This window comes from Triticum aestivum, chromosome 6A, assembly GCF_018294505.1.
Source record: "Triticum aestivum cultivar Chinese Spring chromosome 6A, IWGSC CS RefSeq v2.1, whole genome shotgun sequence".
NCBI lineage: Eukaryota > Viridiplantae > Streptophyta > Magnoliopsida > Poales > Poaceae > Triticum > Triticum aestivum.
Window position 1 is genome coordinate 551,923,988 of NC_057809.1, and position 72,089 is coordinate 551,996,076.

Here is a 72,089-nt window from a genome sequence, read left to right on the forward strand (position 1 = left end):
ACATCAAACAAATGACAGCTCACAAACGTCGCATCTAGCGTAGGCATATAACAGGGGTTTGGTCTTCTAAAGGTCAATAAATCTTCAACGTCGCCACACTCTTCAAGTCTTGTTCATGCCTCCAATGGCTTGTTTCGATCATGCTTGTCTTTCTCAAGTTCTTTTGCCAGATCATCTCTGTTGACGCGAAGTCTCTCGTGACGTCCTTTAATATTCTAGAGTTGCGTTCCAAACTTCTGGTTTCAACATCCTTCGCATGAACCATGGTCCTATTGTCCTTCAGTTCCTGACGAATCTCCGGTTTCTCGAGGTTTTGCTCCTCCAGCTTGGCTACTCTCATCTTCAGGGTCCTGAGTTCCTCATGAAATACTTCCTTGTTAAAATACTACTTCTTGTAGGTCCATCTTAACTTCTTGATGTACTACTCCAGATCCTGGTGATACGGCTAAGGTTAAAACTTCATCTTACTAATAGGTGCTCCATCAGCCTTCTTCCATCAAATCCATTCTGAAGAAATGCATCCTTAACTCAGCACGGTGACAATAGCATCAGCGGGCGATGACACCACGGATAACCGTGTTTCTGCTCTTGTCATTCCCATGAGCTATCATTCCATAGTTGATATCTCCTGCCTTAGGGTTTTCTTTGACAAAACTTCAATTTCTCATGCTCCTTGTTTCAGTCTTTCTCTGATACACCTTAATCTCGGGTATTGACAACTTCCATAGTCTGCCAAGTTCCATAAGGGTAGCCTTCCTAGGTCATACAAATCTGGGAATTCTTCAGAACCCTCAAATTCTACTTGTCTTCGGTCTTCAACCTTTGTAGTTTCCATTATTCAGATGCACAGAAAATACTCTTCATTTCGAAGTGGTCTAGTTGTCCGATCTCTTGTACTTCTTGGAGTGGTCTCATCAGTCGAATCTTTGTGTGGTCAAAAGGGGAAAGGGGTATGGTCTCACTAAAGGGAATTTTTGAATAAGCTCAGAAGAGAAGAGAGGTAAAAGGTCTTTTTGAAAAGGAAAGTTGTAGAGAAAAATCCTTGCTATGGGCTTGCCAGTTTTTAGGGTCACGTCCTACAGTCAACATGTGCTCTGATACCATCTTGTAGCGACCCAGCCCGAATGGATCAAGTCTCTGTGCTTAAGTGTCATCCCTGGATCGGTATGCTGACACACACAGTACTCGAGGATTTATAACAGAGGTAAATCACATGTATAAGTAACGTAAGATACTATTACCTCAATCCAAAATAGCGGAAGTAACAAGGTTGTGGATTCCCATCAACACCAATGGCAAAGCTGAGTGTAGAAATCGTAACCCTAACGTACCACTTACTCGTCGTAAGATACTCCTGCAACATAAGACGTTGCAGCCACAAAGGGTCAGTACATTGAATGTACTGGCAAATTCACACCATAGAGAATGATGAACAATGGCTATCACTACATGCATATATGGCTGGTGGAAAAGCTCTATGGTTATAAGGTTTTTGCAAAAAGCCAATTTTTCCCTACTGCAAAGGAATAAATTTTATTTAACTATCAAGGTGGTTGTTAAACATTGAGAATGGTTGACAGCATTCTCAATCCCAATTAAATATCATCATTAAAACCCAACAATATTCATTTAAAGTAACGTGATGAGATTCACATGATAATCCACGTACTAGATACTCAAGCTGTCCATAACCGGGGACACGGCTAATCATGATTAGTTTATACACTCTGCAGAGGTTTGCACACTTTTCCCCACAAGACTCGATCGCCTCCATTTGGTTTCTCGCACTACATGGTGTTTGAGAAGACAGATGACCGAGACATAGTCTTTCAGAAGCATTTGCACCTTACGATGGGTAGACCGTACCACCTACAACCCCTACATCTGCTAGTCTACCACTGTAAGAGTTCACACGACTTAATCAACTATGCTAGAGCCCATAATAGCTTGTGGCTGCACACGGAAGTTTCTAGTATGAATAATCTCATGATCCCTTTGAGCCTGGGTGGCGGTCCAAAAAAACAGGCAATCCTGGTCTACCCAGGTGCCTAGACAGGCAATCCTAGAATAACCAGGTGCCTCAATCCACCCAGATGTGTGTTTAAGTTGCCACCTTAGATAAACCATTAATTTAACAATCTCACATCTATCATGAATACTCTCAAAACCCAATCCACGTCTACGAGCATAACATGGCATTGTAAGCATAATGTAATAGTAACTCCCAAGGGTTTGATAATAAACAGGTAATAGATACTACCTCAACTACTTCCCATCCCACAATTTAATTAGGTCCTAATCATGCAATGTTTGAGGGTTGAAACTAATGCATAAAAACTGGGTATGGAAAGGGATACGATCAAAGTGTGAACTTGCCTGCAGTGTTGATGAAGATGATTCGCACTCAAAACTCTTGATAGTTCTACTCGTCACACTCCGGTCAATCTATCGTAAGCAAGCAATAGTAACCACACATAAGCAATCACTCAAAAGATCAGAAAAAAACAAGAAGATGATTCGGAAAACATCAAAACCAAGCAAATAGCTCTTGCAACATAAAACAATTTCTAACAGTACTAAAATTATGTGAATTTGGGCTTATTAGAATGTTTAGGTCAAGAGCTTCAATTTGCAAAAAGAATCAACTCAAACGGAGTTACGAAACTCAAGTTATGATCAAACGAAGTTTGAATTCAAATTTGATCTAATTAAAATTTTAAACTTTTCAAAAACATGTTTGAGTTGGATTACTGGATAGAGGGAAATCGAAACCAAGAAGTGGGCGTTGGTTTCGTTGCATTTGGACAAACGGGTGAAAAGTTATAGTCGTTTGAAGTATAGGGACTAATCTGTGAAGAAATTTATCACTTATAGGTCCCTGGCCGAAATTAACAGAAAAAGAAAACACTAAATAACGAACGTTCACTAACTAGTTCTAAATAAAGAACGTTCTCTAAATAGATCTAACTAAAAAAACCTGTTCAAGAATTCATCCGATTAACCAGTTAACTTGTCGATTAATCCCTACTCATAGGGTCCCCGAGTAGCCGATTACCCGATAAATCGTCCGATTAATTGATTAAATGGCCGATTAACTTGCCGATTAGCCTATTAATCCCCTACTCACCAGCCGGCCGAGCAGCTACCAGTTAACGATTTCCTCAATAATGAAAAAAACTAAACCGGTTTTTTTAAACGAAAACCGAAACCCTAAAATGAACCGGCGAACTGGGTGGACTTATTACCGGTTCACAGCGGGTTCAACGCCGGCGGCGGTTTTTTTTCCGCGGCGGTTGGAGTCCAGCGAGGGCGGCAGTTCGACGGCGAGCGGGGCGGCAGCGCGGGCGACGGCAAGGAGCGGCGCGGGGCGGAGCGGCAATGGACGAAGGTGCGGTGGCGGCACGAGGCGAGAGGCGGCGGGGCAGTGCAGCTCGTCGGCGGCAGCGGCAGGTGCGGCAAGATGCAGTGGGCTCCGGCGGCTCGCCGAGACGCGGGAGAGGCGGCGTGGCGTGGCAGAGAGAAGGCGGGCGGCGGTGCGGGCGCGTTGGGCCGCTGCTGGGCTGGGCCGGCTGGCCTGGCGCGGGGAGAGAGAGAGAGCAGTGCTGGGCTTCGGCCTGGCACTGTTCGAAGAGTTTTTTTAAAAAAAAATTCACAGACAACAAAAATAACAAAAACAAAAATAAACTAAAATATTATATAGGCATATAATATATCAAAAATTTTAGAAAAAGATTTTCTACGACATGAACATTTTCAATATGCCAAATAAAATCCACACAAAATCAGATAAAACAAAGAGTGCTACTGGTCTAATAAAATCCAATAAAAATCATTTTAAAAATACCAAAATGATTTCAAATTAATTTTTCTCCAGTTTTCTATTGTAGGGAATCATGTTACCCTATTTTCCTTGTATTTTGTTTTTGGAGAAAAATAATTTGATTAAAACTCAAATATCTCCAAATTGAAAATAAATTCAAAAAGGACTTTGGATTAAATTCTTTGAAACTCCCAACTCATATTTCATAAGTTTGAAGAAGTCATTTTATCTTCGCTCGTGAAAATCATTGAGTTGCATAAAGTTTCAGAATTGGAAATATTTTCAAATGAAATTCAAATATTTTCAACACCCCTTGTCATTTAAATAAATGGAAGAAGTCATGTCATCTTCTCTCCAGGGTTTTGTGGTGAAAAGAATTTGAATTCCTGGAGATCATAAATGCAAAAATGAAAATTTGGGAAAGTCCTTTTATTCCCTCTCATTTAACTTTCAAAAGTTTCGAATTTCACTCAATTACACTCAATCAATCAAACAATCAATCAAACCTATATATTTATTATAACATTCCAGAATATAGAATTTTGGGATGTTACAGCTGGTAAGCAGTATGACTTGTATCACCCACAACTCACTTGTATTCTACTCGTGCATATAATATCTACACATAAAACCAGGCTCGGATGCCACTGTTGGGGAACGTAGTAATTTCAAAAATTTCGTACGCACACGCAAGATCATGGTGATGCACAGCAACGAGAGGGGAGAGTATTGTCTACGTACCCTCGTAGACCGAAAGCGGAAGCGTTAGCACAACGCGGTTGATGTAGTCGTACGTCTTCATGATCCGACCGATCAAGTACCGAACGCACGGCACCTCCGAGTTCTGCACACGTTCAACTCGATGACGTCCCTCGAACTCCGATCCAGCCGAGCTTTTGAGGGAGAGTTTCATCAGCACAACGGTGTGGTGACGATGATGATGTTCTACCGACGCAGGGCTTCGCCTAAGCACCGCTATGATATTATCAAGGTGGATTATGGTGGAGGGGGGCACCGCACACGGCTAAGAGATCCAAGAGATCAATTGTTGTGTCTATGGGGTGCCCCTCTCCTCCGTACATAAAGGAGGGGAGGAGAGGGCCGGCCAAGGGGAGGAGGCGCGCCCAAGGGGGGTCCTACTCCCACCGGGAATGGGACTCCTCCTTTTCCTATTTGGAGAGGGAGAGGGAAGGAAGAGGAAGGAGGGAGGAAGGAAAGGGGGGCGCCCCCCCTGCCAATTCGGATTGGGCTTGGGGGGCGCCCCCTCCCTTGCTCCTTTCCCCTCCTTTCCACTAAAGCCCATTAAGGCCCATATACCTCCCGGGGGGTTTCAATAGCCTCCCGGTGCTCCGGTATTATCCCGATCTCACCCGGAACCATTCCCGTATCCAAATATAGTCGTCCAATATATCGATCTTTATGTCTCGAACATTTCGAAACTCCTCATCATGTCCATGATCACATCCGGGACTCCTAACTACCTTCGGTACATCAAAAACCATAAACTCATAATATAACTGTCATCAAACTTTAAGCGTGCGAACCCTACGGGTTTGAGAACTACGTAGACATGACCGAGACACGTCTCCGGTCAATAACCAATAGCGGAACCTGGATGCTCATATTGGCTCCCACATATTCTACGAAGATCTTTATCGGTCAAACCGCATAACAACATACGTTGTTCCCTTTGTCGTCAGTATGTTACTTGCCCGAGATTCGATCGTCGGTGTCTCAATACATAGTTCAATCTCGTTACCGGCAAGTCTCTTTACTCGTTCCGTAATACATCATCCCGCAACTAACTCATTAGTTTCAATGCTTGCAAGGCTTATAGTGATGTGCATTACTGAGTGGGCCCAGAGATACCTCTTCGACAATCGGAGTGACAAATCCTAATCTCTAAATATGCCAACCCAACAAGTACCTTCAGAGACACCTGTAGAGCACCTTTATAATCACCCGGTTACGTTGTGACGTAGCACACAAAGTGTTCCTCCGGTAAATGGGAGTTGCATAATCTCATAGTCATAGGAACATGTATAAGTCATGAAGAAAGCAATAGCAACATACTAAACGATCAAGTGCTAAGCTAACGGAATGGGTCAAGTCAATCACATCATCTCCTAATGATGTGAACCCGTTAATCAAATGAAAACTCATGTCTATGGTTAGGAAACTTAACCATCTTTGATTAACGAGCTAGTCAAGTAGAGGCATACTAGTGACACTATGTTTGTCTATGTATTCACACATGTATTATTCCGGTTAATACAATTCTAGCATGAATAATAAACATTTATCATGAAATAAGGAAATAAATAATAACTTTATTATTGCCTCTAGGGCATATTTCCTTCATTAGTAACGCGGTTGATGTAGTTGAACGTCTTCATGATCCAACCGATCAAGTACCGAACGCATGGCCCCTCCTCGATCTGCACATGTTCATCTCGATGACGTCCCTCGTACTCTTGATCCAGTTGAGGTCGAGGGTGAGTTTCGTCAGCACGATGGCGTGTTGGCGGTGATGATGAAGTTACCGACGCACGGCTTCACCTAAGCACTACGACAATATGACCGAGGTGAAAAACTGTGGAGGGGGCATCGCACACGGCTAAAGATCAACTTGTGTGTCTATGGGGTGCCCCCCTCCCCCGTATATAAAGGAGGGGAGGAGAAGGCTGGCTGGCCACAAGGGGTGCGCCAAGGGGGGAGGGGAAAGGAGAAGAAGGGAAAGAGGAGAGAAGAAAAGAAAGGAGGGGCGCCCCTCTTCCCCTTGTCCAATTCGGACTGGGCAAGGGGGGGCACCTCTGGCCGGCCCTCTCTCTTCTCCACTAAGACCCATTGTGGCCCATTAATCCCCCGGGGGGTTCCGGTAAGCTCCCGGTACTGTGGAAAATACCTGATACATTTCGGAATCATTCTGGTGTCCGAATATAACCTTTCAATATATCAATCTTTATGTCTCAATCCTTTCGAGACTCCTCGTCATGTCCGTGATCTCATCCGGGACTCTGAACAACCTTCGGTATATCAAATCACATAACTTGTCATCGTACGTTAAACGTGCGGACCCTACGGGTTCGAGAACTATGTAGACATGACCGAGACATGTCTCCGGTCAATAACCAATAGCGGAACATGGATGCTCATATTGGCTCCTACATATTCTACAAAGATCTTTATCGGTCAAACCGCATAACGGTATACGTTGTTCCTTTTGTCATCGGTATGTTACTTGCCCGAGATTCGATCGTCGGTATCTCAATACCTAGTTCAATCTCGTTACCGGCAAGTCTCTTTACTTGTTCCGTAATGCTACATCCCGTAACTAACTCATTAACTATATTGCTTGCAAGGCTTATTGTGATGTGCATTACCGAGAGGGCCCAGAGATACCTCTCCGACGATCGGAGTGACAAATCCTAATCTCGATCTATGCCAACTCAACAAACACCATCGGAGACACCTGTAGAGCATCTTTATAGTCACTCAGTTACGTTGTGATGTTTGATAGCACACAAGGTGTTCCTCCGGTATTCGGGAGTTGCATAATCTCATAGTCATAGGAACATGTATAAGTCATGAAAAAAGCAATAGCAATAAACTAAACGATCATAGTGCTAAGCTAACGGATGGGTCTAGTCCATCACTTCATTCTCTAATGATGTGATCCCGTTCATCAAATGACAACACATGTCTATGGCTAGAAAACTTAACCATCTTTGATTAACGAGCTAGTCAAGTACAGACATACTAGGGACACTCTGTTTGTCTATGTATTCACACATGTACTAAGTTTTCGGTTAATACAATTCTAGCATGAATAATAAACATCTATCATGATATAAGGAAGTATAAATAACAACTTTATTATTGCCTCTAGGGCATATTTCCTTCAATCCAAAATTGTACACCTCAATTGAATGAGAGATATCTAAAATTACGGAGCATGGTGTATTTATTAGAAGGGCTGGACGCGCTTCGCTGCGCCATTTGTGTTGTTGTGATTTCATAACAATAAAAAATGGTTTAGCGCGTGAGGAAGATGGCGGAGTGTGTTTTTTTATAATGCGTTGTTTTGGTGGACTTTTTGATGGTGTGATTTTTTGTTATATGAGCAAATCAACCTATACTTATATGGAAAAGGTTCTTATATTGGTGACCGCATATAATATATTGGTGCTACAGTGCATGTGTTGCCGCTTCTTTTCTTTCGTGGTGAGAGGTGCAGGAGACTGATGTGCTTGATAAAGTCGCCACTGTAGCATTGAAGCAGGAGCCATTAATTTGGAAAGTCATTGATGTAGTTAAAAATTATGAATCAAATCCAAAGTTAAATGAACAAGAGAGCTAGTTGAGAAGCCGTTAACCCTGTTAAAATGATAAACAAATCTAAGTTGAACACGTTAACTGAATGAGCTCTAAAACTAAAAAGAACACTGAAGTGGATGATAGGTAGATGAGCTCGGCGAATCTGATATGGTAATTATGGAACGTGTTGTGTGTAGCAGTCCGTTCTAAGTCAAAGTGTATCATTCAGTCACACTACCGACCGCTTCACGGAGAGAAGACACGACTCCATTGGGGAGGAGACCCGTGATACTCATGCACCGGGTAAGAGGCACCCTTCGATCTTCGTGGCCTCTGTTCTGGTCGTCGATCACATTCAAGCACTAAAGTGCCCAAGTTACTTTCGTGTAATTGGCAAGCTATCTTTTTATTTTATTTTTTGTGAAAAAAGTGTCAAGCTTTTGACGTGGGTGAACATTGGACTTGCTTTTAATACAATACATATGCAGACAATACATATGCAAACGCTCATATATCCATCCTTATGAATACATGCACGCACAGCCTATCCTATGAACACATTCGAAAGACTGAGCTGGCACATCATATTAAGATTGATAAAGTCGTCACAGACGCCTTCATAGTCGACGGGAATGTCGCCTTGCACTGAACGCACATCGTTAGAAGGCCTGAAATAAATTCAGGAAAATGCGAGCACCATCGTCGGAGTATAGGAAATATTTGTACCATTCAAAAAAGTGACATTTCAAATATGTCCACACGGTTCAAAATATACGTGACATTTAATAAAATCTTATACACACTAAACAATGTTCATGTAATTCAAAATATAATGTTAAATACAGTTCAAAAATGTACATTATATTTTAAAAATGGTCAGGCATTTAAAAAATGTGTGTGTGGTATTTAAAAAAGATTATACAGTGTAAATATAATGTCCACATAATTTTAAGAAATGTGTTTCTTATCATTCGGAAAAATGTTTCAAAGTGTATTTGAAAGATATTGAACACGTATACCACAAAAATGTTCAAACACATAACTGAAAACATATTAATCATGGATTTGAAAAGTGTTAAACATACATAAAAATGCTTTAGATGTATACAAAAATATATGATGTGTATATAAGTAGAGAAATAGAAGTGTGCTATAGCATAAATTTGAAAGGGTACATAATTGCTCTTTCCTTGCCTGCAACTAAGATCGAGTCACTCCCTTTAACATCTGACTAACATACTTGTCGGTTTGGTCAGTACGAATAGAAGTGCTATAGCATAAATTTAGAAGGGTGCTACATAATTGATTTTTCCTTGCCTTGTAGTCTGAACACCGAATACACGAGACCACACAAGCGGATGGATCACTGCGATACTTTGATCACTGCGAATCGAACCAATAAACTTCAGGTTCGGCTCCCATGCAGGGCGTCCTTCGTGTCCGCTCGCCTCTACACGGGGGGACAAGTTGTGGTATGATTGTGAGTCTTCGGGCACCCGTTGGGGCCCTTCTCCTCCAACTGAGACAGCACGTGTCCACGCCAATGCGTCGGCGACGGCAGCGCAATGCCGCCGGAGGAGGGTTCCCCGTCTTGCACCTCATCACCTTGCAACGGCCTCGCCGCCGCCCGGTACCATGATGAGCCGGACGTGGCCACGAGAACCAAGAGCATGGCCGCCACAAGCTTCCTCATCATCGTGGCCATGGAGAGACCGATCGATGGTGTATACTGATTCAAACTTTGTGAGTGTTCAATCGAACTATGCTCTTCTGTGATGTGTGTGTGTGTGTGTGTGTGTGTGAGTTGTGGGTTCTTGTTCGAAGATTTGGCCGGTTATTTATGGAGAGCCACGCGTTGCAGGCAGGCCTAGGAAAGTACGGTGAAAGTTCCACGCATCGACGTACGCAGTTTTTACTACTGCCAACGTTGAAATTGGGCGACGCATAGATTCTCACGAACTTGAACAGCGAGTTCAGAGTGTACAAGCTTTCTATACAAAAGCTGTAGCTTTCGACCGCACCGTACGTCTTTGCCGTCAACATTGTGTGAACGCCAATGCTCACGAACGTCAGCGAAGTCAAAACGCGTACTGGCATGGCATGGCATGCATGGAAGACGAAGTTAAACTCCGCGCTGCTTCAAGCGTACGCAAAAGGAAAGGGGGGAAACCTCACCGGAGAAGCATACTGGCCGAATATGCTCAACGACTGGTTTTTTTTTTTATGTTAATATGTGTCTTATTTATATCATAAAGATCAAAGGATAAGTCACGTAACAACCGACATGACAAAACTGAAAAGATAGTGAATATCTCTAAGCTTGACACCAACGTCCATCACCTGCCGCTGGCATCACCACAGCAGGTCAGCAGCCACTGAAGAAAAAATATGAACCTGCCTTGCCCGCGATATGTTAGGGTTTGGCGACTCAGGGGCGACGCCCCCACCACCGCCGCCGCCGCCGCCTGGCCCTGGCCTCGCGGCCGCTGGCGCTGTTTCCATGTGCGCCGCAATGGCGTACTATGGACCTATTGCGGCCTCGTCCGCCCCCGCACTGCTGGATCCTCGTGTTCTTGGCAGCCATGTTGATGATCAGATCGCAAAGGAGTCTAAGGCAAATCCCGTTCTCACACAACCGCGGGAGTCCACATACACCACCAATCCTAGTCTACCCCCCAAGAATAATAACGGGACGGCTGGTGAATACTCATCGATCCATGGGGTGACCGCCCTAGCACACCTCAAGCCCTGTGATCCACCAGATCGAGTGTCCTTTCCGGCCCGGCGACCGTGGAAGACGACGAGTGCAGCGGCAATGGCAGTGCCACCTATGGTGATCACCCCGGAGATGTTTGCCGTAAACCTGGACGCTGGTGGGGGCGACAACGGGGCTCCCTTTGTGGACGCTACCCGCCCGAAGCCGGCTGATGGGGAGTCTGTGAACCCTGCGGCGGTGACCCCGAACACACTTGTTACCATTGTCGCTGAGCAGTGGACCGCTGACATGACAAGGATTTTACGACAACAAATTCAGCAAGAGGATGAAGCAAACAACCTGGCGTGTGAGGTGGATACGGTGGATATGATTCTGGCCATACGTGATCTGAGCAATCTGGAAACCTCCTCTGGTGACTATGATATGACGATGACAGTAGCTACCTCAGTACTAGGGAAAAGTACTGACTCCCTGGCCTCCGTTTCGTTTACTGACGAGCAGTCTGGTGACAACCAGAATCGGGGTAATATGAAGGTGAAAACCAACAAGGGTGGGCAACAAGTACAGGTGGAGGGAAAGTCTATGGAAGCAACCGGCCTAGGGGCTGCCGGTTAACTGACGGGGCCGAGTGTGGCGCCCCGTCAGGAGACATGAATGTCCTAAGCTGGAATTGTCGTGGTTCCGGGAACGCCACGACAATTCGTGAACTATGTGTCCTATCAAAGGCACATCTTCCCAAAGTTATCTTTCTTTGTGAAACTCGTCAAAAAAGTGTCCGTATGCGTCGTCTTAGAAGCCGCTTAGGGCTTAGTGGCTTTGCTGGGGTCGATTGTGTTGGCTTGAGTGGTGGGCTAGCACTGTTCTGGCATGAGAGTATGTACGTCGAAGTAAAAGATTCGAATGAAAGATTTATCGATGTTTACATGCGTGCGTCACCGTCTGATCCATTGTGGCATGCTACTTTCGTTTATGGTGAACCGAGGCAAGAAAACCGTCATCACATGTGGTCCACCTTGTGTTCACTTCGCGCTATGTCATCGCTGCCGTGGTTTGCAGTGGGGGATTTTAATGAGGCTCTCTGGCAGTATGAACACTTCTCAGCAACACTACGTGCAGAGTCCTTGATGGCTGCCTTCCGTGATGCCTTGCTTCTGTGTGGATTACATGATCTTGGTTTTAAAGGGCTGCCTTATACTTTTGATAATGGAAGAGCTAGGAATGGTAATGTTAAAGTACGGCTCGACCGTGCGCTAGCGGATGATAGCTGGAGAGATATTTTCTCTGAAACTTCAGTGGTGCATCTCGTGTCACCGGCGTCTGATCACTGCCCTGTTCTGGTGTCACTGAACAAGGAGAACCGGCCGACTCGTACCCAGCGCTGCAAGCAATATGAAATTTGTTGGGAAAGAGAAGAGGCGCTGCCTGCTGTGATTGCTGAGGCTTGGCAGTCTGTGGAGAATCGAGCTGACCTTGCGGCTGTACATGCAACCCTCAAGGAGGTGATGGATCGCATGCATGCATGGGGAAATCGCAAGTTCGGCAACGTGATGCGTGAGCTCAGCCAGTTACGCAGAACACTCTCTGAGCAAAGGAACACAAATGCGCCAGCCCAAGATATCCGCTGCACTACAGATCGTATGAATGAAATTCTTTACAGAGAGGAAATGCTCTGGCTCCAGCGTTCGCGTATCACATGGCTCAAAGGAGACCGCAACACCAAATTTTTCCATCAGCGAGCAGTGTGGCGCGCGCGCAGAAATAAAATAGTTCGGCTGAAGGACGAACATGGTGTAGTTCAGGACACACCGAGCGAGATGGAAAGAATGGCGGTCTCATATTTCAAATCAGTATACACACGGGACCCATCGCTAGTCCCTGATCCCATAATTAGCTTGTTTGAGAACCAGGTGACGGAGGAAATGAACACACAGCTCTGTCGGGACTTCTGTGAGGAAGAAATATCAGCAGCTTTGTTCCAGATAGGGCCACTCAAGGCGGCGGGGCCTGATGGTCTACCGGCTCGCTTCTATCAAAGGAACTGGGGCTTGATTAAAGCGGACATCGTTCATGCAGTGATAAAGTTTTTCCAAACAGGACACATGCTAGAGGGGATCAATGAAACATCTATCGTGCTTATCCCGAAGGTAGACAACCCGACTGAACTAAAGGACTTTCGGCCTATAAGTTTATGCAACGTTCTTTACAAGGTGGTGTCCAAGTGCTTGGTAAATAGACTACGTCCTCTTCTCAGTGAGATGATCTCAGAAAACCAGAGCGCCTTTATCCCAGGCAGGCTCATTACAGATAATGCCCTGCTCGCTTTTGAGTGTCTTCATTTCCTGGAGCATGGAGCAACACCACAAAATCAGTATTGCACATACAAGGTCGATTTGTCTAAAGCTTATGACCGTGTTGATTGGAGGTTTCTGGAGGAGGCAATGCAAAAGATGGGCTTTGCTCACCGGTGGGTACAATGGATTATGGTGTGCGTGACCACGGTGAGATACTCGGTAAAATTTAATGGAGCACCATTGAAAGCATTCTCCCCATCAAGAGGCCTTCGTCAAGGTGATCCGCTATCCCCGTTTTTATTCCTTTTTGTTGCTGATGCATTGTCTGCCTTGCTTCAGTCCGAGGTAATAGCAGGGGGTATAACACCGGTCAAAGTCTGCCGCCGTGCACCAGGAGTGTCCCACCTCCTATTCGCAGATGACACACTTTTATTCTTCAAGGCCACAGAGGAGCAAGCAGCCCGTGTTAAGCATGTCATTGACACTTATGCCACTTGCACAGGCCAGCTCATAAATCCTACCAAATGCTCAATTGAATTCAGTAAGCTTTGTTCACCAGCGGACCAACAAGCAGTACGCCAAACACTTCAGGTGGAAAAGCAGGTTTTTGAGTCCAAATATCTGGGGCTCCCAACTCCAGAAGGTCGCATGAACCGGGGCAAGTTCGAAAACCTTCAATCGAGTCTCACCAAGTGCATCATGTTGTGGGGAGATAATTATGTTGCTCAGAGTGGGAAGGAAGTTTTAATCAAAGCGGTGGCACAAGCACTACCCACATATCTTATGGGAGTGTTCAAACTACCCATGTCAGTCTGCGATGATCTAAGCAAGCTGATCCGGAACTTCTTTTGGGGTGAAGAGAACGGGAAGAGGAAGATGCATTGGTTGAGTTGGGATAAAATGACACGAACCAAGGCGCAGGGAGGCATGGGTTTCAGGGACATGCGGGTGTTCAATCAAGCTCTTCTGGCCCGCCAAGCGTGGCGACTAATCCAATCCCCGGATAGTTTGTGTGCCCGCGTGCTCAAGGCACGATACTACCCTCAAGGCAATATTCTGGACACAGTGTTCGCGGGCCAGCCATCGTCGACTTGGTCTGCCATTGCTTATGGCCTTGAGCTACTCAAGGAAGGGATGATATGGAGGATAGGAAACGGAGCTTCGGTTCGGATATGGCGGGACAACTGGATCCCTCGCTCATCAACGCTTAAGCCACTTAGCCCCCGAGGCCGCTCTCGCCTAAACCGAGTCTCTAGTCTGCTGGATCAACACGGAGTGTGGGATGAATCAAAAATTCGAGCGACTTTCGCCCCGATTGATGTGGAGGCCATCTTGCGGATTAGAACATCGCCACGGCAGGAATCAGATTTCTTGGCATGGAATCCTGAAAAAAACGGTATCTTCACCGTGAGAAGTGCTTACAAGCTGGGTATGCGTCTCAAGGATCAGGCGATGAGCTGGGCATCTTCTAGCGCACAGCCGGACGGTCAGCGGCAAGTATGGAAGCAACTATGGAATCTTCCTATACCACCCAAGGTCCGGACGTTTGGCTGGCGTGCTATGTCAAATGCTCTTGCAACTGAAGTGAACAAGAAGTACCGGGGCATCCGGGTGACTGGCTACTGTCAGATTTGCGGCCATGCAAAAGAGGATCTCCGGCATGCCCTGTACTTCTGCCCGCATGCGTATGCCCTTTGGAATGCCATGCAGGAGGTGTGGCGCTTACCTTCACATGCAACCATGCAGCAGCTGCCACCGGACTGGATCCCTGAACTCGTCACCTCGCTGCCTGCGGATGAATGTGCGCGTGTCCTAATGGTGCTATGGCGCGCATGGCATTCCTGGAATAAGGTTACTCATGATAAGCCGCTGCCAACTATTGAAGGATCCCGTCGCTACCTATGTTGTTACATGCGATCCCTGAAGCTGATCCAGACCGAGTCCGTTGAGAAAATTATTAAAGGAAAAGGGATTATGGATGGACCTCCTCTGCCGGTGCAGCCAATGGTACAGTCGGATGAGCCAATTCCTTGGGCAAAACCACCAGCTGGGGTGGTCAAATTAAATGTGGATGGCTCCTTCATCCCCGCGACAGGGGTGCCGGGCGCCGGAATGATACTGAGAGACTGGATGGGTCAGATAATTTTCTCGTCTTGCCGCGTCCTCCATCGCTGTAGTTCGGCCCTAGAAGCTGAGATGAGTGCATGCCTGGAAGGAATTAATCTGGCGATGCAGTGGAGTGCACATCAGTTTGTGGTGGAGTCTGATTCAGCGGAGCTCGTTGCTATGGTTAATAGTCCCAGCCGGGATGGCTCTGCTCTCTGCCAGCTTGTGGGTGAGATCAAGCATCATATGGCGTCAGACCGGTGTACAAGCCTGAAAAAGATACCCCGAGCCCAGAACCATGCGAGCCACCTGCTTGCAAAATTCGGCCGTGAAGAGAATCGTACTGTGGTATGGTTAGGAGCAGGTCCTGAATCTATTCAAGACCTCATCCTCAGGGATTGTAACATTTCTTATACTTAACTAATACAATCCCCTTTACCCCGCAAAAAAAAAGAAGAAAAAATATGACGGATCACCTCCTCACCCGAGCTCGACGCTACTTCATGCTGATATGCAGCTTTGCGGATCTTCACGATGGCTCACTAAAAGTGAAGCCATCAACCGACTTGTCCAATAATATTGTGTATTGTCTTTTTTCTAATAACTCCACTCCCCGGCATTTTATTCATATAGCGGATGCATGTCTGCGTGCAACACGCTGAACAGAAACCCAGGGGCTACATAGTCATATGTCTTTGTTGAAATACATGTTATACACATATTCTGTTGTAACATACACTCCTAGTCTATTGGCCCTCTCTTGGTCGTGGCCTTGCATGCACCTGCGAGTGCCTATGCACATCCTCCTTTTCTCTTCTCTAACCATGTATATCTATCAGCTGTTATGAAATGTAATCAATATGGACAATAAATATTTCAACTTGGTATCAGAGCCAACCATGGCCAGTACCACGACTAGCACCGCGTCGGCCACCGCAGCTTCCATTGCTTCAGCTACCTCTCCTTACCTCTCCTCCACCATTGCCGGATCTCTCTATACTTTTGCCCCAACCTTCATCTCCCTCCCTCCCGATGCAACATCACGAACGTTTATTCCTCGATCCATGTGTAATTTTTTCATGCACATTCTACATTTTTCGTATACACGAGGAACTTTTTTGTACACATTTAACATTTTTAAAATACATAATTAATATTTTAAATATGCTTGATGTTTACCTTTTTACATATCTTTTATACACGTTTAACACTTTTCAAATACATGATTAATATTTCTTTCAAACATATGCTTTGAATATTTGATAAACATTGTTTCAAACACACATTGTAACATCTTTAATGGTACGAAACATATTTTTTAACTACACAAACATTTTATTACATTTTATAAAAATATTAAAGAAATGGCCCGAACATATTTTTCGAAACACGTAAACATTTTTTAAAATGCAGCGTTCTTTTTTTAAGTGGTACAAAACATTTCTTTGAATTACAAGATCTTTTCACATTGTAGATTTTTTTATAAAAATTCCATTTACATTTCTTGAAACACGTTAACATTTTTTAATACAAACATTTTGTTAAAGCTATCAACATTTTTTAAAGTTACGCCACTACTTAACATTTTTCAAATTCGAAATTTTTAATTTTTTATGTAATTTTAGATTTGGAACATATGTATTTAGTTTTCTGAAAATATAAAAAAATTAAAAACATTGAAAATAATTAATTAATAAGAAACATATAAGAGAAAAAAGGAACCAACTAGGAAATTGGGCCGGCCAAATAATTTCCGTCCAGCGAACGGCTCAGGTCAAAAAACAGAGCCCACTAACCAAATACTTTAATATTGGAAGCGTGGAACGCTGCCTGATCGACGTACATCCGACGGTAATCGGTTCCCTCAAAACCTAACGAGATTGTCGGTTCGCCGGTAAACACAAACAGCGTCTTCCGGCGGCTGCACTGAATTGATCGATCGCCGTCGCCCGTCCGACGGCCGCCAACTGCTCGAAGCCTTGGACATGGTCAAATCCTTGCTCCGCCCCTCCATGGAGGAAGAGGAAGAAAAGGAGGAGAATGTGATGGAGGGGATGCGGAAGCGGAAGCGGGAGGAGAAGGGGATGGATGGGATGGAGGAGGGGGAAAAGAAAGAGCAGAAGGGCAAGGGAGGTGGGATTCTCACAAACGAGCTTTTCTCGGAGCTCTTCGTATCCGAGCTCACTGCCAAGGCCATCAGAGAGATGAACTACACCCACCTCACCCAGGTCAGTCATGCTCGCCTCCGTCAAAATTTTACCATCACACCATCTTTTTGGCAAGGTACATGCTTCTATTCTCAGTGCAAGTCCATGGTTGAATGTTTTTGTGAATGATCTCGTTATGTGGGTCGATCTGCCCTTTGCCGCGATGTTGGATTTTGGTATCTTATTAAAAGTAAGAGTAATAGCATGTATTCATGCCTGGTTGTTCTCGTGATTGCAGATTCAAGCTAGATCCATACCTCATTTGATGGTAGGAGATGATGTGCTGGGTTCAGCCAGGACTGGCTCAGGGAAGACACTCGCTTTCCTTATACCCGCGATCAAACTGCTACACAATGCGCGCTTCACGCCGAGGAACGGAACTGTAGTTATTGTGGTCTGCCCAACAAGGGAGCTTGCTATCCAGGTATATATATAATTATATATACATGGCGCAACCGTAGTCCTCTTTTAATTATTTTTCATGTTTTATTACTGTTCAACTTACTATGAATGAAACAATCAAAATCAGATGTCCCAACTGAGATAAGGTTATGCTTTGCTAAGATAATTCTGTGTAAATATAAGGCACAAGGTTATGCTTTGCTCATTTTAATAGTATTTTGGAGACAAGAAATTGAAGTGCCTTTCAATTTGCATTTGCCAAATGTTAGCAAGTTGTTTAGCTTCAAAAGGCAGTTTTCTATAGGGTATCTGAATACTGGATATGGTTGCTGAGACTATTCATTCATAGGGACTCACACAGTCACACTTCACTATCCTTAATAATGCTTTTCATTGATTCATTCATTTGTTCTAGACACACGATGTTGCCAAGAAATTAATGAAGTATCACTCTCAAACTCTTGGATATGTAATTGGTGGCACTAACATGAGAAGTGAGGCAAACCAGCTTGTGAAAGGGGTCAATCTATTAGTTGCAACGCCAGGCAGGCTTCTGGACCATCTGAAAAGTACCGGTGGTTTCAACTACAAAGGGCTAAAGGTAAAGACATTTTCTGGCCTCTATGATTTTTTTTTCAAACCTTCAAGGAAATTTTTCTGTCGAAGTAATGCGCATGTTTAAGTTACCACACTAAATAACAAATGCAACCAGCAATTTCATACTTCTCTACTCTATTTGCATAATCAGTGACCTGATTATTTTATAGCGAATTCTTTGTGTGTGTCTACAGTCTACCCTTTTCTTGTCCATGACTGAAAGTGTTCCTGTCAATACTGAATTAGAGTATGTTTGAAATCTCAGCCTACATTATTCCAAGTATATGCAAAATCGTAAAAGCTAATAGTTTCTATTTTTACAAAGTTATTGTTAGCTTGTTACATGTTTTCGTGTTCGTTAGTTATTATTAACTCTGTCCCAGATTAACCGCAGTTCTAACACTGTCCTAAGTCCACTATTTTAACTCTGACCAAGTGTACAGAAAAGAGTATCAACATCAAATAGGTAAAATATGAAAATATATTTCGTGATGATTCTAATGATACTTATTTAAAAAGAAGGGGGGCAGCCCGGTGCATGTAGCTTCCGCTTGCGCAGGGTCCGGCGACTTTGGGTCTGGCGAAGGGTCAATGATACTTATTTCATGAATATAAATTTGGCCAAACTTAATGGATGACTAAGGACAAACCTAGAAATGCACTGATTTTGGGACGGAGGGAGTAGTTGCATTGGCAAGTTCAGTGGATACAATGCTGTTTGTTATTCTGTAAACCGAATTAAGTGGGAACTAATTACAGTGGTAGAAGTGTTTGATCTATAGATAAAAGTTTTTTTTTTCATAGCCATCACCAATACTAAATTCTGTTTTCTAATGAAAGGAACATATAATTGCATTGTAAATATATTGTCGGGCAGGGATGGAATCGATCTTGTTGCCCACTCATACCTTGGCAGTTAGCAAATGGCATATTTTGCCTACTGTGCTGGTCTGCCCATTGGAACTCCAAAGCTTTGCTTGCATGCACATGTGCCATGGGTCACTATTTAGCAGGAAAATGACATTGAATTTCATGAAAATTGCTGTTGAAGGCAATGAATGTCACACCTGACCTCTCTACCTACCCTATTTTTTCTGACATAACTTACCCTGTGTTGCAGTGCCTTATAATTGATGAAGCTGATCGCATACTTGAGCAAAATTTTGAGGAGGACATGAAACAAATATTTAAGCGCCTCCCTCAGGTATGTCATCATCTGGCAGTTTCATTTCATATGCAAAGTGCAGCCTTTAACTTTCTGCTGAGATTATTGTGTCCTGGAATTGTTATGCAGAATAAGCAAACTGTTCTCTTTTCTGCCACACAGACTCAAAGGGTTAGTGGATCTGTTATTCAGTCTATTCAAACTTCCCAAATTTTCTCTATTGGCGGCAATGCTTATGTGCTTTCATCACACAGGTTGAAGATTTTGCAAATTTTACGTTTGGGAAAAAGGAAGAAAGACAACGAAAGCTTGTTTATGTTGGAGTAGATGACTCTGAATTAAAGGTATGGGACTGCTTCACCCTGCTGTTCAGCTCTCTTCTGAAGGAAATTTTGATTTATTTAGTATGAGAACTAACTTTGATGCCCTTGCAGCCTACCGTTGACGGCTTGCAGCAGGGCTACTGTGTCATTCCTAGCGAGAAAAGGTTTCTGGTTCTGTATACTTTCCTAAGAAAGATGCAGGTTATGAAGCAGAAGGTGAAGGTCATGGTGTTCTTTTCATCGTGTAGCTCAGTCAAATTCCATGCAGAATTTCTAAATTTCATTGGGATAGAGTGTCACGAGATCCACGGGCAACTGAAGCAGCAGAAACGCACTACTACATTCTTCCAATTTTCGAAAGAGGAAAGCGGTATCTTATTGTGCACAAACGTGGCAGCACGTGGGCTTGATATTCCTAATGTGGTAAGGTTTTTGCCTTTAGTTTTGAAATAATTTGGACCAATCCTTTCTATATCGCCCGACTAACCTAGGGATCTTCTGCCTTGTTTAGGACTATATTGTGCAATATGATCCTCCAGATGACCCAAAGGCAAGTAGTTAACCTTGCTAAATAAATTATCTATTTTCTCACCTTTGCTAACTTGACTTAGGAATTTGATTTGTAGGACTACATTCACAGAGTCGGTCGTACTGCCCGAGGTGATAAAGGCCAAGGACGCGCATTTTTGTTCTTACTACCAGAAGAACTGAAGTTGCTTATTTACCTGCACGTAATATCCCCCCTCCTCTATATATTGTCTGGCTACGAAGTCAATATTGTTTTCAAGCACTTTGAAACATGAATCTTGTACAGTTTTATATGCTAAGGATTTTACTTCTCCAATAACATGCATTCTTCACATAATTGGATGTGTGCTTGCAGGCGTCCAATATTTCTCTGACTGAATACGAGTTCAGTGAAAAGCATGTTCCAAAATCGCAATCCAAACTTGTGAGTGTTTCTTTTGCAACTCCATCCTGCTGTCTAAAAGTGTAGTATTATAGCTCAAGTTTTGGATCAGGAGAAAATTGTTGCTGGGAATTACTTCCTAAACCAGTCAGCGAAGGAAGCTTACAGGTCCTACCTTTTGGCATACAACTCACACTCTATGAAGGACATCTTTGATGTCCATCAACTTGATCTCAAGGTAAATATTTGCAAAGTTCTTTCTCAAGGTTCTGTCCTTGGTTTCTGCACATGTTTGTGCTCAACATTTTGTTTCATTCCAAAGCTGAAACTGCCGTAATTGTTGGGGGACATTATGTTTCTATGCATTTCTCTGTACTCTGGCTATTTTTCTTAAACTTACAAAATCTTAAGCTGTCGAGTAAAAGCACATCTGTTATTTCCTTACATCAAGTTGCATTTGAATTGTTTTTTAGTATTACGGGGTTATATGTCTAAATCATTGCTGTCTTTCAGAAAGTTGCGGCATCTTTCTGTTTTAATAGCCCTCCTAAAGTGAATCTGAACCTGGAGAGTAGTGCATCGAGACACCGAAAGATGAGGAAAGTGGACGGCAGAAAGAGGCATGAACTTAGCCCTTCAAACCCCTATGGAAGGAGAGGCGGTTGTGATCACATGGATCTTGCAAGATTCTAGGAAGGATATATCAGGGGGTTAAGATCGGAGATGCTGGAAGTCACCATCTTTGATTCTTCTTTTTTGGTAGATCTCTAAATATTATGTTTGGATGTCATGTATGTTGTGTTGTTTCAGAAAGAAAAAACTGAAGAGTGGTTTATGCCCTTTGCCCTTTGGATTCTTAAAACAAGTGTAGTTATTACATTTTTTGGGGGTACATTGGTGTCTGTTCTATGACTAGTGAGTTGTCCGCGTGTTGCAACGGGTTCCACTCAATAGATTGATATCGCGACGAAGGACTTGCAAACTGAATTCTAATTTGATATCACGACAGTTGGGGTCGCTGGCGGCCTGGTTTCGATAGTCCCGGCGGCGGTGGCGAAGAAAAGCCCATGAACGCTGGTGAGAACTCCTCTGGAAGCGGGTGGGGAGGGGGGTTGTGTGGACGCGGCAATGGAAGATGAAGTTTACACAGGGCTGAAAGCATGCCAATATAACAGATAACGTGATGTGGATATAACCTGGAATGCCTCAGCCACATCTGCTGTTTGTAAACTTAATCTTCTGTTATATCGAGTTCATAAACCAGCTCCTCATACTCCCCTTTAGCTTGAGCCGTTTCTATTCAACTCGCCAAAACAAGCTGGTCTCCCTGGCGAAACACAACCGGAGATTCATGAGTACTACCTCCGTTTCTAAGTAAGATATCTGACCACTAGGCACCTTCCTCGCCCCTTGTATCCTCGGCTTGAACCACTTGTCTATAGTTACCTGAAGGTGGAGGTGGCCTTGCAGCTGGAGGTTCCTGCAGACAAACAATGCCAAATATGTCAACTTATAAGCCGCCACGAGTAACGACCGCGAGACACTGTTAATATTTCTTATACGATCACCTAGAGATCATTTAGTAAAATATTACAATTATATTGAGATGTAATCTGACGGTTCTTGTGAATGTGCATTTATAGCAATCAAGCATGGTTGAATTACTTGTAAATTAAGCAACTCAACACTCAGCAGATGATGTTAGCATACTACAAAACTAACAAGAAACTTATTGTCCACTGTTTATCTTTCTAACGATTAACTAGCTTGTTCTTGATAACTTTCAGTCAGACTTATCTTCAACATAATTTCTCCTGTTGTCAGCAACCCAATCCATCGTAAAAATAATATTCCCTCCGTTCCTAAATACAAGTCTTTTTAGAGATTCTAATAAGGGACTATATACCGAGCAAAATAAGTGGATCTACACTCTAAAATATGTCTATATACATTCGTATGTAGTTTGTATTGAAATCTCTAAAAAGACTTATATTTAGAAACGAAGGGAGTAATTGTTAAGACAAAGTTTGATGAAATTAAAAGACATGAGCTGAAATACCTGTTGACGCAATGTTGTTCTGAAAAGGTTCGAGGTTGGCTTGTATGGAAACTTTATCTGGAACCTAGAACATGGACCTTCTGAAATATTATTGCCTGAATTTATGCACTTCTGCCTTTCATTAGAACCAGACGGAGCATTTTCTGAATCAGTGGTCACTGTCATAGCAAGAAGCACATGATCTCTCCATGTCTCCCCACTCATTTTGCGTTGTTGGTGAGAAGGTGATTTGTATCCCAGCCTTTTCACCGAACTTTCTCCCTGGCCTAAAACATGGACCTTCTGAAATATTGCTGGCTGAAATTATTTTGCGCCTTCGTTTTTTCTTTATAAATCGGGGCAGCATTTTCCGTACCATTGCCCGCTGCAATAGTAAGTTCTTGTGCTGAACTCGTGACAGAATAAGTGGTAGCAGAACTTGGTCAAGAACCAATGTTTGCCAGGTAACATTAGATTTCTAAATGTAGAACATGACACTTAAACACAATATTTTGGTATTTTGGTAATACCATGGTAAAATAAACCATAACAGGATGAACCACATAAAAGGGATTCTTAGGTTGGAAATTGCTTAAAACAAGGTTAAACTTTCCAAACATATTAACACATGAAAACAGTACGTACATGCCTACGATTAAAGTTTAAGTACCCCTTTATACAAGATTTCCAAGGGCAGGAACTGCACATATACAAAGATAGAAGCGGTAGTCTGCAGTCTGAGATTAGTACCAGTATCCATGTAAATGGTACAATAGGAGAATCTAACTAAACTACTAAACTGGTAAACCTTATCAACCAAAAGGCGATCACGATTAATCTGGTTGCATGATCTGTAAGAACAAGTGAAGCACTACGAAGACCCAACTAATCTACCGACACTAAATCACATTATGTCTAGTTCAAGGTGTAAGTACTAGCTCTATGAAAGCCAAGGGAGCACATGGAGCCTGCAGGTACATGGGCTCACCGCCTCCTCTTGCGTGATTTCAGGATATACTTGATGGCCTCTTCCGGTGTTGCTTTCCGGCCATCCTTGTAGTTCCATAGCTCTGGTACAGGATAGCGGCCACTGGGGTTGTACTCGTTGATTTCAAACAGCGCCTTTGTCACCAAAGTGTATATTTCTTCACCGTGCTCTTCTAACTCCTGAAGATTAGCATTATCCTTTAGCAGAATTTCCTACACCCAGGTAATGCATGTACTGTCAGATGGAATGACGGAAATGTTTGCAAGTCTATAACATGATGTAAGTGTCTACAAAAGTAAAAGGGAGACTATCCATACCTTCTCTTTACCATCATCATTCATGCGGACCTCAAAAGGGTGCCAGTTTGGATCTGCAATTCGAGCTTCCCATTTCGAACAAAGAACAGAGGAATCAACTCGTGCATCCTCTTGTAATAAATCCTGCTTGCAAGCTTTTGCAAATTCTTTGAGGTCAAGATCGCCCATCCTTTTGACACCTATGTGTGCATGTCCATTCGTAAAATTCTGCAAGCCCTGCAAAAAATGCACAAGATTGATTACAAGTAAAATTAGTGACAGCACAGTGACTCAATTAGACATAGAGCAAAATTATCACATGAACTTGTGAGAGAATGTTGGAACAGATCGATCACAAAGGGAATTAGTGATGATATGATGAAATGTGGTGCAAAAGTAGAGGAAGTTATTAGTTGCTCGCTTACATCTATCAGTGTTTTCCGGACGACTTGCAACTCGTTGTTGCTTCTTATTTCCATGGTTGTCAGGACTTTGTTGTCTGACTCTAGCCCTTCACGCTCATCATTTAGATCTTTCATCTTTTTCCGGATGTCTTGCAACTCGGCACTGTTTTCCCTTTCCTTGGCAACTAGAGCCTTGTTGATTGAATCCAGTATGTTCATCTCCTCTTCCAAATGCCCTGCTTGCTTCCTTACATGGACTAGCTCGTTCCGAACCCTCTCCAATTCATCGTCTTTCGCTTCCTTGGCACTAGCCAGGGCCTGGTTGAGCAAGTCAATGGCGCGCATCTCCTCCTGTAAATGTGCTAGTTGCTTTCTCACATCTGTCATCTCCTCCTGTCCTCGTCGAAGTTCATCGTCGCTTTTCGCTTCCTTGTTAACCAGAGCCTGGTTAAGTGACTCCACCGTGTGCATCTCATCCTTCAGCTCTGCTAGCTGCTTGCTCACATGAGTCAGCTCTTTCAGAACCCGCTGCACTTCATCCCTGCTCTCTGTTTCCTTGCAAACCAGAGCCTGATTCAGCAGCTTGACAGTGTGTACCTCATCCTGCAACATTTTCTTATCTTGCTCGAGGTTCCTCATGTCGTAGTGATGCCGTGCAGCTAGAGCGTCAAGTTGCCTTTTCTTATCTTGCTCGAGGTTCCTCATTTCGTGGTGATACTGCGCAGCTAGAGCATCAAGTTGCCTTGATTTCGCCTCAACCTCCGCTTCAAACCGCTGTGATTTCGCTTCACACTCCTGCATCTTGGACTCCAGCTCTGAACAGAGCTTCTGATTGTCGTCGGCTTTTGGCCGGTGGTTGTTTCCTGCCGCCAATGCAGCTTGCTCCGGTGGCGCCACCGGTGGTGGCAAGAACAGGTCCGGCCTCTTCACCCAGATGAGCCTCTGCAGGTATGCGCCGTAGTAACACGCCCAATCGCTTCTCATCCCCTTCCTCAGCTCGAACATCTCCTCCACTACAAGGCGCCAGAGTAAAAATGTCCAGTCGACAGTATGCGCCATCCCATCCTTCACCCTCTGCGCCGCCGACTCGACATAGATGGGCAGCTTCCCGCCGTTGGTGGCCGCTAACGGCGTCAAGATGTACGCTTTCATGAACTCCGTCGCGGCGGAGGCCACGGCAGCGGGGTCGACGCCGGCCGGGGGGTCCCGATCGACCGGCGCGGTACTTCGCGGGGCCGGGAGGGCGAGCGCGTCGGCGAAGGTGATAATTGGCGATGAGCGCGGCGACGAGGTCGCGGCGCGGGGCGCCGGGGGAAGGGGGCGAGGAGAGGTCGAGGTGGACGAAGCTGAGGAGGCCGAGTGCGCGGAGACCCGCGGCGGACGGGGCCGGGACGGGGCCGCGGGCGGGGGCAGGAGGAGAAGGTTGGCGCGGATTTCAGGGAGGCGCTCCGCCGCCCCCGCGCGATTCCATTCGTGCAGCAATCCAGATATCCCGGGGGGCGCCTCCCGTGGGGGCAGGTCCGGGTCATCCTCGTCGGCGGTCGCGCGGGGTTTGGGGTTCTTGCTCCCGGACTCGGCCACGGGAAGAGATTGCGAGTAAGAAGGTGGAGGATGCATTAGAGAGATGTTTGGTTGGGGGATTGGATGATTTGCCCCACTTTACAAGGGGTTGAATGATTTGCCTTGTGATTGTCTCAATGACAGTGACTTCGGACCTCATCCGGTAGCCTTTCATGAAGGTGGAGAATGATTGGGGTTTGGGGTTCTTGCTCCCGGACTCGGCCACGGGAAGAGATTGCGAGTAAGAAGGTGGAGGATGCATTAGAGAGATGTTGGGGTTGGGGGATTGGATGATTTGCCCCACTTTACAAGGGGTTGAATGATTTGCCTTGTGATTGTCTCAATGACAGTGGCTTCGGACCTCATCCGGTAGCCTCTCATGAAGGGAGGGGGGGGGGGGGGGGGGGGGCAAATGATTTTATGGAGAAGTAAAGTGGGGCAAAAGATCCAATTTTTCTCATGGGGATGATTTGCCCTGTGATTGTCTCAATGACAGTGGCCCCAGGCCCCACCCGGTAGCCTCTAGAGGGGGGGGGCAAATGATCTTATGGAGAAGTAAAGTGAGGCAAAAGATTCAATTTCTCATGGTTGGGGCCGCTGGATCGTGCCGCGAGTGAGAGTGGTGAGTGGGTGGAAGGGTTTGGGTGGCGCGGCCGAGGAAGAAGACGCACTTTTGATGTTTTTCTTATGGGCAATTATTTTTACTTCCTCCGATCTAGTGTAAGACATTTTTTTCGAGGATACGCAAATTGCGTACCTTAGCTTTATAGAAAAAGAGAAATGAGACACACAACAACGTCAACCACTCGTTGCGAACAACGAAGGCGACCCACTCCACACCCGGATCGTACAAGGACGACCAAATACAACAACACGACAACACAACTACGACACAAAAAGCCTACCCTACATCGAACCCCTTGCCGCGTCTCGGCCGACACTGAAGACCTCCGAAGAACAACAACTCCAGCTTCCTTGGATAAGCCGGCGACGACCGTACATGGCGCCGAAGGAGAAAGATCCGGGCAGCGGTGAACGCCGGAGGAGCGCGTCATGGGACCTCGAGTCTCCCAGCACAATGCTCCCAACAGAGTAACAACCTCAAGGACGTTGCCATCATGCCGATCCTACGAATCAAGGCTTTCGCCCCAGAGACAGCTGCCGAAACAAGGTCGCGAGGAAGATGGCGTTGCACTCGGTGAAGCCTTCAGGAAGGTGAATGACACCCGTAGGTGCCATCAACGCCGGTCCGGCCACAACCGAACAAGATTTTCATCCGTAGCACCGCACATCTCCACCGCTATCGTTTTGGGGTTATGCATTAGAGACAGCTGCATTCACGTTAAATATGGCGCCGTCTAAAATCTGTTGAGATGACACCGTATGAACTGTGGTTTAGCAAGAAACCTAAGCTGTCGTGTCTTAAAGTTTGGGGTTGCGATGCTTATGTGAAAAAGTTTCAGCCTGATAAGCTCAAACCCAAATCGGAGAAGTGCGTCTTCATAGGATACACAAAAAAAATTATTGTGTACACCTTCTATCACAGATCCGAAGGCAAGATCTTTGTTGCTAAGAGTGGATCCTTTCTAGAGAAGGAGTTTCTCTCGAAAGAAGTGAGTGGGAGGAAAGTAGAACTTGATGAGGTAATTGTACCTTCTCCCGAATTAGAAAGCAGTTCATCAAAGAAATTAGTTCCAGTGATGCCTACACTAATTAGTGAGGAAGTTAATGATGATGATCATGAAACTTTAGATCAAGTTACTACTAAACCTCATAGGTCAACCAGAGTACGTTCCGCACCAGAGTGGTACGGTAATCCTGTTCTGAAAGTCATGTTACTAGACCATGACGAACCTACGAACTATGAGGAAGCGATAATGAGCCCAGATTCTACGAAATGGCTTAAGGCCAAGAAATCTGAGATGGGATCCATGTATGAGAACAAAGTATGGACTTTGATTGACTTGCCGGATGATTGGTGAGCCATTCGGAATAAATGGATCTTCAAGAGGAAGACAGACGCTGATAGTAGTGTTACTATCTACAAAGCTTGAATTGTCGCAAAAAGGTTTTCGACAAGTTCAAGATGTTGACTACGATGAGATTTTCTCACTCATATCAATGCTTAAAAGTCTATCTGAATCATGTTAGCAGTTGCCGCATTTTATGAAATCTGGCAAATGGATATCAAAACTACATTCCTTATGGTTTTCTTAAAGAAGAGTTGTATATGATGCAACAAGAAGGTTTTGTCAATCCTAAAGGTGATAACAAAATGTGCAACCTCCAGCGATCAATCTATGGACTGGTGCAACCATCTCGGAGTTGGAATATATGCTTTTATAAGTTGATCAAAGCATATAGTTTTATACAGACTCGCGGTGAAGTCTGTATTTACAAGAAAGTGAGTGGGAGCACTACAACCTTTCTGATAAGTATATGTGAATGACATATTGTTGATCGGAAATGATGTAGAATTTTCTTGAAAGCATAAATGAGTGTTTGAAAGGAGAAGTTGCTTACATATTAAGCATCAAGATCTATAGAGATAGATCAAGATGCTTGATAAGATTTTTCAAATGAGTACATACCTTGACAAGTTTTTGAAGTAGTTCAAAATAGAATAGTCAAAGAAGTTGTTCTTGCATGTGAGGTGTGAAGTTGAGTAAAGACTCAAAATCCGACCACGGCAGAAAATAGAAAGAGAATGAAAAGTCATTCCCTATACCTCGGTCATAGGTTCTATAAAGTATGCTATGCTGTATACCAGACCTATTGTGTACCTCACCATGAGTTTGGCAAGAGGGTAGAATAGTAATCCAAGAGTGGATCACTGGACAACAGTCAAAATTATCCTTAGTGAAATAAGGACATGTTTCTCGGTTATGGAAGTGACAAAAAGTTCGTCGTAAAGGGTTATGTCGATGCAAGCTTTAACACTGATCGGGATGACTCTAAGCCTCAATCTGGATACATATTGAAAGTGGGAGTGATTAGCTAGAGTAGCTCCGTGCAGAGCATTGTAGACATAGAAAAATTTGCAAAATACATACGGCTCTGAATGTGGAAGACCCGTAGACTAAACTTCTCTGACAAGAAAAACATGATCACTCTTTGGGTGTTAATCACATAACAATGTGAACTAGACTATTGAATCTAGTAAACCCTTTGGGTATTAGTCACATAAGATGTGAACTAATCACATAAAGATGTGAACTATTGGTGTGAAATCACATGACTACGTGAACTAGATTATTGGCTCTAGTGCAAGTGGGAGACTGAAGAAAATATGCCCTAGAGGCAATAAAAGTTGTTATTTATATTTTCTTATATCATGATAAATATTTATTATTTGTGCTAGAATGGTATTAACCGGAAACTTAGTACATGTGTGAATACATAGACAAACAAAGTGTCCCTAGTATGCCTCTACTTGACTAGCTCGTTGATCAAAGATGGTTAAGTTTCCTAGCCATAAACATGTGTTGTCATTTGATGAATAGAATCACACCATTAGAGAATGATGTGATGGACAAGACCCATCCGTTAGCTTAGCACTATGATCGTTTAGTTTATTGCTATTGCTTTCTGCTACCTCTTGAGTATGCGTTGGTTTTCCCTTGAAGAGGAAAGGGTGATGCAGCAAAGTAGCGTAAGTATTTCCCTCAGTTTTTGAGAACCATGGTATCAATCCAGTAGGAGATAATACGCAAGTCACCTAGTACCTGCACAAACAATCAAGAACCTTGCAACCAACGTGATAAAGGGGTTGTCACTCCCTTCACGGTCATTTGCGAAAGTGAGATCTGATAAAGATAGTAAGATAAATATTTTTGGTATTTTTGTTGTATAGATTGGAAAGTAAAGATTGCAAAATAGTAAACAAGATGTGATAATAAAAAGAGATGCAATATAATAAGGAAGAGACACGGGGGCCATAGGTTTCACTAGTGGCTTCTCTCATGATAGCATGTATTACAGTGGGTGAACACATTATTGCCGAGCAATTAATAGAAGAGCGCATAACAATGAGAATGTAACATCCCAAATTTTCAATTTGGAATCTAATACATAGATCATTCATGCATATCATATTTTGTTGCATTTCGTTTCGCGATCCTCGAAATTCTAAGCAACTCAAGGACCCTCGAAGAGAGTTGGAAATTTCACTATTTCCATATTTGAATTTTTATCAAATATTGAAACGAGGATTTTTGGTTTTAATAAATTTTCGCCTCAAAAATATTTCATGTTAAAAAAAATATGAGAGGAGATAATATGACCTCTCCAAAATAAATGAAATATTGGATGAAAATATTAAAATCAAATATTTGATTGTATTCTGATTTTATTATTATTTTTTGCATTAGAAAAATTGCATATTTTCAAAATTGCATTTCAGAGCCAAGAAAATGTTCATCTTGTTCTAAATATTTTATTTAGACGGTGGAAATTTATTTTGGCATTTTTAGATTTTTTATTTATTTTTATAGGATTTATTTTCGATGGAATCTGCTTTACTAAAGGAGAGAGCCCGCCGGACCGAGCTGGGACGAGGCCCAGCTGGCCCAGCCACCCCGCGCCGCCGTCTCCAACCCGGAGACCGCGACCGTCGCCGCCGCTCGCCGTGGCCGAGTCGGGCATGCCACCCCGCCTCCCTTCCCCAAGCCACCACCCCCCTCTTTAAAGCCGACCTGAGACCCCCCTGGAGCCCCGAAGCCGAGCCGCCGCCACCGCAAGTTGCCCGCCCCGCCGCCTTGCGCTGCTGTCGCCGCCGTCGCATGCCGCCGCTTGCCGCTGCCGCTGCTGCCGCCGCCCGCCGCTGACGCTGCTGCCGCCGCTTGCCGCTGCCGCTGCTGCCGCCGCCCGCCGCTGACGCTGCTGCCGCCGCCCGCCGCCCCACGCTGCCCCGCCTCGCCGCGCCGCTGCGGAAGCCGCCGGAGCCGCCGCCGATCCAATCCGATCTCGCCGTTCGGTATTTTTCAGTTTAGGTAAAACCGTCGGTTTTTTTAAAAACCCCAGTTTCATTTTTTTTGTTCGCCGGTTTTTGTCGGTTTAGTTTATTTAGCGGACGTTCATCCGTACGTTCGTTTTAACAAACAGTGTTCACTCGTTAGTCGCAGACAGCGAACGTTCGTTCGTTAGCCTGTTCGTTAGTTTTTCTTTTTCTAGGATTTTCCGCGATTATTTCCGATCGCGATTTCTAATCCGATTTTCGTTTTAGTTATCTTTTCGCTCGTTTATCAGAATCAGGCGATTTAAGCACCTAGATCTTCGTCTCGAAACTCTCTTTACATTTAACCAACTTGAACAAGATTTTGATACAGTAAAATTTGACCTTAGTCCAGATTAGTAATCGGATCTTGTTTTTTTCGCAGTTTGAGTTTCGTTGCTACGTTTGATTTGATCACTACTAGAAATCCTCATATTTCCGACGGTGAAATTTAATAGCCGACGGGCCGTCGGCCTTGACAATAATAGCCGACGGTGGTGGTAATGGCCAACGGTTTTTGTCAACTCACATGTATGACTGGTAATAACCGACGGTGTATTGCATTTACCAACGGGGAAAACCCAACCATCGGATATCCAATTTAATGCCCGACGGTCCATTGAAATATCCGACGGTTATGGATATACCCACGGGGATTACATGTAATACCCGACGGTATAAACTAATGACTGAAGGTCAAAACAAAACTCTCGGCTATGACTGGAAATGGGCGACGGGGGGTAGCAATAACCGACGGTTGATTTTCACCCTCGGTTATATGTTTCAATGAATGACGGCAGTAGACATGCGGAACAACCTATGGTTATATTCCAGATAATTTCTATATAAGTTAATTTCTAACAATTATGTTCTAGCATCGCTATTGTAAGTTCATTATTATTTTTCATTAATAGGATGGTAAAAAATTGGTCGAAAACAATATAAAAAGGAGTTTTGAAAATGGCCTATTTGAAAAATGTGCACTTACGATATATCATGAGGAGAGAGACCGTTAAGACTCAAGAACAAATCCCCTACACCGGCTCGATCCCCTGATTTCTCCGACGGTGTCACCGACCGGAGTAGAGGAGGGAAAATGTGTCGCTCAACAATGTCTTGTATGAACAGTGTCTAGGTCTAGGGTTCGATCATCACACTGTCGCACATGATGTCTTACCTAAGGGGAGTGTGTTGTTGCCGTGTCCGAGCAATGGCTGGTGGCTCACGGATGCTCGTAGTCCTGATGGTACTGGTTGCTGGATAGCTACCGTGAAGCGTATCATTACTGGAATCTTCTTCAATAAGCTCGGTTGGTTCATGCTCTACAGGTGTTCCACTCGTTCCCGTTCTTCCTAGATTGTTGCATGGCAAACACAAAGTGGGAAAATGTGGAGTTCTAGATGGGGATAGAGGTCATCCATGGGGGATGCTTTGGTGCGACTATAAAATAAGGTGTTGTTTGGCTTGACCATACCACCACTTCTTGTGGCCCAAGGACGGTCATTCTTCTTCATCCCGACCAAGGAGGTAAAAGGGAGGCATCACTGCTTCTCCAAGGAGCTTACGACATGGAGTCACAGAGGTCTTGTCGTCCCAAGTGGGTCGTCCTCGACAATTGTGAGGTTGTGCTTGTACATACCGTGTTTTCCATCATTGTTCTACGGACCTCTTTGTAAAAAGAAGGGACTAGTTAGCTACTTTTTAGTTGTGAGTCCTTCTGTGACTTGGTACCTCCATACTTTTATTAAATACATGTGCATGCTCTAGAAGGACATCGGTCTCCACTTCTTTTTATTAAATGCACATGTGTCATGAAGTACTAATTAATATTCTCTCTCAAAAGAAAAGTATTAATTAATATCTTGAATTCTAATAAGCACAAGTTCAGTATATTGAAATAAAAAATGGTACTATGTAAGAAACCTTAGAAAATAAGTAGGAAGTCCTATTTATATAAAATATTTTCCAAAAGAACAAATAGGATCAATATAATTTTAAAGACGACGCTCTGCGTCGATCGATCCCGTGATCTCCCAATTGGTTGTCGCCTCCCAACCATAAGTTGAGCCCCCCCCCCCCCTTTTCCCCCCCCCCCCCCCCCCCCCCCCCACCCTGCACGCCATTGCCGAAGAAAAAAGCTTGTTGTGCCGGCCACTACAAAAAAATTCTCGTTTGCTGCAATATGTGAGGAAAAGGCAGCCATTGCTGAGAATAAAGTGATGTGCGTGCTTCTGAAAAAAGGAGGAGACCGCCGCGGGCGAGATCAACAGACGAATGACTGGGTGAGTTTTCCTAATGGATAAGGAAAAAGGAAGGGCAGTGCATGGGCGCCACCAGCATGTGCATCGCAAGCGAGGCATCCTAACTCGCTTGCACCATCAATTCACCGATTTAGATGTTTTTTCTTTTTTAAATGGTATGGCTAAAAAATCACCATGACATCAATAACATGCTAGTTATGCACGGTTGCATGAGATCGGACCATGCTCAGTTACATCACGAGCTAAGATGTGCGCCAACACATTGGTATGTTATTATGGCAAAAATAAGAATATGTGCAAGTTCCAAACGTTAAAATTGAAGTTATAAGCCTAATAATATAAATATAAAGTTCTGTTTAGATGAATTTGATTCAAAAGAATATACAAATATTATTTTTATGTTCTAAAGTCGGCCACACGAGCGAGCGAAATCGTGACTACTCCCCAGTTTTTTTAGTTGGTCCTCCCAGTTTTCCCCACCTCTCCAGATCGTGCGGTCGACCCTCCTCGTTTCCCTCGTCCCTCCCAAACCGCTGCCTGGCGCCTGCACGTTTTCCTGTTCCATCCACTATTTCTCACCTCCCTCGCCTCTCTCCAAGGATCTCCCGGCCATTGCCGCACCTAACCAGAGTCGGCGCCTAACTAACTCACCTCTCCCTGAAAGTGTGGCCGGAGCTGGCGCAGGCCTACCGTAGATCCGGCGGCCTTGAGCTCCACCGTCACCAACAGCGGCGACTACCGTATGGAGGCCAGACGGGATCTAGTGGCCTCAGAATGGTGAGAACCAGCAGCAGTGTTCGGCCATCAGATCAGGTGGAAGCTCATCTTGGGGCGGCAGCAGAGATAGCCACGCTGATTCGGTCGGTTCCTCTCTTGCAAGTTGCAACTCCCGCCAGTTCCTCTCCTCCTCTCGTTCTCATGTTTTATGTATTCATGTTCAGGTTTTGCAGCTCACACGGGAGCCGACCTCGAGTTTGACTAGAGCCAGAGGTGTTGGACTGTGCAAGGTCCGCACCCCTGCATCAACAACCTGGACATCTGTCTCCGGCGTCATGGACGAGCTGCAGCCGGACGACCAGAATCTTGTCTTCCTCTATAATGAGCTAGATGATGTCAAATGACTGCCAATGGTGGCCTCATCGGTGGTGCCATCTTGGTAAGAATTTTTTTATGTGCATAGCTGGCGTACATTCACTTGTAGGGGTCTGTGTGAATGTCACTTATGATTTTTGTCCTCTGAACTCAGAAAATATTACTAGAATGTACGGCCTTTTTGTTTGCTCAGGTTTGGCATTGTGCATGTGTTCTCTGTACTTAGATTTGTCTTGGAGATGCACATTACGAGATTGCTTGATTTAACTACATATGAAGAAAACTAAACGTTAGGATCAGCTTGCTAAACGTAAATGTCATATCAAACAGAAGTACATTAGCATTTGTGCTGTCTTTTTTAGCCACTGTCAAATTATTTATGAAGCTTGCAACTATTGTACAATATAACACTCCATTACATCATCTATGATTTAGTTGCGGGAAATCCTTGACCTGTAGACACATGCGTTGAAACCTACATGATAATGTCAAATATTCTATATAACATAGTTAAACAGTGCTTTGACTATCAGAAATGTACTTCAAACATCCATACTATAGTAATGGGAGCTTGTGCTTAGGTGCCAGTTTTCTTGTGGCACTAAGAGTATGGGGTTCAGTTCACATTATGTATTCCTGCTAGGGATGGCAATTTCTTTCATTTACCTCTTTTATTATCTGCTTTTTCATGTGACATCTTGCTCCCATACATTCAATTACTTTGCATGCTAGATATCCATATTTTGCTACTTCAGTTTATATTCGCTTAGTTATGTTAACATTTAGAATAGAAGGATATAAATGTAGTAATGTTCCTTTTTTCTTTCCATGTATTAATTTTGAGATGCTACTCGTCTTACATGTTTCAACTTTTCCATTCATTTCCTAATTTGACAACTACTCTTATCAATTCTTAGCGAGAGGGAAGCAACATTGGAGGCAGTCCGAACCGTGAGAATGATCACGATGCTAATGAGAACATGGATGATATCTACGGCACGAGGAGATGATACATATAGCGATAAACTTTTTGACCCATATAGTGATGAGCATTATGATCACTATAGAGATGATGGTGACGAGTCGAATGAGCTGCATAGTCGTTCAACAAAGTGAAGTTCCGAAATTTATGACAATTTAGGTTATGCAAACTGTTCGGACCATTGTATGGAGTATTTTGTTTGGCATTATGATCTATGTATTCTGGATGAAAGACATTAGGCTTTTGATGATATATGTGTATGCACTTGGTCACAAGTCTTGGTAAATATAATACATGTTATTTGGTCATGTGTGTTTGTGTATGTATTGGAAATGCCAACAATTAAAAATATTCTCATGCTGAATCACACTTTTATGTTATGCAACACCACTTGGTGAAAGCAATTCGTGAGAGGTTAATAATAGCCGGTGACCGGGATTTAGATTGTCGATGATTTCCTAATTTGACGATGTTGTTGAATTCCCGAAGGGGTGTATCCACCATTAGTAATCATATTAACCAACTGTTTGACATTCCTCTTGGTCATTAATTATCCCGATGGGTCAAATAAACCGTTGGCTATTACAAAAAGCGACAGGAAACAAGCACCATCGGAAATTAAATAACCGACGGGGGACCTTCGGCTATGAGTTTCATCATGTAATGTGAGTAGGGTGTTGGCCAAAACATGGTCGACGGCTCACCGTCGGCTTTATAACCGTTGGCCATGCAATTATCCGACGGTACCGTCGGTTATTAGTGCAATGGCCGACGAAGAATAGCCGACGGGAGATGGCCGACGGTGTACCGTCGGTTATAACTTTACCCGACGGTGAGCTTAAATAATCGAGGGTAATTGCACCCTCGGTTATAATGGGATATCTAGTAGTGGATTCTTTTTGCAATACGGAGTTCTTAAGTTGAACTTTCTAGTTAGATCTCTTATTTGAGTTTTACCCGTGCTTCTTTGTTTGATTGCTTATGTATGCTATTGTTTGTTTGTGATAGAACACCCGGAGTGCGAAGCATGCTGCTATGAGTCTCTAGGTTTTGCGGATCATCAGCAAGGCAAGTAACACTTTGATCATACCCCTTTATCACCCAGTTTTTATGCATTAGTTTCAACCCTCACACATTGCATGGTTAGGACTTATAACATGTGGGATTAGGAAGTAGTTGATGAGGTAGGACCTATTGCCCTATTATTATCAAACCCTTGGGAGTTACTTCTACGTATTGCTTATATTGCCATGCTATGCTCGTAGACGTGGAATGGGTTTGAGTGAATCCATGCCAGATGTGAGATTGTTAATTAATGGTTCAACTTAAGGTGGCAACTTTAATACACATCTGGGTGGATTGCTTGTTGGGCACCTGGAGAATCCAGTGTTGTCCTAGGATATCCCGGAGTACCCATGTGATAATCCTACGGTCCGCCACCCAGGCTCAAAGGGAACTGAGATATTTCGTGCTAGAAACTTCCGTGTGCAGCCACAAGCTATTATGGGCTCTAGCATAGTTGAGTATGTTGCGTGAAGCTCTTGAAGCGGTAGACTAGCAGGTAGTGGGTTGTAGGTGGTATAGTCTATCCGGAGTAGAGAGTTAATGCTTCTGAAAAACTGTGTCTCGGTCATCCATTTCTCAAACTTCATGTAGTGCGAGAAATCCAACGGAGGAGACCGAGTCTTGTGGGGAAAAGTATGCAAACCTCTGCAGAGTGTATAAACTAATCATGGTTAGCCGTGTCCCCGGTTATGGACATCTTGAGTATCTAGTACTTGGATTATCATATGTATCTCATCACTCTAAAATTAATATTGTTGGGTTGATAATTACTTTTAATTGGGATTGAGTTGGAGGAACCTTCTCAATGATGTTTCAACTACCATGATAGTTAAATAAAATTTATTCCTTTGTTGTAGGGAAAAATTGGCTTTTCGCAAAACTATAACCATAGAGCTTTCCACCAGCCAAATATGCATGTAGTGATAGCATTATTCTGTTCTTGCTCTACTGTGTTACATTGCCAGCATATTCCATGTGCTGACCCATTTCCGAGCTGCAACGTATTATGTTGCAGACTTTTCAGACGAGGAGTAAGGTTCGTTAGGTCGTTGCCGTGCAGCTCGGCTATGCCGTTGGAGTTGATGGACTCACTTTATCTTCCAAGCCTTCCGCTGTTATCATATTAGATGGACTTAAGCCATATTTATTGTAATAAGTTCTCTTTTGAGACATTCGATGTAATAATTGTGTGATTGCCACTCTGTTATAAATCCTTCGAGTACTGTGTGTGTCAGTATTACCGATCCAGGGATGACACTGAAGCACAGAGACTTGACTGTTTGAGGTCGGGTCGCTACAAGATGGTATCAGATCACACGCTGAGTGTAGGACACGGCCACTAAGCTAAAGCCCTAGATCACCACTCTCTTCTCATTTCTAACTCCTCTCCATTTTCTACTCTTTAGGATGGCAGACGCAAGGAACAAGTTTGCACAACCGGATGAAGAAGCACCTTTCGGACGACACTTGAAGGAAGTCACTAAGTACCTGGACATTGGAATACCAAGCTTCACTGGGACTTACAACGCCACTTTACCAGAAGAGGAGTGATGGATGATTCAAGTTCAATTTACTGAAAGGACATTCGTGCCAGTCACCAAACCCATAGAGTTTTCCTTTGATGCACCAACCTGGAGTCTAGGAAAGAGTATGGCAGCTCACATCACCATGGGACACATTGGAGAAGTTTACCATAAGGAGCTTAAGGATACTATCTATCAGATTTGTGGGCGCCGAGATGAGCAATGGGAGATGATCAGCACCAGGAAGGATAGATCAATCACCGCTTTCATCCAGGAGTTAAACCATCACATTCGTCGCCAGGAGAACTAGATGTGCGCAGGCATGATAGATCTGAAGAAGGCAATGACAAGGATCACGGAACTGGAGGAAGAACTCAAGGCTACTCGCGAAGATTATGAGGAGGAAATCGTCGTACTAGTGGAGAAGAATGATGATCTGGAAAGGAAGCTGGAAGTATTCATGGGAGGCCCTGTGCCAGGAGGAGAAGACGAAGAACCCAAGGAGATTCGTTCTGAGGACTACATCATCATCGACGACACCGACTCGGACCCCGACGATAGCGATGATGACTATGAAGATGAAGCTGGAGCAGACATTATGGAATCTTTGACGGATCAATATTTCTAGAAGACCACCACATCATTAGTAGTATTCCACCATGTATATAGTATAGTCTGAGCACTTTTTGTAACGATAGTTAGATCGATTGTATGCCCTGCTTGATTGATTGAGTGATATGATTGTGTTTGTCTCATGTGCATATGGGTAGTGTTTTCTCACTAGACCTCATTCTATTCTATTCTCTTCCCTCTAAACCCTCAGATGCCTCCGAGACGAGACCCCGGATTTACTTTCCCACCGGAACTCACTTAGTTGATTTAGCAGCAGAATACCCTGATGCGTTGTTAGTTCAGAATCAAGGCAACAACAACAATAACAACCCACCACCACCGCCGCAAGTTGACAACTTAGCCCACTTCCTGAGGTTGCAGCCGCCGGTGTTTTCCAGTAGCACCGAGCCGATAGTGGCAGTTGATTGGCTCCGCAGGATTGGAAGGGAGTTAACCACTGCAGGATGTACAGATGCTGAGAAGGTGCGTTTTGCCGCACACCAGTTAGATGGACCAGCAGCCTCATGGTGGGAGAATTACATAGTCACCTATCCTATAGCCACTGTTACATGGGATCAGTTTCAGCAAGCATTCCGCACCGCCCATGTCTAACAGGAGCTATGAGCATGAAGAAGCATGAGTTTCACAACTTGCGCCAAGGGAATCGTACTGTGGCTCAGTACGTGGATGAGTTTAGTAAGCTGTCTCGTTATGCCCCTGGCGATGTGGCCATAGATGCCGCAAAGCAGGAGAAGTTTATGGAAGGGCTGAACAATGAGATGAGCATGCAGTTGATGGTGGCAACATTCAACAACTACCAGGAGTTGGTAGATAAGGCTCTTATGATAGAAGGGAAGCAGCAGCAAATTGAGAGCCGCAAAAGGAAGTATGGACAAGGAAGGTACAACTCAAGAGCTCAGCAGAAGCCTCGTCTAACCCCGAAATCGGGAGGACTTGTTCATAACCATGGAGGCCACACCCACAATGGAGGAAGTACCCATAATCATACTAGCCCAAGGAATGGGAATGGGAACGGAAACAATCAGACCTGCTCCAATCCAGCCACACCCGCCAAGAGAGATCTAAGCCATGTTACTTGTTTCAAGTGCGGGAGACTGGACACTATGCCACGGAGTGCCCAAAAGCGAAGAATGGAAATGGTAATGGGAGCGATGGGAAGAAGCCTAATCCATTCAACAAGGGACAAGTGAACCACGTTAACATGAAGGAGGTTGAAGGGCAGCCAGACGCAGTTATCGGTAAGTGTTTGGTTAAGTCTTTTACCGCCCTTGTTCTTTTTGATACTGGTGCATCACATTCATACATACCAAGGGGATTCATGGATAAGTTTAAACTACCAACCCAAACCCTCAGGACCCCTCTGTTAGTAAGTTCACCTGGAGCAGAGTATATGGCCAGCCGATGGTGCGACCAGATACCCGTAACCATTGGTAGCCATGTTTTTCCGTCCGACCTAATAATCTTGGAGTCACAAGGATTGAATATGATATTAGGCATGGACTGAATGTCAAAGTATGGAGGAAGCATTGACTGTGCTAGTAAATCAATTTGTCTCACCACCCCGGAGGGAAAAAGGATCAAGTATGTATCTAGACATGCGCCTAGGAGTAGCCAAGTAAATACCCTCACGGGAGTTGTTCAGGAGGAAGTGCCTATAGTGAAGGATTACCCAGATGTTTTTCCAGAGGAGTTACCAGGCATGCCGCCGGATCGAGACATCGAATTTTTGATAGAACTATTGCTAGGTACTGGGCCAATATCAAAGAGACCCTACCGGATGCCCGCAAATGATCTGGAGGAGATTAAGAAGCAGATCAAGGAGTTATTGGAGAAAGGTTACATCCGATGGAGTTCACCACCATGGGGAGCCCTAGTGCTTTTGGTTGAGAAGAAGGATAAATCTCTAAGGATGGTTGTTGATTACCGTGTGAGGTGACGATCAAGAACAAACACCCACTGCCGATGATCAATGATTTGTTTGACCAGTTGCAAGGAGCTAAGGTATTTTCAAAGATCGATCTGCGATCAGGATATCACCAGCTGAAGATCCGAGAGAAGGATATACCTAAAACCGTATTTACCACAAGATACGGGTTATATGAGTATACGATCATGTCATTTGGACTGACTAATGCCCCTGCCTATTTCATGAGCATGATGAACAAGGTGTTCATGGAATATTTGGATAAGTTTGTTGTGGTGTTCATTGATGATATAATGGTATACTCGAAGAATGAAGAGGAGCACACGGAGCATTTGCGTTTAGTTCTCGAGAAACTCAGGGAACATCAGTTGTATGCCAAGTTCAGCAAATGTGAGTTTTGGTTGAAAGAGGTTGGATTCCTTGGACATGTTATATCAGGAGAGGGTATAGCAGTAGACACCACCAAGGTTCAGTCAGTCACTGAATGGTTGGCACCCACTTCAGTTAGCGAGATCCGCAGTTTTCTTGGACTCGCAGGATACTACCGGAGATTCATTGAGAATTTTTCCAAGATTGCAAAGCCAGTGACAGAACTATTGAAGAAGGATATCAAATTTAAATGGACGGAAGAATGTGAAGCGAGTTTTCAGGAGTTAAAGAAACGTCTTACTACAGCCCTAGTACTGATTCTGCCGGATATACGCAAGGATTTCTAAGTGTATTGCGACGCCTCTCGCTTAGGACTTGGAGGAGTACTGATGCAGGACAGAAGAGTTGTTTCGTATGCCTCGCGACAACTAAAACCGCATGAGTTAAATTATGCCACGCATGACTTGGAGTTGGCTGCCGTAGTGCATGCATTGAAGACTTGGAGACATTATCATATTGGAAACCATTGCAATGTATACACTGACCATAAGAGTTTGAAGTACATTTTCATCCAGAAGGAGCTGAACCTTAGGCAGAGGAGATGGTTGGAGCTTATAAAGGATTATGATATGAAGCTTCACTATCATCCAAGCAAGGCCAACGTCGTAGCAATGCTTTGAGCCGGAAGAGTTATGCCAAACACACTCATAAGCGCAGGATTGCCAAAGGAGTTGGCGGAGGATCTCAGGGAACTTCGATTGGAGATTGTCCCTGGAGGTTTTGTTGCAACAATGGAGGTTCAGTCTACATTCTTAGGAAAGATTCGAGAAGCTCAGAAGGATGACAAAGAGATCGCCGAGATAAAAGAGAGAATGAGCAAAGGAAAGGCCAAAGGTTTCATGAGGATGAACACGGCACCTTGTAGTTTGAGGACCGTGTTTATGTGCCCAATAACACGAAGATCAGGAAGTTAATACTTCGGGAGGCTCATGACTCACCGTACTCGATTCACCCTGGAAACACCAAGATGTATGTGGATTTAAAGGAGCATTTCTGGTGGACTGGTATGAAGAAGGATATTGCCGAGTATGTAGCCGTGTGTGATGTATGTCAGAGAGTGAAGGCAGAACATCAAAAGCCAGCCGGATTGTTACAACCTATGCCGATACCCGAATGGAAGTGGGATAAGCTTGGCATGGATTTCATCACCGGATTGCCCAGGACCAAATCAGGATATGATTCTATATGGGTAGTAGTTGACCGCTTGACAAAGTAGCTCACTTTATCCCAGTGAAAACCACCTATACAAGTGCCAAGTTGGCCAAGATATACATGACCAGGATCGTATGTTTGCATGGAGTTCCAAGGAATATCATATCAGATAGAGGAACCCAGTTTACCTCAAAGTTTTGGAATCAGTTGCATGAAACTTTGGGAACCAGATTGGAGTTCAGTATAGCTTTTCACCCGCAAACAGATGGACAGACCGAGAGAGTCAACCAGATTCTAGAAGATATGTTGAGAGCTTGTACACTAGATTATGGATCTAGTTGGGATGACAACTTGCCCTACGCAGAGTTCTCGTACAACAACAGTTACCAGGCCAGTTTGAAGATGGCACCTTTCAAAGCTTTGTATGGAAGGAGGTGCAGGACACCGTTGTTGTGGGATGAAGTTGGAGACTGTCAGTTATTTGGACCAGATTTGATTAAGGAATCAAAAGAGAGGGTTAAATTGATTAGAGATAAACTGAAGGTAGCTCAGTCCCGACAGAAGAGTTATGTAGATTCAAAACGCAAGGAGGTAGTCTATTAAATCGGAGACAGAGTGTATCTACGGGTATCACCACTCCGAGGAGTTAAGCTCTTTGGAGTTAAGGGAAAGTTAGCGCCACGTTTTGTGGGACCATACAGAGTTTTGGAACATATGGGAGAGGTTGCTTATAAGTTGGAATTACCCGAAGGATTGTCAGGAGTTCACGATGTGTTCCACGTTTCTCAGTTGAAGAAGTGCCACACAGAGATGGCCGACGTTCCTCTGAGAGATACAGTACCGCTAGAGGCAATTCAGTTGGATAATGATTTGACCTATGAGGAGAAGCCAGTCAGGATTCTCGAATTTGCCAGCAGAGTTGCCCGCAGCAAGGTTATTAAGATTTGCAAAGTTCAGTGGAGCCACCATACCGAGGACGAAGCCACCTGGGAACGAGAGGATGATCTTAGCAAGGACCACCCACACCTATTTTCTAGCCAACCCGAATCTCGAGGGTGAGATTCATCTTAAGGGGGGTAGGTTTGTAACATCCCAAATTTTCAATTTGGAATGTTATACATAGATCATTCATGCATATCATATTTTTTTGCATTTCGTTTCGCGATCCTCGAAATTCTAAGCAACTCAAGGACCCTCGGAGAGAGTTGGGAATTTCACTGTTTTCATATTTGAATTTTTATCAAATATTGAAACGAGGGTTTTTGGTTTTAATAATTTTTCTCCCCAAAAATATTTCATGTTAAAGAAAAACTATGAGAGGAGATAATATGAACTCTCCAAAATAAATGAAATATTGGATGAAAAATATTAAAATCAAATATTTGATTTTATTAGGATTTTATTGTTATTTTTTTGCATTAGAAAAATTGCATGTTTTCAAAATTGCATTTTAGGGCCAAGAAAATGTTCATCTTGTTCTAAATATTTTATTTAGATGGTGGGAATTTATTTTGGCATTTTTAGATTTTTTATTTATTTTTCTAGGATTTATTTTTGACGAAATCTGTTTTTTAAAGAGAAAGCCCGCCGGACCGAGCTGGGCCGAGGCCCAGCTGGCCCAGCCACCCCGCGCCGCCGTCTCCCACCCGGAGACCGCGACCGCCGCCGCCGCTCGCCGTGGCCGACTCGGCCATGCCACCCCGCCCCCTTCCCCAAGCCACCACCCCCCTCTTTAAAGCCGACCCGGGACCCCCCACCCCCTGGAGCCCCGAAGCCGAGCCGCCGCCGCAAGTCGCCCGCCCTGTCGCCTTGCGCCGCTGCTGCCGCCACCGCCGCACGCCGCCGCCCCACGATGCCCCCGCCTCGTCGCGCCGCCGCGGAAGCCACCGGAGCCGCCGCCGATCCGATCCGATCTCGTCATTCTGTTTTTTTCGGTTTAGGTAAAAACCGTAGGTTTTTTAAAAAACCCTAGTTTCGTTTTTTTTGGTTCGCCGGTTTTCTCGGTTTAGTTTATTTAGCGGACGTTCGTCCGTATGTTCGTTTTAACAAACGGTGTTCACTCGTTAGCCGCAGACAGCGAACGTTCATTCGTTAGCCCGTTCGCCCGTTTTTATTTTTCTAGGATTTTCCGCGATTATTTCCGATCGCGATTTCTGATCTGATTTTAATTTTAGTTTATCTTTTCGCTCGTTTATCGGAATCAGGCGATTCAAGCGCCTAGATCTTTGTCTCGAAACTCTCTTTCCGTTTAACCAACTTGAGCAAGATTTTGATACAGTAAAATTTGACCTTAGTCCAGATTAGTAATCGAATCTTGTTTCTTTCGCAGGTTGAGTTTCGTTGCTCCGTTTGATTTGATTCTTTTTGCAAACCGGAGTACTTAAGTTGAAATTTCTGGTTAGATCTCTTATTTGAGTTTTACCCATGCTTCTTTGCTTGATTGCTTATGTATGCTATTGTTTGTCTGCGATAGAACACTCGGAGTGCGAAGCGTGCTGCTAGGAGTCTCTAGGTTTTGCGGATCATCAGCAAGGCAAGTAACACTTTGATCATACCCCTTTATCACCCAGTTTTTATGCATTAGTTTCAACCCTCACACATTGCATGGTTAGGACTTATAACATGTGGGATTGGGAAGTAGTTGATGAGGTAGAACCTATTTCCCTATTATTATCAAACCCTTGGGAGTTACTTCTACGTATTGCTTATATTGCCATGCTATGCTCGTAGACGTGGATTGGGTTTGAGTGAATCCATGACAGATGTGAGATTGTTAATTAATGGTTCAACATAAGGGGGAAACTTTAATACACATCTGGGTGGATTGCTTGTCGGGCACCTGGAGAATCCAGTGTTGTCCTAGGATATCCCGGAGTACCCGTGTGATAATCCTACGGTCCGCCACCCAGGCTCAAAGGGAACTGAGATATTTCATGCTAGAAACTTCCGTGTGCAGCCACAAGCTATTATGGGCTCTAGCATAGTTGAGTAAGTTGCGTGAAGCTCTTGAAGAGGTAGACTAGCAGGTAGTGGGTTGTAGGTGGTATAGTCTATCTGGAGTAGAGAGTTAATGCTTCTGAAAAACTGTGTCTCAGTCATCCGTTTCTCAAACTTCATATAGTGCGAGAAATCCAACGGAGGAGATCAAGTCTTGTGGGGAAAAGTGCGCAAACCTCCGCAGAGTGTATAAACTAATCATGGTTAGCTGTGTCCCCGGTTATGGACATCTTGAGTATCTAGTACTTGGATTATCATATGTATCTCATCACTCTAAAATTAATATTGTTGGGTTGATAATTACTTTTAATTGGGATTGAGTTGGAGGAACCTTCTCAATGATGTTTCAACTACCATGATAGTTAAATAAAATCTATTCCTTTGTTGTAGGGGAAAATTGGCTTTTCGCAAAATTATAACCATAGAGCTTTCCACCAGCCAAATATGCATGTAGTGATAGCATTATTCTGTTCTTGCTCTACTGTGTTACATTGCCAGCATATTCCATGTGCTGACCCGTTTCCGGGCTGCAACGTATTATGTTGCAGACTTTTCAGACGAGGAGTAAGGTTCGTTAGGTCGTTGCCGTGCAACTCAGCTATGTCGTTGGAGTTGATGGACTCACTTTATCTTCCAAGCCTTCCGCTGTTATCGTATTAGATGGCCTTAAGCCATATTTATTGTAATAAGTTCTCTTTTGAGACATTCGATGTAATAAGTGTGTGATTGCCACTCTCTTATAAATCCTTCGAGTACTGTGTGTGTCAGCATTACCGATCCAGGGATGACACTGAAGCACAGAGACTTGACCATTTGAGGTCGGGTCGCTACAGAGAATATCTAGGCAATGATTATGAACATAGGCATCATGTCTGTGTTAAGTAGACCGAAACGATTCTGCATCTACTACTATTACTCCACACATCGATCGCTATCCAGCATGGATCTAGAGTATTAAGTTCATAAGAACAGAGTAATGCTTAGGCAAGATGACTGATGACCCACAAGTATAGGGGATCTATCATAGTCCTTTTGATAAGTAAGAGTGTCGAACCCAACAAGGAGCAGAAGGAAATGATAAGCGGTTTCCAGCAAGGTATTCTATGCAAGTACTGAAATAAGTGGTAACAGATAGTTTTGTGATAAGATAATTTGTAACGAGCAACAAGTAACAAAAGTAAATAAGGTGCAGCAAGGTGGCCCAATCCTTTTTGTAGCAAAGGACAAAACTGGACAAACTCTTATATGATGTAAAGTGCTCCCGGGGACACATGGGAATATCGTCAAGCTAGTTTTCATCACGTTCATATGATTCGCGTTCGGTACTTTGATAATTTGGTATGTGGGTGGACCGGTGCTTGGGTACTGCCCTTACTTGGACAAGCATCCCACTTATGATTAACCTCTATTGCAAGCATCCACAACTACAACAAAAGTATTAAGGCAAACCTAACTATAGCATGAAACATATGGATCCAAATCAGCCCCTTGCGAAGCAACGCATAAACTAGGGTTTAAGCTTCTGTCACTCTAGCAACCCATCATCTACTTATTACTTCCCAATGCTTTCCTCTAGGCCCAAATAATGGTGAAGTGTCATGTAGTCGACGTTCACATGACACCACTAGAGGAGAGACAACATAAATCTCATCAAAATATCGAACGAATACCAAATTCACATGACTACTAATAGCAAGACTTCTCCCATGTCCCCAGGAACAAAAGTAACTACTCACAAAGCATAAACATGTTAATAATCAAAGGGGTATTAATATGCATATAGGATCTGAACATATGATCTTCCACCAATTAAACCAACTAGCATCAACTACAAGTAGTAATTAACACTACTAGCAACCTACTAGCACCAATCCCGGACTTAGAGACAAGAATTGGATACAAGAGATGAACTAGGGTTTTGAGATGAGATGGTGCTGATGAAGATGTTGATGGAGATTGCCCTCTCCCTATGAGAGGAGCATTGGTGATGACGATGGTGATGATTTCCCCCTCCGGGAGGGAAGTTTCCCCGGCAGAACAGCTCCGCCAGAGCCCTAGATTGGTTTCGCCAAGGTTCCGCCTCGTGGCGGCGAAGTTTTGTCTGAGAAGATGGCTTATGATTTTTTTCCCATTGAAAGACTCCATATAGCAGAAGATGGCCATCGGAGGGCCACCAGGGGGCCCACGAGGTAGGGGGCACACCAGGGGGGTCGGGCGTGCCCCCACCCTCATGGGTAGGGTGTGGCCCCCTGGTGAAGTTCTTGCTCTTAGTATTTTTTATATATTTGGAAAACATCTTCCGTGAAGTTTTAGGACTTTTGGAGTTGTGCAGAATAGGTCTCTAATATTTGCTCCTTTTCCAACCCAGAACCCCAGCTGCCGGCATTCTCCCTCTTTATGTAAACCTTGTAAAATAAGAGAGAATATGCATAAGTATTGTGACATAATGTGTAATAACAGCCCATAATGCAATAAATATTGATATAAAATCATGATGCAAAATGGATGTATCAACTCCCCCAAGTTTAGACCTCGCTTGTCCTCAAGCGAAAAGCCGAAATCGAAAAATATGTCCACATGTTTAGAGATAGAGGTGTCGATAAAAATAAAATTCGGACATGAGGGCATCATGATCATTCTTAGAACAACAACTCATATAATTTTTTGTCATATAATCTCTAATGCTAGAGTAATAATTTAATCACAATATCAAGTATGAATCATAAACTTCATTGAAAACTAACAAACTACAATCTCAGTCATTGAAGCAATTGCAATTTATCATAAGATAGGAAAGAGTCAATGTATAAGAGGTTTTCAGCAAGTCCACATACTCAACTATCATACAATCTTTCACAATTGCTGACACTCACGCAATACTTATGGGTATGGAGTTTTAATCGAACACAGAGAAAGATAGGGGCTTATAGTTTTGCCTCCCAACGTTTTACCTCAAGGGTAATGTCAACAGTAATAGTTCATGAAAACTCACATCCAATTAGCCATATATACCAGGATCTTTCCAACATACTATGCTTGCCAAAGGAATAAAGTGTAAAAAAGAAGGGTGAAAATCACCATGACTCTTATGCAGTGTAGGAGATAAAAGTAAAAGATAGGCCCTTCGCAGAGGGAAGCAGAGGTTGTCATGCACTTTTATGGTTGGATGCACACAATCTTAATGCGAAAGAACGTCACTTTATATTGCCACTTGTGATATGGACCTTTATTATGCAGTCTGTCGCTTTTATTACTTCCATATCACATGATCTTATAAAGCTTATTTCCTCCACACCAATCAATCATACATATTTAGAGATCAACTTTTATTGCTTGCACCGATGACAACTTACTTGATGGATCTTACTCAATCCATAGGTATATATGGTGGACTCTTATGGCAAGACTGGTTTAAGGGTATTTGGAAGCACAAGTAGTATCTCTACTTGGTGCAATGAATTTGGCTAGCATGAGGGGGAAAGGCAAGCTCATCATGTTGGAAGATCCAAGACAATATAATTCATCTCAGATGTAAGAAAACATAACCCATTATGTTGTCTTCCTTGTCCAATGTCAACTCTTTTAGCATGTCATATTTTAATGAGTGCTCACAATCATAAAAGATGTCCTAGATAGTATATTTATATGTGAAGACCTCTCTTTCTTTATTACTTCCTATTAATTGCAACAATGACCAAAACTGTGTTTGTCAACCCTCAACAACTTTTATTCATCATACTTTTCTATGTGAGCTCATTACTCTCCATAAGACTCACATGATCTCTTTGTTTCTTTTTATTTCTTTCTCTTTTCTTTTATTCACTTAGGGTCGTGGCAAAATAATCAAGCCCTTCACTCAACACTAATCTTTATTATATAGCTCATGGACTCGATTACATAGAAGGATAATAAAGCAAAACTCACAACTAGATCACACTAAGAACTTTTATTCCACCAGATCAAGATATTACCAAAAGGAACGAACTAAGAAAAACGGTAAAGATAAAGTGATGGTGATACGATACCGGGGCACTCCCCCAAGCTTGGCAGTTGCCAAGTGGAGTGCCCATACCAGATACTCAATTCTTCTTTGTTGGTGGAGACAGTGGTGATTTTATTGATGGCGTAGGCTTCTTCCTTAATTTGCGTTTGAGGACAGAATTTTGGTCCCTTAGGTCCTCAATCTCCTGTTCCAAGCTCAGTATCTTTTTGCATAGTTCCTGTTTGTTCTCCTGCAAGAGGCGAAAAGGGATAAACTCGATCTTGGGTTTCTTTACCCTATCCGGGAGGCTTGACTTTTTGAACTCCACATGCATGTCCCCAGGCTGAGGTAGTGGGGCTTCATCTTCATCTGAGCTCGTCTCCTCCTTTCCCTTGGGTTCATAGTCCTCTTCTTCTTCCGTAGTCCAACTGCAATGCTCCACGTCCCCATAAACCTTAGGATCTGCAAGGTAATCAGCCACGTAGCTTTCTCCTTCCGAATCCTGGGACGACATGTTGCTCTATCTGCAACAGGACAACTCAAAACAAGACAAGAGATATTTGCATGATACGGGAGTCAAAAACCCTGGGATATTATATAATGAATTTTTACCGACCAAAATACATGTCGTGTACGAAAACGGAGTCCAGAGAGCACATGAGGTGCCCATGAGGTAGGGGGCACCCCCAGTAGGGTAGGGCGCGCCCTCCACCATCGTGGAGCCCTCGTGTCCTTCCCGGACTGCTGCTTATTTTTCTATTTTTCTAAATATTCCAAAACAGAGAAATATTGCCTTAAAAACTGTTTTGGAGTCGGTTTACTTACCGTACCACATACCTATTCCTTTTCGGAGTCTGAAACATTCCGGAAAGTGTCCCTTATGTATTCCTCCGGGGTTACGGTTTCAATAACATTTGTTTCAACATTTATGGGATTACCTGAGATATAGTGTTTGATTCTTTGACCGTTCACCACCTTCGGATTTGTGCCTTCGAAGTTGTTGATTTTTATGGCACCGGAATGGTACACCTCCTCGATAACGTAAGGGCCTTCCCATTTAGAGAGAAGTTTTCCTGCAAAAAATCTTAAACCAGAGTTGTATAGCAATACATAATCACCTACATTAAACTCATGCTTTTGTATCCTTTTGTCATGCCATCTTTTAACTTTTTCTTTAAACAACTTGGCATTTTCGTAGGCTTGGGTTCTCCATTCATCAAGTGAGCTAATATCAAATAACTTCTTCTCACCGGCAATTTTAAAATCATAATTAAGTTCTTTAATAGCCCAATAAGCCTTGTGTTCTAGTTCAAGAGGTAAGTGACATGCTTTTCCATAGACCATTTTATACGGAGACATACCCATAGGATTTTTATATGCAGTTCTATAGGCCCATAGTGCATCATCAAGTTTCTTGGACCAATTCTTTCTAGACCTATTAACAGTCTTTTGCAAAATTAATTTGAGTTCTCTATTACTCAATTCTACTTGACCACTAGACTGAGGGTGATAAGGAGATGCAATTCTATGATTAACATCATATTTAGCAAGCATTTTACGGAAAGCACCATGAATAAAATGTGAACCACCATCAGTCATTAAATATCTAGGGACTCCAAATCTTGGAAAATTAACTTCTTTAAGCATTTTAATAGAAGTGTGATTATCAACACTACTAGTTGGAATAGCTTCTACCCACTTAGTAATGTAATCAACAACAACTAAAATATGTGTATATCCATTAGAGGGAAGGAAAGGGTCCCATATAGTCAAAGCCCCAAACATCAAATGGTTCAATAACAAGTGAATAATTCATAGGCATTTCTTGATGTCTACTAATATTACCAATTCTTTGACATTCATCACAAGATAAGACAAACTTACATGCATCCTTGAAGAGAGTAGGCCAATAAAAACCAGATTACAGTACCTTATGTGCAGTTCTATCTCCAACATGGTGTCCTCCATAAGCTTCGGAGTGACACTTGCGTAGGATCTGTTCCTATTCATGCTCAGGTACACAACGTCTAATAACACCATCTACTCCTTCTTTATAAATGTGTGGGTCATCCCAAAAGTAATGCCTCAAATCATATAAGAACTTTTTCTTTTGCTGGTATGTGAAACTAGATGGTATAAACTTAGCAACAATGTAATTAGCATAATTAGCATACCATGGAGCAGTATGAGAAGCATTTATGACATTTAATTGCTCATCAGGAAAGCTATCATCAATAGGTAGTGGGTTATCAAGCACATTTTCTAACCTAGACAAGTTGTTTGCAACGGGGTTCTCAGCTCCTTTTCTATCAACAATATGCAAATCAAATTCTTGTAGCAAGAGAACCCATCTAATAAGTCTAGGTTTAGCATCTTTCTTTTCCATAAGATATTTAATAGCAGCACGATCAGTGTGAAAAATTACTTTAGAATCAACAATATAAGGTCTAAACTTATCACAAGCAAATACAACTGCTAAGAATTCTTTTTCAGTAGTAGCATAATTTCTTTGAGCATTGTCTAGAGTTTTACTAGCATATTGAATAACATTTAGTTTCTTATCAACTCTTTGTCCTAGAAGAACACCTACAGCATAATCACTAGCATCACACATAATTTCAAAGGGTAAATTCCAATCAGGTGGCTGAACAATAGGTGCAGAGATCAATGCTTTCTTAAGTATTTCAAATGATTCTACACAATCATCATCAAAGACAAATGGTATATCTTTTTGTAATAAATTAGTTAGAGGCCGAGAAATTTTTGAGAAGTCCTTAATGAACCTCCTATAAAAACCGGCATGACCAAGGAAACTTCTTATAGCTTTGATGTCCTTGGGACATGGCATCTTTTCAATAGCATCAACCTTGGCTTTATCAACTTCAATACCTCTTTCAGAAACTTTATGCCCCAAGACAATACCTTCATTAACCATAAAGTGGCACTTTTCCCAATTCAAGACAAGATTAGTTTCTTCACATCTCTGCAAAACTCGATCAAGGTTGCTTAAGCAATCATCAAAAGAAGATCCATAGACGGAAAAGTCGTCCATGAAAACCTCACAAATCTTTTCACAAAAGTCAAAGAATATAGCCATCATGCATCTTTGAAAGGTAGCAGGTGCATTACATAAACCAAAAGGCATACATCTATAAGCAAAAGTACCAAAAGGGCATGTAAAAGTAGTCTTTGATTGATCTTTGGCTGACACAGGTATTTGAGAGAAACCAGAATAACCATCTAGAAAGCAAAAATGTGTATGTTTGGACAATCTTTCTAGCATTTGATCAATAAAAGGTAAGGGGTAATGATCCTTTTTAGTAGCCTTATTTAATTTGCGGAGATCAATTACCATCGTATAACCTATAATAATTCTTTGAGGAATCAATTCATCTTTATCATTAGGAACAACAGTAATACCTCCCTTCTTAGGGACACAATGGACAGGGCTTACCCATTGACTATCAGCAACGTGATAAATTATACCGACCTCAAGGAGCTCTAGTATCTCCTTTCGTACCACTTCTTTCATTTTAGGATTCAGCCAGCGTTGATGATCACGAACTGGTTTAGCATCTTCTTCCAAATTAATTTTATGTTGACATAGAGTGGGACTAATGCCCTTAAGATCATCAAGGGTACACCCAATAGCAGTGCGGTGCTTCTTCAGAGTTTTCAATAATCTCTCTTCCTCATGCTCTGAAAGGTTAGCACTAATAATAACAAGATATATTTTTTTCTCATCAAGATAAGCATATTTAAGAGTATCATGTAACGGTTTAAGCTCAAACACGGGATCACCCTTGGGTGGAGGAGGATCCCCTAGGATTTCAACAGGTAAATTGTTTTTCAGAATAGGTTCCTATTTAAAGAATACTTCATCTAATTCCCTTCTTTCATTCATAAACATATCATTTTCATGGTCTAGCAAATATTGTTCTAAAGATCACTAGGAGGTACGGCAATAGAAGCAAGACCAATAATTTCATCCTTACTAGGTAATTCTTCTTCGCAGTGTTGTCTACTAAATTTAGAAAAATTAAATTCATGAGTCATATCATCTAAACCGATAGTAACAAGATCTCTTTTGCAATCTATGGTAGCATTAACAGTATTTAAGAAGGGTCTACCAAATATAATGGGACAAAAGCTATCTTGTGGGGAACCAAGAACAAGAAAATCAGCAGGATATTTAATTTTCCCACACAAGACTTCAACATTTCTAACAATTCCCATTGGTTAAATAGTATCTCTATTGGCAAGTTTAATTGTGACATCAATATCTTCCATCTCAACAGGTGCAATATCATGCATAACTTCTTGGTATAAGGAATAAGGTATTGCACTAGCACTAGCACCCATATCACATAAGCCATGATAACAATGATCTCCTATTTTAACAGAAATAACAGGCATGCCTACCACAGGTCTAGGTTTATCTTTATCACAGGGTTTAGCAATTCTAGCAGTTTCATCACAGAAATAAATAACATGCCCATCTATATTATCAGACAAGAGATCTTTAACAATAGCAATATTAGGTTCAACTTTAACTTGCTCAGGAGGTGTATATGTTTTAATATTGCTTTTACGAACTACAGTTGAAGCTTTAGCATGATCCTTTATCCTAACAGGGAAAGGTGGTTTCTCAACATAAGTAGGAACAATAGGATCATTATAAGTGATAGTCTTTTCTTCAACTTTAATAGGTGCAGCTACTTTTACTTCTATGGGAGGATGATATTTAAACCACTTCTCCCTGGGGAGATCAACATAGGCAGCAAAAGATTCACAGAAAGAGGCTACTATCTCAGAGTCAAGTCCGTATTTAGTGCTAAATTTACGAAAAATATTGGTATCCATAAAAGATTTAACACAATCAAATCTAGGTTTCATACCTGACTCCTTACCATTGTCGAGGTCCCAATCTTCAGAGTTGTGTTTAATTCTTTCCAATAAATCCCATTTGAATTCAATAGTCTTCATCATAAAAGAGCCAGCACAAGAAGTATCAAGCATGGTGCGGTTGTTACCAGAAAGCCGAGCATAATTTTTTTGAATAATCATTTCTCTTGAGAGCTCATGATTGGGGCATGAATATAACATTGACTTAAGCCTCCCCCAAGCTTGAGCGATCCTTTCTCCTTCGTGAGGCCAAAAATTATATATGTAATTGCGATCACGATGAACAAGATGCATAGGATAAAACTTCTGATGATATTCCAATTTCAATCGTTTGTAGTTCCAAGACCTCATATCATCACATAGCCTATACCATGTCGATGCATCTCCCCTCAAAGATAAAGGGAAGACCTTATTCTTAACAACATCTCCGGGTACACCTGCAAGCTTAAATAATCCACAAACTTCATCCACATATATCAGATGTTCATCAGGATGTTTTGTTCCATCTCCTAAAAAAGGATTAGCTAGCAGTTTTTCTATCATACCCGAAGGAACTTCAAAGCAAGCATTTTCATTTTCATTTTCATTTTCAGTAGGTTCAGTAGGTTGAGGAGAAACTCTTTGCTCTACTAGTCGGGGTGAAGATACCCCGAACAAGCCCCTCACAGGATTACTTTCCATGGTAACAAGTGACAGTAAATTTCAGCATGCTATATAAAATTTTCCTTACCAAATTCCACCTACCAAAGGCGCTTCACTCCGCGGCAACGGCGCCATAAAAGAGTCTTGATGACCCACAAGTATAGGGGATCTATCGTAGTCCTTTCGATAAGTAAGAGTGTCAAACCCAACGAGGAGCAGAAGGAAATGATAAGCGGTTTCCAGCAAGGTATTCTGTGCAAGTACTGAAATAAGTGGTAACAGATAGTTTTGTGATAAGATAATTTGTAACGAGCAACAAATAACAAAAGTAAATAAGGTGCAGCAAGGTGGCCCAATCCTTTTTGTAGCAAAGGACAAGCCTGGACAAACTCTTATATGATGTAAAGCACTCCCGAGGACACATGGGAATATCGTCAAGCTAGTTTTCATCACGTTCATATGATTTGCGTTTGGTACTTTGATAATTTGGTATGTGGGTGGACCGGTGCTTGGGTACTGCCCTTACTTGGACAAGCATCCCACTTATGATTAACCTCTATTGCAAGCATCCGCAACTACAACAAAAGTATTAAGGCAAACCTAACCATAGCACGAAACATATGGATCCAAATCAGCCCCTTACGAAGCAACACAAAAACTAGGGTTTAAGCTTCTGTCACTCTAGCAACCCATCATCTACTTATTACTTCCCAATGCCTTCCTCTAGGCCCAAATAATGGTGAAGTGTCATGTAGTCGACGTTCACATAACACCACTAGAGGAGAGACAACATACATCTCATCAAAATATCAAACGAATACCAAATTCACATGACTACTAATAGCCAGACTTCTCCCATGTCCTCAGGAACAAAAGTGACTACTCACAAAGCATAAACATGTTCATAATCAGAGGGGTATTAATATGAATATAGGATCTGAACATATGATCTTCCACCAATTAAACCAACTAGCATCAACTACAAGGAGTAATTAACACTACTAACAACCTACTGGCACCAAGCCCAGACTTGGAGACAAGAATTGGATACAAGAGATGAACTAGGGTTTTGAGATGAGATGGTGCTGATGAAGATGTTGATGGAGATTGCCCTCTCCCGATGAGAGGAGCATTGGTGATGACGATGGCGATGATTTCCCCCTCCGGGAGGGAAGTTTCCCCGGCAGAACAGCTCCGCTAGAGCCCTAGATTGGTTCCGCCAAGGTTCCGCTTCGTGGCGGCGGAGTTTTGTCTGAGAAGATGGCTTATGATTTTTTCCCATCGAAAGACTCCATATAGCAGAAGATGGCCACCAGAGGTTCACCAGGGGGCCCACGAGGTAGGGGGGCGCGCCCAGGGGGGTAGGGCGCTCCCCACCCTCGTGGGTAGGGTGTGGCCCCCTGGTGAAGTTTTTGCTCTCAGTATTTTTTATATATTTGGAAAACATCTTCCATGAAGTTTCAGGACTTTTGGAGTTGTGCAGAATAGGTCTCTAATATTTGGTCCTTTTCCAGCCCAGAACCCCAGCTGCTGGCATTCTCCCTCTTTATATAAACCTTGTAAAATAAGAGAGAATAGACATAAGTATTGTGACATAATGTGTAATAACAGCCCATAATGCAATAAATATTGATATAAAAGCATGATGCAAAATGGACGTATCAATGACATGATGTAGAGGGATAAACTCAAGCAATATGATATAAACCCCATCTTTTTATCCTCGATGGCAACAATATAATACGTGCCTTGCTGCCCCTACTGTCACTGGGAAAGGACACCGCAAGATTGAACCTAAAGCTAAGCACTTATCCCATTGCAAGAAAGATCAATCTAGTAGGCCAAACTAAACCGATAATTCAAAGAGACTTGCAAAGATATCAAATCATGCATATAAGAATTCAGAGAAGAACCGAATATTATTCATAGATAAACTTGATCATAAATCCACAATTCATTGGATCTCGGCAAACATACCGCAAAAAGAACTACATCAAATAGATCTACAAGAATATCGAGGAGAACTTTGTATTGAGAACCAAAGAGAGAGAAGAAGCCATCTAGCTAATAACTATGGACCCGAAGGTCTGTGGTAAATGACTCACACATTATAGGAGAGGCTATGGTGTTGATGTAGAAGCCCTCCGTGATTGAATCCCCCTCCGGCGGATCACCGGAAAAGGCCCCTGATGGGATCTCATGGGTATAGAAGGTTGTGTTGGGTAACGTAGCATAAATTCAAAATTTTCCTACGTGTCACCAAGATCTATCTATGGAGTCATCTAGCAACGAGGGAGGAGTGGATCTACATACCCTTGTAGATCGCGCGCGGAAGCATTCAAGAGAACGGGGTTGATGGAGTCGTACTCGTCGTGATCCAAATCACCGATGATCCTAGCGCCGAACGGACAGCACCTCCGCGTTCAACACACGTACGGAGCAGCAACGTCTCCTCCTTATTGATCCAGCAAGGGGGAAGGAGAGGTCGATGGAGATCCAGCAGCGTGACGGCGTGGTGGTGGAAGTAGCGGGATTCCAACAGGGCTTCGCCAAGCGCTGCGGGAGGAGGGAGATGTGTCATGGGAGGGAGAGGGAGGCGCCAGGGCTTAGGTATTGCTGCCCTCCCTTCCCCCACTATATATAGGGCCAAGGGAGAGGGGGGGGGGCATAGCCTTGGCCCTTCCTCCAAGGAAGGGTGTGGCCAGGGAGGAGTCCATCCTCCCCAAGGCACCTCGGAGGTGCCTTCCCCTTTTAGGACTCTTCCTTTCCCTTATCTCTTGGCGCATTGGCCTCTTGGGGCTGGTGCCCTTGGCCCATACAGGCCAAGGCGCACCCCCTACAGCCCATGTGCCCCCCCGGGGCAGGTGGCCCCACCCGGTGGACCCCCGGGACCCTTCCGGTGGTCCCGGTACAATACCGGTGACCCCGAAACTTGTCCCGATAGCCGAAATAGAACTTCCTATATATAATTCTTTACCTCCGGACCATTCTGGAACTCCTCGTGACGTCCGGGATCTCATCCGGGACTCCGAACAACTTTCGGGTTACCGCATACTTATATCTCTATAACCCTAGCGTCACCGAACCTTAAGTGTGTAGACCCTACGGGTTCGGGAGACATGCAGACATGACCGAGATGACTCTCCGGTCAATAACCAACAGCGGGATCTGGATACCCATGTTGGCTCCCACATGTTCCACGATGATCTCATCGGATGAACCACGATGTCAAGGACTTAATCAATCCCGTATACAATTCCCTTTGTCTAGCGGTACGATACTTGCCCGAGATTCGATCGTCGGTATCCCGATACCTTGTTCAATCTCGTTACCGGCAAGTCTCTTTACTCGTTTCGTAACACATCATCCCGTGATCAACTCCTTGATCACATTGTGCACATTATGATGATGTCCTACCGAGTGGGCCCAGAGATACCTCTCCGTTTACACGGAGTGACAAATCCCAGTCTCGATTCGTGCCAACCCAACAGACACTTTCGGAGATACCTATAGTGTACCTTTATAGCCACCCAGTTATGTTGTGACGGTTGGCACACCCAAAGCACTCCTATGGTATCCGGGAGTTGCATAATCTCATGGTCTAAGGAAATGATACTTGACATTTAGAAAAGCTTTAGCATACGAACTACATGATCTTTGTGCTAGGCTTAGGATTGGGTCTTGTCCATCACATCATTCTCCTAATGATGTGATCCCGTTATCAATGACATCCAATGTCCATGGTCAGGAAACCGTAACCATCTATTGATCAACGAGCTAGTCAACTAGAGGCTTACTAGGGACATGGTGTTGTCTATGTATCCACACATGTATCTGAGTTTCCTATCAATACAATTCTAGCATGGATAATAAACGATTATCATGAACAAGGAAATATAATAATAACTAATTTATATTGCCTCTAGGGCATATTTCCAACAGTCTCCCACTTGCACTAGAGTCAATAATCCAGTTCACATTGATATGCGATTAACACTCAAGGTCACATCCCCATGTGACTAACACCCAAAGAGTTTACTGGAGTCAATAATCTAGTTCACATTACCATGTGATTAACACTCGATGAGTTCTGGGTTTGATCATGTTATGCTTGTGAGAGATGTTCTAGTCAACGGGTCTGAATCTTTCAGATCCGTATGTACTTCGCAAATCTCTATGTCATCTTGTAGATGCAGCTACTACGCTATATTTGGAGCCATTTCAAATAACTGTTCTACTTGGAGCTATTCTAAATTGTTGCTCCATTATACGTATCCGGTATCTCTACTCAGAGCTGTCCGGATAGGTGTTAAGCTTGCATCGACATAACTCTTTATGTCGAACTGTTTATCACCTCCATAACCAAGAAAATTCCTTAGTCCACTATTTACTAAGGATAACTTTGACCGCTGTCCTGTGATCCATTCTTGGATCACTCTTGTACCCCTTGACTGACTCATGGCAAGGCACACTTCAGGTGCGGTACACAACATAGCATACTTTAGAGCCTACGTCTAAAGCATAGGGGACGACCTTCGTCCTTTCTTTCTATTCTGCCGTGGTCAGGTTTCGAGTCTTACTCAATGTTCACACCTTATAACACAGCCAAGAACTCTTTCTTTGCCGATCCATTTTGAACTCCTTCAAAATCTTGTCACGGTATGTATTCATTTGAAAGTACTATTAAGCGTTTTGATCTATCCTTATAGATCTTAATGCTCAATACTCAAGTAGCCTAATCCAGGTTTTCCATTGAAAAACACTTTTCAAATAACCCTATATGCTTTCCAGAAATTCTACGTCATTTCTGATCAACAATATGTCAATAACATATATTCATCAGAAATTCTATAGTGCTCCCACTCACTTCTTTGGAAATACAAGTTTCTCATAAACTTTGTATAAACCCAAAATCTTTGATCATCATCAAAGCATACATTCCAACTCCGAGATGCTTACTCCAGTCCCTAGAAGGATTGCTGGAGCTTTGCATACTTATTAGCATCTTTCAGGATTGACAAAACCTTCCGGTTTGTATCACATACAACCTTTCCTCAAAAAAACGTCGAGGAAACAATGTTTTGACATCCTATCTGCAAGATTTCATAAATAATGCAGTAATCGCTAATATAATTTCAACAGACTCTTAGCATCGCTACGAGTGAGAAAGTCTCATCGTAGTCAACTCCTTGAACTTGTCGGAAAACATCTTAGCGACAAGTCGAGCTTTCTTAATGGTGACATTTACCATCATTGTTCGTCTTCCTTTTAAAATCCATCTATACTCAACAGCCTCACGACCATCGAGCTGTTCTGTCAAAGTCTACACTTTGTTTCCATACATGGATCCTCTCTCGGATTTTATGGCCTCGAGCCATTTATCGGAATCCGGGCCCACCATCGCTTCTCCATGGCTCGTAGGTTCATTGTTGTCTAGCAACATGACTTCTAAGACAGGATCACGTACCACTCTGAAGTAGTACGCATCCTTGTCATCCCACGAGGTTTGGTAGTGACTTGATCTGAAGTTTCATGATCACTATTATAAGCTTCCACTTCAACTGGTGTAGGTGCCACAGGAACAACTTCCTGTGCCCTGCCACACACTAGTTGAAGAGACGGTTCAATAACCTCATCAAGTCTCCACCATCCTCCCACTCAATTCCTTTCGAGAGAAACTTTTCCTCGAGAAAGGACCCGATTCTAGAAACAATCCCTTATTGCTTTCGGATCTGAGACAGGAGGTATACCCAACTGTTTTGGGTGTCCTATGAAGATGCATTTATCCGCTTTGGGTTCGAGCTTATCAGCCTGAAACTTTTTCACATAAGCATGGCAGCCCCAAACTTTTAAGAAATGACAGCTTAGGTTTCCCTAAACCATAGTTCATACGGTGTCATCTCATCGGAATTACGTGGTGCCCTATTTAAAGTGAACGTGGTTGTCTCTAATGCCTAACCCATAAACTATCGTGGTAATTCGATAAGAGACATCATGGTATGCATCATATCCAATAGGGTGCAGTTATGATGTTCGGACACACCATCACACTATGGTGTTCCAGGCTGTATTAGTTGTGAAACAATTTCCACAATGTCTTAATTCTGTGCCAAACTCGTAATTCAGATATTCATTTCTATGATCATATCATAGATATTTTATCCTCTTGTCACGACGATCTTTCAACTTCACCCTGAAATTACTTGAACCTTTCAATAATTCAGACTCGTGATTTGTCAAGTAAATATACTCAACATCTTACTCAAATCATCTGTGAAGTAAGAACATAACAATATCCACTACACGCCTCAACACTCATTGGACTGCACACACCAAAATGTATTACTTCCAACAAGTTGCTTTCTAGTTCCATTTACTGAAAATGAGGCTTTCAGTCATCTTGCCCATGTGGTATGATTTGCATGTCTCAAGTGATTCAAAATCAAGTGAGTCCAAACGGTCCCTTTGCATGGAGTTTCTTCATGCATATACACCAATAGACATGGTTCGCATGTCTCAAACTTTTCAAAAATGAGTGAGTCCAAAGATCCATCAACATGGAGCTTCTTCATGCGTTTTATACCGATATGACTTACATGGCAGTGCCACAAGTAGGTGGTACTATCATTACTATCTTTTGGCATGAACATGTGTATCACTACGATCGAGATTCAATAAACCATTCATTTTAGGTGTAAGACCATTGAAGGTATTATTCAAATAAATAGAGTAACCATTATTCTCCTTAAATGAATAACCGTATTGCGATAGACGTAATCCAATCATGTCTATGCTCAACGCAAACACCAAATAACAATTATTTAGGTTTAATACCAATCTCGATGGTAGAGGGAGCGTACGAAATTTGATCAACCTTGGAAATACTTCCAACACATATCGTCATCTCACCTTTTAGCTAGTCTCCGTTTATTCCGTAGCTTTTATTTCGAGTTACTAACACTTAGCAACTGAACCAGTATCTAATACCCTGGTGCTACTAGGAGTACTAGTAAAATACACATTAACACAATGTATATCCAATATACTTCTATCGACCTTGCCAGCCTTCTCATCTACCAAGTATCTAGGGTAATGCTGCACTAGTGGCTGTTCCCCTTATTACAGAAGCACTTAGTCTCGGGTTTGGGTTCAACCTTGGGTTTCTTCACTAGAGCAGCAGCTGATTTGCCGTTTCATGAAGTATCCCTTCTTGCCCTTGCCCTTCTTGAAACTAGTGGTTTCACCAACCATCAACAATTGATGCTCCTTCTTGATTTCTACTTTTGTGGTGTCAAACATCGCGAATACCTCAAGGATCATCATATATGTCCCTGATATATTATAGTTCATCACGAAGCTCTAGCAGCTTGGTGGCAATGACTTTGGAGAAACATCACTATCTCATCTGGAAGATCAACTCCCACTCGATTCAAGTGATTGTTGCACTCAGACAATCTGAGCACAAGCTCAACAATTGAGCTTTTCTCCCTTAGTTTGCAGGCTAAGAGAATCGTCGGAGGTCTTATACCTCTTGACGTGGGCACGAGCCTGAAATCCCAATTTCAGCCCTTGAAACATCTCATATGTTTCGCAATGTTTTAAAACATCTTCGGTGCCAAAACTCTGAACCGTTTAACTGAACTATCACGTAGTTATCAAAATGTGTATGTCAGATGTTCGCAACATCCACAGACGACGTTCGAGGTTCAGCACACTGAGCGGTGCATTAAGGACATAAGCCTTCTATGAAGCAATGAGGACAATCCTCAGTTTACGGACCTAGTCCGCATAATTCCTACTATCAACTTTCAACTAAATTTTCTCTAGGAACATAACTAAACAGTAGAACTGAAGCGCGAGCTACGACATAATTTGCGAAGACCTTTTGACTATGTTCAGGATAATTAAGTTCATCTTATGAACTCCCACTCAGATAGACATCCCTCTAGTCATCTAAGTGATTACATGATCCGAGTCAACTAGGCCGTGTCCGATCATCACGTGAGACGGACTAGTCATCATCGGTGAACATCTTCATGTTGATCGCATCTACCATATGATTCATGCTCGACCTTTCGGTCTCTTGTGTTCCGAGGCCATGTCTGTACATGCTAGGCTCGTCAAGTCAACCTAAGTGTTTTGCATGTGTAAATCTGGCTTACACCCGTTGTATGTGAACGTAAGAATCTATCACACCCGATCATCACGTGGTGCTTCGAAACGACGAACATTCGCAACGGTGCACAGTTAGGGGGAACACTTTCTTGAAATTTTAATGAGGCATCATCTTATTTACTACCATCGTACTAAGCAAATAAGATGTATAAACATGATAAACATCACATGCAATCAAATAGTGACATGATATGGCCAATATCATATTGCTCCTTTTGATCTCCATCTTCGGGGCTCCATGATCATCATCGTCACCGGCATGACACCATGATCTCCATCATCATGATCTCCATCATCGTGTCTTCTTGAAGTTGTCTCGTCATCTATTACTTCTACTACTATGGCTAACGCTTTAGCAATAAAGTAAAGTAATTACATGACGTTTAAGTTGACACGCAGGTCATAAATAAATAAAGACAACTCCTATGGCTCCTGCCGGTTGTCATACTCATCGACATGCAAGTCGTGATTCCTATTACAAGAACATGATCAATCTCATACATCACATATATCATTCATCACATTCTTCTTGGCCATATCACATCACATAGCATACCCTGCAAAAACAAGTTAGACGTCCTCTAATTGTTGTTTGCATGTTTTACGTGGCTGCTATGGGTTTCTAGCAAGAACGTTTCTTACCTACGCAAAAACCACAACGTGATATGCCAATTGCTATTTACCCTTCATAAGGACCCTTTTCATCGAATCCGATCCGACTAAAGTCGGAGAGACAGACACCCGCTAGCCACCTTATGCAACTAGTGCATGTCAGTCGGTGGAACCAGTCTCACGTAAGAGTACGTGTAAGGTCGGTCCGGGCCGCTTCATCCCACAATGCCACCGAATCAAGATTGGACTAGTAACGGTAAGCATATTGAACAAAATCAACGCCCACAACTACTTTGTGTTCTACTCGTGCATAGAAACTACGCATAGACCTAGCTCATGATGCCACTGTTGGGGAACGTAGCATAAATTCAAAATTTTCCTACGTGTCACCAAGATCTATCTATGGAGTCATCTAGAAACGAGGGAGGAGTGGATCTACATACCCTTGTAGATCGCGCGCGGAAGCGTTCAAGAGAACGGGGTTGATGGAGTCGTACTCGTCGTGATCCAAATCACCGATGATCCTAGCGCCGAACGAACGGCACCTCCGCGTTCAATACACGTACGGAGCAGCGACGTCTCCTCCTTCTTGATCCAGCAAGGGGGAAGGAGAGGTTGATGGAGATCCAGCAGCACGACAGCGTGGTGGTGGAAGTAGCGGGATTCCAACAGGGCTTCGCCAAGCGCTGCGGGAGGAGGGAGATGTGTCATGGGAGGGAGAGGGAGGCGCCAGGGCTTAGGTATTGCTGCCCTCCCTTCCCCCACTATATATAGGGCCAAGGGAGAGGGGGGGCGCAGCCTTGGCCCTTCCTCCAAGGAAGGGTGCGGCCAGGGAGGAGTCCATCCTCCCCAAGGCACCTCGGAGGTGCCTTCCCCTTTTAGGACTCTTCCTTTCCCTTATCTCTTGGCGCATGGGCCTCTTGGGGCTGGTGCCCTTGGCCCATACAGGCTAAGGCGCACGCCCTACAGCCCATGTGCCCCCCCGGGGCAGGTGGCCCCACCCGGTGGACCCCCGGGACCCTTCCGGTGGTCCCGGTACAATACCGGTGATCCCGAAACTTGTCCCGATAGTCGAAATAGCACTTCCTATATATAATTCTTTACCTCCGGACCATTTCGGAACTCCTCGTGACATCCGGGATCTCATCCGGGACTCCGAACAACTTTCGGGTTACCGCATACTATATCTCTATAACCCTAGCGTCACCGAACCTTAAGTGTGTAGACCCTACGGGTTCGGGAGACATGCAGACATGACCGAGATGACTCTCCGGTCAATAACCAACAGCGGGATCTGGATACCCATGTTGGCTCCCACATGTTCCACGATGATCTCATCGGATGAACCATGATGTCAAGGACTTAATCAATCCCGTATACAATTCCCTTTGTCTAGCGGTACGATACTTGCCCGAGATTCGATCGTCGGTATCCCGATACCTTGTTCAATCTCGTTACCGGCAAGTCTCTTTACTCGTTTCGTAACACATCATCCCGTGATCAACTCCTTGATCACATTGTGCACATTATGATGATGTCCTACCGAGTGGGCCCAGAGATACCTCTCCGTTTACACGGAGTGACAAATCCCAGTCTTGATTCGTGCCAACCCAACAGACACTTTCGGAGATACCTGTAGTGTACCTTTATAGCCACCCAGTTACATTGTGACGTTTGGCACACCCAAAGCACTCCTACGGTATCCGAGAGTTGCACAATCTCATGGTCTAAGGAAATGATACTTGACATTTAGAAAAGCTTTAGCATACGAGCTACATGATCTTTGTGCTAGGCTTAGGATTGGGTCTTGTCCATCACATCATTCTCCTAATGATGTGATCCCGTTATCAATGACATCCAATGTCCATGGTCAGGAAACCATAACCATCTATTGATCAACGAGCTAGTCAACTAGAGGCTTACTAGGGACATGGTGTTGTCTATGTATCCACACATGTATCTGAGTTTCCTATCAATACAATTCTAGCATGGATAATAAACGATTATCATGAACAAGGAAATATAATAATAACTAATTTATTATTGCCTCTAGGGCATATTTCCAACAGGTTGCGGTAGTGGAAAAGTGGTTTTGTGGCTCCCCTTGATGGTTTTAGGGTATAAGAGTATATATAGGCGAAAGAAGAACGTCGGTGGAGCTCCGTGGGGCCCACGAGGGTGAGGGGCGCGCCCCCTATGTCATGGAAGCTTCGCGGAGTTCTAGACTTCCACTCCAAGTCTTCTGGTTTGCGTTTGTTCCAAGAAAGATCCTCGCGAAGGTTTCGTTCCGTTTGGATTCCGTTTGATATTCCTTTTCTATGAAACACTGAAATAGGAAAAAAAACATAAACTGGCACTGGGCCTCCGGTTAATAGGTTAGTCCCAAAAATAATATAAAAGAGCATATTAAAGCACAATAAACATCCAAACCGGACAATATAATAGCATGGAGCAATCAAAAATTATAGATACGTTGGAGACGTATCAAGCATCCCCAAGCTTAATTCCTGCTTGTCCTCGAGTAGGTAAATGATAAAAACATAATTTTTGATGTGGAATGCTACCTAGCATAATTTTCAACATAATTTTCTTTATTGTGGCATGAATGTTCAGATCCAAAAGATTCAAGACAAAAGTTTAATATTGACATAAAAATAATAATACTTCAAGCATACTAATCAAGCAATTATGTCTTCTCAAAATGACATAGCCAAAGAAAGCTCATCCCTACAAAATCATATAGTTTGGCCATGCTTCATTTCTGTCACACAAAATGCTCCCATCATGCACAACCCCGATGACAAGCCAAGCAATTGTTTCATACTTAGCCTTTTCAAACTTTTTTTAACTTTCATGCAATATATGAGCGCGAGACATGGACATATCACTATTGGTGGAATAGAATGGTGGTTCTGGAGAAGACAAAAAGGAGGAAGATAGTCTCACATCACCTAGGCGTATCAATGGGCTATGGAGATGCCCATCAATAGATATCAATGTGAGCGAGTAGGGATTGCCATGCAACGAATGCACTAGAGGTATAAGTGTATGAAAGCTCAACAAAAGAAACTAAGTGGGTGTGCATCAAACTTGCTTTCTCACGAAGACCTAGGGAAATTTGAGGAAGCCCATCATTGGAATATACAAGCCAAGTTCTATAATGAAAAAAAATTCCCACTAGTATATGAAAGTGACAACATAAGAGACTCTCTATCATGAAGATCATGGTGCTACTTTGAAGCACAAGTGTGGAAAAAGGATAGTAACATTGCCCCTTCTCTCTTTTTCTCTCATTTTTTTCTTTTTTTGTTTGGGCCTTCTCTTTTTTTATATTTATTTTTTGTCCCTATTCTCATCCCGACTTGTGGGGGAATCATAGTCTCCATCATCCTTTCCTCACATGGGACAATGCTCTAATAATGAAGATCATCACACTTTTATTTACTTATAACTCAAGAATTACAACTCGATACTTAGAACAAAATATGACTATGTGAATGCCTCCGGCGGTGTACCGGGATGTGCAATGAATCAAGAGTGACATGTATAAAAAATTATGAATGGTGGCCATGCCACAAATACGATGTCAACTACATGATCATGCAAAGTAATATGACTATGATGAAGCATGTCATAATAAACGGAACGGTGGAAAGTTGCATGGAAATATATCTTGGAATGGCTATGGAGATGCCATAATAGGTAGGTATGGTGGCTGTTTTGAGGAAGGTAAATGATGGGTTTATGGTACCGGCGAAAATTGCGCGACACAAGAGAGGCTAGCAACGGTGGAAGGGTGAGATTGCGTATAATCCATGAACTCAACATTAGTCATAAAGAACTCACATACTTATTGCAAAAATCTACAAGTCATCAAAACCAAGCACTATGCGCATGCTCCTAGGGGGATAGATTGGTAGGAAAAGAACATCGCTTGTCCCCGACCGCCACTCATAAGGAAGGCAATCAAAGAACACCTCATGCTTCAAATTTGTCACACAACGGTTACCATGCGTGCATGCTATGGGAATTGCAAACCCCAACACAAGTATTTCTCAATCTCATAATTACTCAACTAGCACGACTCTAATATTACCATCTTCATATCTCAAAACAATTATCAAGTATCAAACTATTCAATGCACTCTTTATGAAAGTTTTTATTATACCCATCTTGAATGCCCATCATATTAGGACTAATTTTATAACCAAGCAAATTACCATGCTATTCTAAAAGACTCTCAAAATAATATAAGTGAAGCATGAGAGATCAATAATTTTTATAAAATAAAACCACCACCGTGCTCTAAAAAGATATAAGTGAAGCACTAGAGCAAAATTATCTAGCTCAAAAGATATATGTGAAGCACATAGAGTATTCTAATAAATTCCGATTCATGTGTGTCTCTCCCAAAAGATGTGTACAACAAGGATGATTGTGGTAAACTAAAAAGCAAAGACTCAAATCATACTAGATGCTCCAAGCAAAACACATATCATGTGGTGAACAAAAATATAGCCTCAAGTAAAGTTACCGATAGACGAAGACAAAAGAAGGGATGCCTTCCGGGGCATCCCCAAGCTTAGGCTTTTGGTTTTCCTTGATCCAAAATCCATCAAATATTTACCCAAAAACTTGAAAATTTCACAACACAAAACGCAACAGAAAACTCATGAGCTCCGTTAGTATAAGAAAACAAACCACCACTTTAATGTGCTGTAATTAACTCATTATTTATTTATATTGGTGTTAAACCTACTGTATTCCAACTTCTCTATGGTTCATACCCCCCCGATACTAGCCATAGATTCATCAAAATAAGCAAACAACACACGAAAAACAGAATCTGTCAAAACAGAACAGTCTGTAGCAATCTGGAGGTTTCGAATACTTCTGTAACTCCAAAAATTCTGAAAAGTTAGGACGGCCTAAATAATTTGTATATTGATCTACTGCAGTTGGAATCAGTATTTTATCGCTCTCTGGTAAAAAATGAAAATTATTCTCGTGAGCGCATACTTTCTATTTTTTTCAGCAAGATCAAACAACAATCACCCAAGAATATCCTAAAGGCTTTACTTGGCACAAACACTAATTAAAACATAAAAACACAATCATAACAGAGGCTAGATAAATTATTTATTACTAAACAGGAACAAAAAGTAAATAACAAAAAATAAAATTGGGTTGCCTCCCAACAAGTGCTATCATTTAACGCCCCTAGCTAGGCATTGATAATTTCAATGATGCTCACATGAAAGACAAGAATTGAAGCACAAAGAGAGCATCGTGAAACATGTGACAAACACATCTAAGTATAACATACTTCCTATTCATAGGTATCTTATAGGCAAACAAATTATCATAGCAAGCAAAAACTAGCATATGCAAGGAAGCGGAAAAAAACAATAGCAATCTCAACATAACGAGAGGTAATTTAGTAACATGAAAATTTCAACAATCATATTTTCCTCTCTCATAATAAATACATGTGGGATCACAAGCAAATTCAACAAAATAGCTATCACATAAAATATTTTCAACACGATCCACATGCATGCAAAGTTGACACTCTTCCAAAATAGTGGGATTAACATTAACTAAAGTCATGACCTCTCCAAACCCACTTTTATCAAAAACTTCATAAGATTGAACATTCTACAAATATGTGGAATATAAAGTTGACACTATTCCAAACCCACTTTCAATATTACAAACATTATTATCAATCTTATATTCATCATGGGGCTTAAATAAATTTTCAAGATCATAAGAAGAATCACCCCAATCATGATCATTGCAACAAGTAGTGGACATAGCAAAACTAGCTCCCCAAGCTTAGGGTTTTGCATATTATTAGCACAATTGAAATTCATAGAATTTATAATAACATCATTGCAATCATGCTTTTTATTCAAAGATCTCTCGTGAATCACTTTATAAAGCACTTCATCACAATTTCCAGATTCACGGATTTTAAGCAAAACTCCATAAAGATAATCTAGTGCACTCAACTCACTAGCAATTGGTTCATCATAATTGGATCTTTTAAAAAGATTAGGAAGAGTGTCGGTGTCAAAACCGGCGGATCTCGGGTAGGGGGTCCCGAACTGTGCGTCTAGGTCGGATGGTAACAGGAGGCAAGGGACAGGAAGTTTTTACCCAGGTTCGGGCCCTCTTGATGGAGGTAAAACCCTACGTCCTGCTTGATTAATATTGATGATATGGGTGTTACAAGAGTAGATCTACCACGAGATCAGAGAGGCTAAACCCTAGAAGCTAGCCTATGGTATGATTGCATGTTGTGATTGTTGTCCTACGGACTAAAACCCTTCGGTTTATATAGACACCAGAGAGGGTTAGGGTTACACAAGGTCGGTTACAAAGGAGGAGATATCCATATACGTATTGCCTAGCTTGCCTTCCACGCCAAGTAGAGTTCATCCAGACACGAGACGAAGTCTTCAATCTTGTATCTTCATAGTCTAACAGTACGACCAATGGAGATAGTCCGGCTGTCCGGAGACCCCCTAATCCAGGACTCCCTCAGTAGCCCCTGAACCAGGCTTCAACGACGATGAGTCCGGCGCGTAGTTGTCTTCGGCATTGCAAGGCGGGTTCCTTCTCCGAATACATCACAGAAGAATTTGAATACGAGGATAGTGTCCGACCCTGCAAAATAAGTTCCACATTCCACCGTAGAGAGAATAATGTTTTCGCAGATCTAATTTGCTAGCTTGTTTTGGCAAAACGATGTTATGTCATGGCCCGGTGATTATTCGAACTGTTTCTTTTAACCAGCTCCACACATAACGCGAGGCGGTTTCTTGACATGTCTTGCCGAAGCGGAGATCGTGTTCCCCTAATTACGGGATTCTCATTAATGTGGTCGTTGGTAAACCAACCGTGTCTAGGACTCCTAGATTATAGGCAAGTCCCAAACAGCTACGGAGAGGATGCTTGATATTCTCCCTCTTTATAAGGGGACAAGGTTTTCACTTTTTCCCTCTCATGCTCAATCGAACCCTTCCCCCGCCTCGAGTTCTAACACCCAAAGACCAGGTTAGGTGCTCCGGATCTTCAACCATGTCCGGATCCAGTGTTCAAGGCCGATGGACGCCCTCCTCCATTACGGAAGAGGACATTAAGAAGTTGAGGGAGGCCAGATATCTGACCATCGAGGTTTCGCATCGGCTGCCTGCTCGAGGGCAGGTCGTCCCTACTCCCGAACCCAACGAGAACGTTGTGTTCGTCTCCCACTTCCTCCGAGGTCTAGGCCTCACTCTGGATCCTTTCGTCAGGGGCTTGATGTTCTATTACGGGCTAGATTTCCACGATCTAGCTCCGGACTCCTTTCTCCACATCACAATATTTATTGTCGTGTGTGAGGCCTTCCTCCGCGTTACCCCTCACTTCGGCCTGTGGCTCAAGACCTTTGAAGTAAAGCCGAAGATGATCGAGGGGCAACATGTAGCGTGCGGAGGTGCATCAATAGGCAAGATGGCAGGAGCTCCATGGCCGAAAGGTTCCTTTCCAGAGGTGTCCGAATTATGGCAACGGGAGTGGTTTTACGTCAGGGCTCCCAGAAGTGCCAAGTGGGCGGCTGCCCCCACTTTTCGCTCGGGCCCCCCACCACAACTGATGTCATGGATTAGCAGGGGTCTGAGCTGGGGTCCAGCCAAGGACGTGCCTATACTACAAGGCCGCATCCGAGATCTCTTCGAGGGAGATTTTAATTTGGTTGCGGTAATACAAGTTATGCTGGTTCGTCAAGCCCAGCCTTGCAAACGCCGACCCCTTCGCTTGTGGGAGTTCAACCCAGAGGGACCATGTGCCATTCAAAGTTTCCTCGGCCTGACGCACGAAGAGATGTACAAGTCATTCTTCGGACCTCAAGCAGAATGTCCGGATATTACCGAGGACGCGGGCCTGAGCAGTAACCGCACCGCTGAACAAGTAAGAAACCCTCTAGCCGAACACGCTATCTTTTATTCGAAGTTATTTATGAGGGTTTGCTTTTTGACCAGGACTGGCTAACAAAGGCAAAGATGATTCGGTGTTTGGCCCCCCTCCCTGAGGGTTTGGAAAATCCGGTATTGGAGAAGATGCTCGAGGTCGCACCTTGCCCGGAGCCCTTGAAGGAAGATACCGGGGGGATAATACGGGCGGACGCGGGCCCCCATCGCTGCCCATTCCAACTGAGGGAATGAGCGTCTCCACGAAGGAGGACGACCGAGGGAGGAAAAGGACTACTTCTGAGGATCCGGAAGCCGAAGCCTCCAAACGGGAGAAGAAGTCTCCCACAGAGGGTCTTGCCTCAAGGGGTGCTTTTGCCGCACAAAGTCCGCGGGGGGATCAGCCCTCCAACGAGTCGTAAGTGATCCAAAATATTTTAATAGTAAGGGTATGCTATCTTTTTCCTCTGAGAAAATAACCACCACATATATCTTGCAGTTCGGGCCTTAGCCCCTCCCAAATGAGCTCGTCTTCGGGGGATCTTCTTCCAGAGATGATGGAGAGTGAAACGCCTCCCCCGGACTCCTCCACTCCAGAAGCGGGCGACCCCGAAGTGTCATCACGG

General features: G+C 43.2%; 2 protein-coding genes and 1 long non-coding RNA gene across 3 annotated transcripts; 2 read left to right on the forward strand and 1 right to left on the reverse strand.

The window, feature by feature from the left end:
- Nucleotides 1-17,100: 17,100 nt before the first annotated feature.
- Nucleotides 17,101-21,733, forward strand: LOC123130995 (DEAD-box ATP-dependent RNA helicase 27). Its single transcript, XM_044550775.1, has 12 exons — nucleotides 17,101-17,478; nucleotides 17,696-17,881; nucleotides 18,275-18,460; nucleotides 19,577-19,660; nucleotides 19,751-19,792; nucleotides 19,876-19,965; nucleotides 20,056-20,367; nucleotides 20,456-20,494; nucleotides 20,571-20,675; nucleotides 20,828-20,896; nucleotides 20,967-21,092; nucleotides 21,368-21,733. The coding sequence occupies exons 1-12, from the start codon at nucleotides 17,236-17,238 to the stop codon at nucleotides 21,545-21,547; spliced, it is 1,662 nt and encodes a 553-aa protein (XP_044406710.1). The 5' UTR covers nucleotides 17,101-17,235; the 3' UTR covers nucleotides 21,548-21,733.
- Nucleotides 21,734-23,529: 1,796 nt separating this feature from the next.
- On the reverse strand, nucleotides 23,530-26,229 carry LOC123130996 (factor of DNA methylation 1). The gene is made up of 3 exons (XM_044550776.1): nucleotides 24,602-26,229; nucleotides 24,198-24,413; nucleotides 23,530-24,092 (listed from the first exon to the last, which is right to left on the reverse strand). Exons 1-3 carry the CDS (start codon nucleotides 26,195-26,197, stop codon nucleotides 23,877-23,879), a joined length of 2,028 nt encoding a protein of 675 aa, XP_044406711.1. The 5' UTR covers nucleotides 26,198-26,229; the 3' UTR covers nucleotides 23,530-23,876.
- Nucleotides 26,230-33,976: 7,747 nt separating this feature from the next.
- Nucleotides 33,977-35,693, forward strand: LOC123130997 (uncharacterized). The gene is made up of 3 exons (XR_006464046.1): nucleotides 33,977-34,254; nucleotides 34,336-34,550; nucleotides 35,404-35,693. It is a non-coding gene; the product is annotated as an uncharacterized lncRNA (long non-coding RNA).
- Nucleotides 35,694-72,089: the final 36,396 nt, after the last annotated feature.

Coding starts and splice junctions, on each gene's coding strand:
- LOC123130995 (XM_044550775.1), top strand. CDS start 17,236: ATGGTCAAATCCTTGCTCCGCCCCTCCATGGAGGAAGAGGAAGAAAAG. Junction 19,793..19,875: donor CTGCCACACAGACTCAAAGG/GTTAGTGGATCT, acceptor TTCATCACACAG/GTTGAAGATTTTGCAAATTT. Junction 20,495..20,570: donor ATCCTCCAGATGACCCAAAG/GCAAGTAGTTAA, acceptor TTTGATTTGTAG/GACTACATTCACAGAGTCGG.
- LOC123130996 (XM_044550776.1), bottom strand. CDS start 26,197: ATGCATCCTCCACCTTCTTACTCGCAATCTCTTCCCGTGGCCGAGTCC. Junction 24,414..24,601: donor TCCGGAAAACACTGATAGAT/GTAAGCGAGCAA, acceptor CATTTTTTGCAG/GGCTTGCAGAATTTTACGAA. Junction 24,093..24,197: donor ATGATGATGGTAAAGAGAAG/GTATGGATAGTC, acceptor ACCTGGGTGTAG/GAAATTCTGCTAAAGGATAA.